At 47.3% G+C, this 72089-nt stretch overlaps 2 long non-coding RNA genes and 1 pseudogene across 2 annotated transcripts; 1 reads left to right on the forward strand and 2 right to left on the reverse strand.

The window, feature by feature from the left end:
• Positions 1-44635: 44635 nt before the first annotated feature.
• Positions 44636-45293, reverse strand: LOC139830920 (uncharacterized). Its single transcript, XR_011744437.1, has 3 exons — positions 45219-45293; positions 45034-45138; positions 44636-44932 (listed from the first exon to the last, which is right to left on the reverse strand). It is a non-coding gene; the product is annotated as an uncharacterized lncRNA (long non-coding RNA).
• Positions 45294-45385: 92 nt separating this feature from the next.
• On the reverse strand, positions 45386-46283 carry LOC139830921 (uncharacterized). The gene is made up of 3 exons (XR_011744438.1): positions 45848-46283; positions 45590-45769; positions 45386-45487 (listed from the first exon to the last, which is right to left on the reverse strand). It is a non-coding gene; the product is annotated as an uncharacterized lncRNA (long non-coding RNA).
• A 2417-nt stretch (positions 46284-48700) lies between these two features.
• LOC127347218 (cationic peroxidase SPC4-like) lies at positions 48701-49765 on the forward strand (annotated as a pseudogene).
• The last annotated feature ends 22324 nt before the right edge of the window (positions 49766-72089 follow it).

Consider the following 72089-nt stretch of genomic DNA (forward strand, 5'->3'; position numbering starts at 1 on the left):
TTATATGATAACTTCCCTACTCATGATATGACACTACTTGACAATAAAAAGTAAAAGGTAGTGATGATATGATACCGCGGCACTCCTGCAAGCTTGGAACAAGCCAAGGGGATGCCAATACCGACGATGAATTACTCCTTTGGCGATGATGGTGATGAACTCCTCCCGCGCTTCTTACAGATCTCCTTCAGCTTCAGTTTCTCAGCTTGGCAATTCTGCACTAAGACTCGAAGAGATTCATTGTTATCTGAAGTTGGCGATGATGACCTTGTGATGTGAATCGAGTGGTATTCCAGCATTCTTCGGAGACGGCAATTCTCCTCCTGGAGTATCTCCACTTCTCTTCTTAGAGCCCGATATTGATCACAAAACTCATCGGTAGTCCGTAGAGCTTCTTCCAACACAGGGAAGGAGTCGAGGCTAAGAGCGGGTGGTAAAGGTCCCTGCAAGTTATGAGAAAAAGAACGTCGAGTGTCAACAGATCCCACCAAGATTTGCTTGCTCCCAACGGCTTGCTGCTCTTGTCTTGATGGCACCCTCTTCACTTCTTCCTCCGAAAGCCACTTGCCCTTGTTGTTGGAGGCCATGGTGCTTCTAGACCGAAAACAGATCCTGGCAGAAACAGCTCGAAACAAAACACGTCGAGAAAACGATATACGGACCTCCAGGGGTCCGGGGGATTATATAGCAAAAATTTTCACGACAAAAGGAAAGTACCAGGTCGAACCAGAGTCGGAAAGGGGCGACGAGGCGGCCACACCATAGGGCGGCGCGGGCCCAGGCCAGGCCGCGCCGGCCTATGGTGGCACGCCCTCGTGCGTCTTTTCCACTCCGTTTCGATCTCGTAATTTTCTATATTTTCCAAAAACAGCAAAAATATTGTTCGGAAAGTAAATTGCGTACTTTTCATTACCAGTACTGTTACCTATTCAAAGTCGAGTTCTGGCGGACTGTCAACTTGTCCTTTGATGAAAGCCTCCGGCGTTTCCACTCGAATAATATCAACATCAACATTATAGGAATCACCTGAGATATAATGCTTGAGTCTTTGTCCATTTACCACTTGTGTAGCATTGCCTTGGAGAGAGCTAATTTTGATTGCTCCTGAACGATACACCTCCTCAACAACATACGGTCCTTCCCATTTCGAGAGTAATTTCCCTGCAAAGAATCTGAGACGAGACCGATACAATAGGACTTTATCCCCAATATTAAATTCTCTTTTGATAATCCTTCTATCATGCCGTTTTTTAACTTTATCTTTAAAGAGTTTAGCATTTTCATAAGCTTCACTTCTCCATTCATCTAGAGAACTCAATTGCAACAACCTCTTATTACCGGCAAGTTTAGGATCTTTATTTAATTCTCTAACAGCCCAATAAGCTTTGTGCTCTAGTTCTAAAGGTAAATGACAAGCTTTTCCGTAAACCATTTTATAAGGTGACATTCCCATGGGATTTTTATAAGCAGTTCTATAAGCCCATAGTGCATCCTTCAACTTACTAGCCCAATTCTTTCTAGTTTTATTAACAGTCTTTTGCAAGATAGATTTAATCTCTCTATTTGATAATTCTACTTGACCACTAGTTTGAGGATGATAAGCGGAAGCAATTATATGATTAATACCATACCTAGCAAGAGTTTTTCTAAAACCTCCATGAATAAAATGAGAACCTCCATCAGTCATAATATATCTAGGCACTCCAAATCTAGGAAAAATAATGTCTAAAAGCATTCTTAAAGAGGTCTCACCATCAGCACTTTTTGTAGGTATGGCTTCCACCCATTTAGTAACATAATCAACAGCAACAAGTATATGAGTGTTACCTTCTGAAGACGGAAAAGGTCCCATGAAGTCAAATCCCCAACAATCAAATGGTTCAATAACAAGAGTATAATTCATAGGCATTTCATTACGTCTGGAGATATTACCAACCCTTTGGCATTCATCACAAGATAAAATAAACTTTCTCGCATCCTTGAAGAGAGTTGGCCAATAAAAACCTGATTGTAGAACCTTTTGCGCGGTTCTTTCTCCGGCGTGATGTCCTCCATAAGCACTACCATGACATTTACTCAATATCTCTTGTTGTTCATATTCGGGAACACACCTTCGCAGAATACCATCCACTCCTTCTTTATATAAGTGTGGGTCATCCCAGAAATAATGCCTCAAGTCATAAAAGAATTTCCTCCTTTGCTGAGCTGAAAAGGTTGGAGGCAAGTACTTGGAAACAATGAAGTTAGCATAATCAGCATACCAAGGACTATCTCGCGAGCTCACCTTTATTACAGCCAATTGTTCATTTGGAAAACTATCATTAACAGGAACAGGATTATAAGCAATATTTTCCAATCTAGACAAATTATCAGCAACAGGATTATCAGCACCTTTCCTATCTACAATATGTAAATCAAATTCTTGCAAAAGAAGTGCCCATCTAATAAGCCTCGGCTTAGCATCTTTCTTTGTCATAAGGTATCTAATTGCAGCATGATCAGTATGAATCGTAACTTTTGAATCAACAATATAAGATCTAAATTTATCACAAGCAAAGACTACAGCTAATAATTCTTTTTCAGTTGTAGCATAATTTCTTTGAGCAGCATCAAGAGTTTTACTAGCATAATGAATAACATTCAGTTTTTTATCTACTCGCTGTCCAAGAACAGCGCCTACCGCAAAATCACTAGCATCACACATAATTTCAAAAGGCAAATTCCAATCAGGAGGTTCAACTACAGGAGCAGTTGTTAAGGCTTTCTTTAGAGTTTCAAAAGCTTCCTTACAATCATCATCAAAAACAAAAGGTACGTCTTTTTGAAGAAGATTAGTAAGAGGCTTTGAAATCTTGGAGAAATCTTTAATAAATCTCCTATAAAACCCAGCATGACCAAGAACACTACGAATACCTTTAACATCCCTCGGATAGGGCATCTTCTCAATTGCTTCAACTTTAGCTCTATCAACTTCAATACCTCTTTCAGAAATTTTATGTCCCAATACAATTCCTTCATTAACCATAAAGTGGCATTTCTCCCAATTAAGAACAAGGTTAGTTTCTTCACATCTCTGCAAAACTTTATCAAGGTTTCGCAAGCAACTATCAAAAGAATTCCCATAGACGGAAAAATCATCCATGAATACTTCCACAGTATTCTCACAAAAGCCATGAAAAATAGCAGACATGCATCTTTGAAAAGTAGCAGGAGCATTACATAAACCAAAAGGCATACGCCTATAAGCATAAGTTCCATAGGGACAAGTAAAAGTGGTTTTCTCTTGATCTTTAGTTTTAACAGCAATTTGTGAAAACCCAGAATAACCATCAAGAAAGCAAAAATGAGTATTTTTAGACAATCTTTCTAGCATTTGATCAATAAATGGTAAAGGGTAATGATCTTTCTTAGTAACTTTATTAACTTTTCAAAAATCAATGCATATTCTATACCCTACAACTACTCTTTGAGGGATGAGCTCATCATTATCATTAGGCACAACAGTCATTCCTCCTTTCTTGGGAACGCAATGCACAGGACTAACCCATCTACTATCAGCAATAGGATATATAATACCAGCTTCAAGAAGTCATAATACCTCATTTCTTACCACATCCTTCATCTTCGGAATTAGACGACACTGATGTTCAACAACAGGCTTTGCATCATCTTCCATATTAATAGCATGTTGGCAAATAGAAGGAGAAATCCCCTTCAAATCATCAAGAGTATAGCCAATAGCTCCTCGGTGTTTCTTCAATATTTCCAATAACCTTTCTTCCTCAATCTCTGAAAGCTTAGAACTAATAATAACATGATATATTTTCTTATCATCAATATGAGCATATTTAAGATTATCAGGTAAAGGCTTTAAATCAAAAACAGGATCTTCCTTTGGTGGCGGTGTTGTACCCAAATCTTCCACCGGTAAATCATGCTTGAGAATAGGTTGGCGAAGAAAAATTTCCTCAAGCTCATCTCTTTCTTTCCTAAAAACTTCACTCTCGCTATTCTCCAAATGTTGCTGCAAAGGATTATTAGGAACAAGAACAATAGATGCACACTGCTCCATTTTAAAATCATCACTAGGCAAATCAGCTTTATAAGGAGTTTTGGTAAATTTAGAGAAGTTAAACTCATAAGATTCACCAGCAAATTTAGTCAAAATTTTCTCTTTCTTGCAATCTATAATAGCTCCACAAGTATTTAGAAAAGGTCTACCAAAAATGATAGGACAATAATCACTAGCAGCAGAACCAAGTACCAAAAAGTCAGCAGGATATTTAATCTTACCACATAGAACTTCCACATCTCGAACAATACCAATTGGAGAAATAGTTTCTCTATTAGCCAGCTGAATAACCACATCAATATCTTCAAGTTCACAAGAATCAATTTCGTGCATAATCTCCGTGTAAAGCTCATAAGGAATAGCACTAACACTTGCACCAATATCACATAAACCATAATAGCAATGATCACCAATTCTAACAGATAGCATAGGAACACTAACTTGTTTGGGTTTATTAGGATGTGAAACAATATTAGAAGCATCTTCACAGAAAATAATATGACCATCCTCCACATTTTCAGTCACAAGATCTTTAACTATTGCAACAGCAGGTTCAACTTTTATTTGTTCTTCAGGTTCTACAGGTTTCTTTTCACTTTTATGAACCGCACTATTTATAACAGAGTACTCCTTCATTTTAGCAGGGAAAGGAGTTTTTTCAATATAAGCTTCAGGAATAACATGATCAGCAGTTTCAACTACAACGCATTTATTAATAGATGAATCAATTTTATCTTTATACGGTTCATGATACTTATCAAAATTCTTCTTAGGCAATTCATAATGAGAGGCAAAAGCTTTATAAAGATTTGCAGCAACTTGAGAATCAAGACCATATGTAGCACTCATATTACGAAATTTATCAGTATCCATAAAAGCTTCAATGCATTTATAATCATAAATTATACCTGATTCTCTATCCTTGTCGTTCTCCCAACCTTCAGTATTTTCTTGGATCCGATCAAGAAGGTCCCTTTTAAACTCTTCTTTGTTGCGTGTAAATGATCCAGAACAAGAAGTATCCAGCAAGGTCTTGTCTTGAAAAGAAAGTCTTGCATAGAAATTATCAATAATAACATTACCAGGAAGCTCATGAATGGGGCATTTGAGCATTAAAGACTTCAATCTCCCCCAAGCTTGGGCAATACTTTCTCCATCATGAGGCCAGAAATTATATATGCGGTTACGATCTTTGTGAATTTCACTTGGAGGATAGAATTTGGAATAAAATAAAGGCACAATGTCCACCCAATCAAGAGAATCACCATTCTTCAGCAATTTATATCAATGCGCCGCTTTACCAGACAACGATATAGAGAATAGTTTCTTTCTGACTTCATTCATAGCAATACCTGCACATTTGAATAACCCGCATAATTCATGCAAAAACAGTAAATGATCACCAGGATGGACAGTTCCATCCCCTTCATAGCGGTTATCCATAACACGTTCAATAATTTTCATAGGTATTTTATATGGTATCACTTCCTCACCTGGCGCCTCATCCACTACCGTTGCAGTAGTAGTAGATTTCCCAAATAGAAATTGAAGAGAAGATCTCTCCATAATGACTTATAGCAGCAGGCAGAAATAAAATCAGCACAAACAGTAAAGGTTTTCCTTACCAATTCCACTTACCAATAGCGCTTCACTCCCCGGCAACGGCGCCAGAAAATAGTCTTGATGACCCACAAGTATAGGGGGTGTATCGTAGTATTTTCGATAAGTAAGAATGTCGATCCCAACGAGGAGCAGAAGGTGTTGACAAGCAGTTTCGATGAAGGATTCCCTGTAAATGCTCACAGACAAGTATTCAGGGGGTTTTGATGTAACAGTTGAATAAAGTACGAGTAAGTAAAGTACGAGAGTAACAATTGCAGCGAGTGGCCCAATCCTTTTTAGCACAAAGGACAAGCCGGTTTGTTTACTTATAATGACCAAATGTTCTCGAGGACACACGGGATTTTAGTCTAGTGCTTTCGCTACATACGGCTAAATAATCTTCATTGTTATGATAAGTGTTGTGTGGGTGAACCTATGCTAATGTACCGCCCTTCCTAGGACTAATACATACTTGTGATTATACCCCTTGCAAGCATCCGCAACTACAAGAAAGTAATTAAGAATAAATCTAACCACAGCCTTAAACTCTGAGATCCTGCTATCCCTCCTGCATCGATATACCAATGGGGGTTTAGGTTTCTGTCACTCCGGCAACCCCGCAATCGGCAAACGAGTACAAGATGCATTCCCCTAGGCGCATAAAGGTGAAGTGTCATGTAGTCGACGTTCACATGACACCACTAGAAGAATAACACCACAACTTAAATATCATAACATTGAATATTACTCAACCATAGTTCACTACTAACATTTAGACTTCACCCATGTCCTCAAGAACTAAACGAACTACTCACGAGACATCATATGGAACATGATCAGAGGTGATATGATGATGAATAACAATCTGAACATAAACCTTGGTTCAATGGTTTCACTCAATAGCATCAACAACAAGTAGAAATCGATACCGGGAGAGTTTCCCCTATCAAACAATCAAGATCAAACCCAAATTGCTACGGCGGTGACGGTGTCCAGCGGTGGAGACGGCGGTGATGATGGTGGAGATGATGATGATGGTGATGGAGATGATGTCCAGCTCGATGACGGTGACGATGGCGTCGATTTCCCCCTCCGGGAGGGAATTTCCCCGGCGGATTCCTGCCCGCCAGAGAGCTCATTTCTCTCTCATGTTCTCCGCCCCGCAGAGGCGGCTGTGGCTCTTCGCGAGGTACCCTCTGGAGCTTAGGTTTTCGGGACGAAGGGTTTCGCGAAGAAAAGGAGGCGAAAGGGGCTGTGGGGCCCCCACACCACAAGGTGGCGCGGCCAGGCCATGGGCCGCGCCGGCCTATGGTCTGGCCCCACCTTGGGCCTTCTCAGCTCCTCCTTCTGGCTTCCTTCGTCATCTTGAAAAATAGGATTTTTGGTATAATTTCCTTCCACAGTTGATCTTCCGAAATATTGCGTTCTGACGGTGCTTTTTCCAGCAGAATCCTGGCTCCGGTGCTTGATCCTCCAATAATGATGAAACATGCAAAATAGATGAAATAACATAAGTATTGTGTCCAAATATGAAATATATCAATGAATAACAGCAAATTATGATACAAAATAGTGATGCAAATTGGACGTATCACCCGTCGTTTAAAGTGGAGAAGAACCCTAATTTATGCCATGTCATGCACACCCGGCCACTTTTGGGCATCCCTCTATCTAGCCTCCCTCTCAACTCTTCTCCTTGTCCTGGAGCATCTCTGCAGCTCAAGGATCACGCCAGTACCTTGCACTCGATCGCCAACACACGCCATTGGCCAGAACGCCCGCGTCCAAAACCCTGCCAAAGCATGCCAGCCAACGCGGTGAGCGCGCTCTGGACGCGCCAGTACGTCGCGCGCTCGAGCGATGCCGTCCTCCTCCTGCATCCCTACCACTGCGTCGAGCATCTACTGCATGCCCTCTACCATCTAGCCACACTCGAACGACTGCGGATGCCTCGTCACCGTCGTCCTCGCCGGTGAAGTACCGCGGGTACTGCCGCACTCATCGCACGCGCCCGAGCCATCCTTTCACCCTTTCTCTGCGCTAGCTAGTCCTGGAGCATCGCTAGAACGCCTCCTACAAGATGATGTCCTTGCCTTGCCCTTTCGATCGCCGGAGAGGCCACGCCGTCGACGCGCCCTTGCAGCACCCCACGGCCACCTCCGCTCGCTATAAATAGAGACGATCGGCTCCTCCTCTCTTCGCACAACTCACTCCCCTCTCCTCACTGATCACTCTCCCCCAACTAATTTCACCTCTCACCGCCGGAGCTGCCCGAATTGCAAGCTCAAGTCCGTCGGAGCTCGCGGAAGCTCTGCTTCACCTGGAGCCTCCCCGAGCGCCGCCGCTGCACCAAGTTGTTCCTCGTTGACAACCACTTCTCCGCGCACCCTGCCAGACACCTGCAACGGCCTGGTAGGCTCCCCGACCCCCTAGGCTCGCCGCCAGTGAGCTCGCCTCTCGTCGGAGACGACGACGCTCACACGCCGTCGATCTCATTTCTAATCCTACGACCTAAATTGCTCATACCGTTTCGCTGTGTTAAAACACACTGACGGGTGGCCCCCACCTTGTCAGTGCGGCCCAAGCGCACCAGATGCTTGCTGGGCTGCGCAGTGGGTTTAAATACCGTTTCGGCCCAGTAGTGTTTCCCGCCTAAGCCCACGATTCAAATCTGGATTTAATCTTAACTCAAATTGTTCTGCAAATGCTTTAGTAATTTTTGAATAGTTTGAAATCTACCAAACCAAATCTAGCAAACTTTATACCGTTGGAAAGCCAACGAATTTATCTATCAAATGCCACTGGTCCCATCTCCAAACTCGTAGTAGAATTTAAATGCTAAAAATAACAAGTCAGGGACTTTTGCAACTTGAAACTTAAATTAAAATTCAACCAAATTTGATTTTGAGTTGATTCCGACTCTCATAAATCACAATTGATGTTCTTTAATTGTTTATGTAATAATATAGCCAAGTTATTTGCATGATCATGTACTGGATCAAAATAGTGGCTATGTAGCCATTACTAGTGCATAAAATTTTGGAATTTAAACTCAACAAATGTTATGAGAGCTACTCTCTCATTTAAATCTTGATCCTAAGTAATATAACCAGGGGGAATGACTTAGGCTAATGAACCTCTGATAATGATTACTTAGAGATTTTAATTCATTTACATGATAGTATTAAACTATGTGAAGTGTAGCACCTCAATTAAATTATACTCACATATAATAGATATGGGATGTTGACTTTGGTCAACCTATATTTCATACCTGATTATTATATGAAGAGATTAAATCTTAATGGATGTAATAAGAAGAAATTAATTTCTCTAAGGATCTAAATACCAAATTAAAGAAATAAGAATAATGAGAGGAAATTATTTATCTCTTAAGTAAGAATCAATCAAGTAATCCACCATGCCATGTTTGATTGATGATAGGATTAGTGTGTGAACTCTTTTGAGTGTTTTTAGTTTAGTATGTGAGCTTGGTTTAGTATTTATACCTCGTATTCGTATATAGACGCTAGTAACGAGGAGTATCAAGAGGAGGAAGCCCACTCCCAAGAAGAAGAGGAGAACTTCGATAACTACTCTGCTCAAGGCAAGCTAATACTCTTGCTAACCACCATGATGCAAAGCTCTACAAGAGCAAGGCACCATCACCCATTTAATTTTATGTATTACCTATCCTATGTTTTTACCTTGCAATTATTTTTGCTTATTTACTGAAAGTACTTTTTGATTTATGATTCACTTGGTATAGAGTAGAACAAGATTAAAGGTTAGCTTAGAAACACTCAAAGCTAGATAGCACCCCTCATGAGATAGTTGCTAGTGCTAATCAAATAAAATTTGACTACTCTAGATGGGAACATGTGACCTTGAAATGAATTTGAAACCTTGGAATGATGCTTCATTCCATTGAATGACTTTGAAGGTGAATATGACCAAGAGAAGATGGTGATTTTTGATATAAAACTGATATGGGTTTGAATGCAATACCCTTCCAATTATACAAGTACCCCCACAATACCTGATTATGGGTATGGCTTAACTAGAAACTTGTGTATTTTAGTATGGGTTCCCTCTAAACAAGCATCATAGGGGTTACGCCGAGGCTGCCTCCGTATATGAAATGATGTGATTATGAGGTGAATGTACGACCCAAGCCCTGTGCAGTTCCCGGGTTAACAGTTGGTTTTCACCGGGAGGCCAAGCTCATGGGGAGAGGTGCCTATACTAGGACATATAAGTGAAAGGTTAAGGTTGATGATCCGCGTACTGAGTTACGATGATTCGGGGTTATCCTCGACGGATGTAATCAAAAGTTGTGGCACAAGAGTACAACCTCTGCAGAGTGTTAAAACCTATTCGAATAGCCGTGTCCGCGGTTATGGACGGTTGGAAAGGCCATATTGTTTCCTTTATCAGAATTTTGAAAAGGAATGATGAATATGAATGGTGATTTGACTTGGATCCCAAATGAATGGTGGGGATGACACTAATGTTCACACCTGAGTTCGTCTAGCAAATGATGAGTTTTTAATAAATGTTTATCAAATTAAAACTTGGCTTTATGCAAATAAACCTAGAGCTTAGCACCCCTTACTACACTAGATATGCTTTTGTCTTAGCATTAGTTTGCGAGTACTTTAAAGTACTCATGGCTTTGCCTTGGCTATTCGAATGCCAGACTTTGAAGAGGAGCAACAGTATCAGGATGACGGACAACAGGACGTCTACGATAACTAGGATCATCTTCTAACGTCAAGCGTTGCCTGTGGAATAGATAGTCCACTACTACTACGCTTCCGCTACTTAATTGTGATGTTGAACAATCTATTTGTGTAATATTGGATCATGTGATCCCTTGTTGTAAGACCATTATGGGTTGTAATAAATGATGACTCTGAACTACTTACTATTATGTCTCGCAAAAACAATCTTCCTGGGATTGCGATGTATGATGTAATAGGGCATCCGGACTTAAAAATCCGGGTGTTGACACATAGTCAGATCTATGACAGCGGAATATGGTAACGTAGTCTAGCCCTTTCTATGGCAAAGTGTCAAGGGCGTGATTGGTTGCTAGCAGGTTTTTTCCGCATCTGGGAAACATGGCTTCATGGAGGTTGTTCGAGGTAATGTAATCTCTAATCCACGTTGTGCAACTTGTTTGGTTGCAAACAATTTCTAGTCCGCATTAGTTGTGAAGCAAAATTTCTGGTTTATTTCAACAAATACCACGGCTGTTTGTTTACATACTGTTTCCCGAATACGATCACCTGCTACCCTTCTTGTGAGTTTACCCAGTTCACGTATATGCTCATAAGGTGTTCGACGAAATAGGACCACACATCACATAATTAGCAAGGTTAGCATACGAGTAATAGTTCTAGCAGTGGATCATAGTGTTGCACCACGAGTTCACAAACAATAGCTCGTGATGCAACATAAGTTCATCAACCAAGGGGTTACATAAATACCACCTCGCAAAATATACAGACTTGTCATCAGTTCAATCCTAGCTACTTTCAAATTATACATCATGGATGCAATGTTCATCATCATCAGCGGAACAAGCACGTCAACAAGCATCCAATGCCCGGGCTGCTCAGAGGTAATACTTCCTTAGGAAGGCACTGAACCAAGCCATCTTGCCAGTAGGGGTCATCGCAAGATACCTGGTCGCATGTGCCTTGTGATCCATGAGGTGGCTCAGAGCAGGATGAACCGCAACAGGGGTGAGCGGAATAGGTGGAACACGCCCGGCGTAAATCATCTTTATCTGAGCATAGTCCTTTGTGGGCTTGTTGATGAGATCTGCGTCCCTAGGGTGAGTCTACAATGATGAGGATAGTTAGTTCTTCATGTTGAGAATGAATGTGGACGAACTGAAACAGAAGGTGCACTGATTTAACATGGATGTGAGCATAGTATGCATCATCGTCCATCATGATTGCTGATGTCTTCTCCACCCCATGCACGTCCTCAAGCATTTTAAGCCAGCAGACATGAATCCACCTTGCTCCTAAGTGCCTCAGATGGTTGATGGTTGTAGAGCTGGTCAACACAAACTTCACGGTTAGTAAACTTGTGAACAACCTCTAAAATCACTTCCAGGTCACGGTTCTTGAAGATCTGAACTCCGTTTGTTCCTTCCTTGACCAACTCGCACACCCGATTCAGCACGAAGGTGGACAGAGCAGCAAGTCATATCATAATATTCTTCTTCCTAATAGGGAAGTACTATCAGGCACCGGGATGTACCGAAGTGGCTGAGCATGCAACATCAACGTCACCGCCAAATCAGGGGAGGTCGCATGTTGTGGGTATACTTCATGGGTGTACCATCGACAGTGCCTAGATCCGGCAAGCCCGGGTGGCCCACAGACGGTGATGAGGCATGTGGCCCATCGGGCGGCCCAGTTGCTGTTGATCATGAAGGAAGAAGTCCAGCCCAGGATCAGCAGGCCGGATCCGAACCGACCTTAGGAGTAACCCGGATCCATGGAGGCCCATGAGGAACCCGGATCCAGTACGACGTGTATGGAAGGCGGATCCGTGACGTGCACGGCAAGATATTGTACCGTAGCTAGGCTGTCTGTAATCCGGCTAGGACTCTCCATGTAAACCCTAGATCCATGCGCCTTTATAAGCCGGATCCCGGGACCCCTAGGGGGACAACCACAACTCATTGTAACAACGCGAAAGCGCCCAGATAATTCCAGACAAGCAGCAGTAGGCCCTGTCATCGTGCAGGTGTTCCGAAGCTGGGTAACTCGCGTACCACCGTCCCGAGAGCACTCCGCCCTATGGCCCCTACTTCTTCTCCCCCTCGTGAGGATCCCTCCTCCGAGGTACCGTCGATTAGGCAACGACAGTTGGCGCCCACCGTGGGGCCTGTGGCGTGCGGAGGCCGGAACCGGGAGGGTTCCGCCATGGGAAGCTACGACGACACCATCGCTGTGGGACGCGTCCTTTACGCCGGGAATCTGCCGATCGTCCCTCCGGATGAGTGCTGGATTCCGGCTAGGACAAACCCCGTCAAGCTCTCCATCGTCCCAATTGGCGGCATACACATCTTCATCGGGGAAACCATCGATTCCGATGGAAACCCGCTGGTAAGTAACGCAGACGCGACCGCCGCAGAGCTGGACGCTGTCGCGAAGATCCGATCTGAGACGCAGGAGCTTCCCAAGGAAGATTCCGCCTTGGATCTGGAAATTTCAAAGCCCACCCAATCCGCCACGAGCAGAAACAAAGGTGGAAGACCAATGCAGATCCGCCTGGGTCTCCCAGGTGTTAGAAAAGCAGAGGTGCCACTTCGTACACTTCTTGGCCCATACCGCCGGAACCGCCCCTCAAGAAGTCGGAGCTGGTCCTGAGCAGGAAGAGGCACCGGAACACAACGCGGATCCGGATCAGGCTGAGCTTGTCGGAGAGAGCGAGACTCCGGTTGAAGAGTCGATTTTGGGCAACCTGAGCCCAATTTCCGGAGATACCCCCTCTATGGAATCTGATGACTTCGTTCGCAAGATAAGGGAATACGGATACAGTGATCAGCCCGAAGTCGACTCCGCCCAGCCTAAGCAGGTTCTCGCAACGGTAGCAGCGCTGGGACAAACTGGATCTGGAGACCAAGTCAGCCAATCCGACCCTCAACCATCCCAACAAGGATCTCCAATGTCTCGGGTGCGACCCCAAAGGGATCCTTCCCCGGAGGAAATCCTGTCGAGCGAGAGGAGGTGGCCGCGCGAGCAGTTCTTAACACACCTATAACCCCGGGCGACGCCGCAGATCTGGAGGCTCTAGAGACCGCCAGAAAGGAAATGCTGGCCACAGCCAAGAGGCTCGCCGATGCCGAAGCTGCGTTAAAGGTAGGAAGGGCAGATCATGCAGCCTGGCTGGAAAACTTCGACAGACAGGACCGCGAGATTACTGCCACACTCGAGCAGGTCAAGAGCATGAGGGCTGAGTGGGAAGTAAAGATGATCTATGCACAGGCGGAGGCCGATCGAATTGTTAGAGAAGCAATTCCGCCTCGCAGGATACCCTTCAACACGCCCGCAGATCACCAGCCGCTGGAAACTCCAAAGGACAACATGCTAAAAGCTGCGGAACTACTGCAGAAGAAGGACGAAGAGGTCGATATCAACTATCTTCGCACACTCGTCGCTTCAGCAATGCAGCAGCAAAGCAAGGCGGATACTTCGCGCAGGTTGGAATCCAATCCGGATATCTGTATATCTACCGCGCAGAAGGACGCCCGCGCTGATCGGCAAACCGATGACGAATCACATACCGGATCCTCGGAGCGCAGAAGAAAATCCAGGGAACACCCAAATCCAATCCCCGTACCATCAAAGACGCCACCGTCAGATCCAAGAAAGGGAAAGGATGCGATGTACTCTGGACGAGACAAATACCGCAACCCCTCTCCTCCGCCCAACGGTTACCCGCGACCCCCTCGCCGCCGTAGTCCAGCCGGAAACACCAGGCCCCCAGGGCATGGTGGGATTGTTATCCGCGACAACGTGCTGCCAAGAAACAGAAACAGGGAGCGCTCGCCGGAACCTCGCCGGAGCCAGAACATTGTTCATGAGCCCGAGCCCAGGAGGAGTCGGAATGAGGACCGCGGTCCAGAACCTCGCCGGAGCCGGGACCCAGAGCCTCGCCGGAGTCGTGATTCGGAGCCTCGCCGGAACGACCAGGGCAGCCAGCGCCAAGGCGAAGGCAGCCACAGGAGCCGGAGCCAGCACCAGGAAGGCCGAGGAGATTCAGATGGCGGAAGCAAGAGGTCAGACCGCCCACCTCGCAGGTCTCCCTCACCACCACCTAGCGGTGGCGGCGGAGGTGGAGGCGGAGGCAATGGCCGGAGATCTCGCTCTCGCTCAAAATCTCCTCGCCACGGCTCGCGCGACGCGCGGGACCGCCTTAACGAGTACAGAACCGACTACATTGGTCCGAAGTGCTTTGGCAGGATGATTCGAGAGGAACCAAAGCCAAGGATGAACCTCAAGCTACCTGGAAATCTGAAGCATTATGATGGCACCGAAAGGCCGGATACCTGGATTGAGGATTACTATAATGCTGTAACCTTCGCCGGAGGAACCCCTAACATCGCCTGCCGCATGCTTCAGTTGTACCTTGTAGGTCCAGCCCGGATCTGGCTCAGCGACCTTGAGAAGAATTCCATCTTTTGCTGGTTCGACCTGAAGAACGCTTTTGAGAAACACTTCAGGGGCACCTACAAGAGACCTGCCACAACAAGCGACCTGCAGGCATGCATCCAGAAGAAGGGCGAAACATCGAGGAACTTCCTCACCCGATGGTTGGCATGCAGAAACGAGTGCGAGAACGTCGACAACCGCACAGCAATGCACGCTTTCATTGGGGGCTTGCAGCGAGGAGGATTGCTGCGACACAAGCTAACTTGCATGGTCAATGCAAATCAGCGACGTTGGACGACATGATCACCATCGCCAGCGACCACACCGCCGCCGATGACGACGCAGGCGGTGACCTCGCAGCCACGGCAATCCCCACTGCATCAACAAAAGAAGAACCGTGACAACGGCGGTAGCAGCAGCCATAAACGCAAGAACCACGATGACCAGAAGAGTGGCGGATCCGAGATGGTCGCCATGGCGTTTCAACGCGGAGGTCCGGAGGCGGAAGAGGACGCGGACGCGGAGGCGGAGCCGGCGGGGGTCGGCGACATACCTCCGAGGTCACCGCTGCCGGATCCCGCGCCTGCAAACCTATGAGGAGTACAGAGACATGCCCTGCCTGGCCCATCTGGATCCGGTTACGGGGAAGTCCACTCATACCAACCGCATAGCGCAAGTGGGTCAATGATCTAAAGAACGACCCGGAGGCCGGATACAAGCGCGCCCGGAAGCACCGCCCTCGCGGAAAAGGTGGCAAGGGCAAAAACAAAGACAAGGAGGACGATAGTTCCGAGGCGATGGATGAGGATGATAACTCGCCGGATCCCAAGGCAGGAGCCGCAGGTAAATCCAATCCATTCGACAAAAAGAGCGTGGGGGCTTACCACACTTTCCTCGGAACCCCAACGATGCGCGCCTCCAAGTCAGCTACCGGATCCTAAACGCCATAGTTCACATGTGCCGCGATACGTCAGGTGGTCGGAAATTCCGTGCACATTTGATCGGAAGGATCATCCCGCAATTGTGCCAAAGGAATGCTACGCCTTGGTTGTAAGTCCCCGCATAGACGGGTATGACTTCTCCAAATGCCTCATGGATGGCGGAGCCAGCTTGAACATCATGTACCTGGAGACTCTAGAGCGGATGAACCTCACCAAGGAACAGCTCAAACACAAGACCACCGAGTTTCATGGTGTGGTTCCGGGTAAGAAGGCAAACTCCCTCGGCAGCATCACACTTCCCGTGGCTTTTGGCGATGTTCATAATTTCCGCGAAGAGAAGATCACGTTTGAAGTTGTGCCCTTCAAGAGCTCCTACCACGTCATCTTCGGCAGGCCCACCTACCACAAGTTCCATGCAAGAGCGTGCTACATCTACAACAAGCTCAAGATTCCGGGTCCTAAAGGTATGATTACCGTATCCGGAGACTACAAAAAGGCTCATGAGTGCGAGTTAGGCGAAGCCGCCTTCGCAGAGTCTGTGATATCCGGAGAAGAGCTGAAAGGCTACGAGCCGCGGTGGATCCGGCGAGATGCAAACCACCAAGAAGCAGATCTCCGAGCAGAAAACCTCCTTCAAGCCCGCGATAGAAACCAAGAAGCATGACCTCATTCCAGGTGACTCTTCCAAGCAGGTTTCGATCGGAGCCAACATGGACCCCAAATAGGAAAGCGCGCTCGTCGAGTTCCTCCGCGCTAACATGGATATCTTCGCATGGCAACCTTCGACATGTCCGGAGTACCTAGGGAACTCGCCGAGCACTACCTCAACATAAATCCGGGGCCAAACCAGTGAAGCAAGCTATGCGACGCTTTGGAGATAAGAAGCGCCGCGCCATAGGAATGGAACTAGCAAAGTTACTAGAAGCAGGTTTTGTAATGGAAGTTATCCATACCGATTGGGTCGCGAATCCCGTCCTTGTACCCAAAAAGAACACTGAAATACTAAGAATGTGCATCGATTACTCTGGCTTGAACAAACATTGCCCGAAGGATCCGTTCCCCTTGCCGCGCATTGACCAAGTCATTGATTCGACGGCGGGGGCGGAACTTCTGTGTTTTCTTGATGCGTATTCCGGGTATCATCAGATCCGGATGAAGGAATCCGACCAAAAGGCGACTTCATTCATTACCCCGTTCGGTACTTACTGCTATGTTACTATGCCCTTTGGTTTAAAAAATGCAGGTGCTACCTACCAACGTACGATGCAGCGGTGCCTGAAGGACCAAATTGGCCGGAACGTGCACGCTTACGTCGACGACATCGCGGTCATGACCCGGAAAGGATCCGACTTGATCAGCGACCTCACAGAAACCTTTGACAACCTCCGTAGGTACAAGATGATGTTGAATCCGCTGAAGTGCGTCTTTGGCGTGCCAGCCGGAAAACTCCTTGGCTTCATAGTCTCTCACAGAGGCATTGAGGTTAACCCGGAAAAGATCAAGGCAATCCTGTGCATCAAAAGGCCAACTTGTCTCAAAGATGTGCAACGACTAACTGGTTGTGTTGCAGCAATCAGTAGGTTTGTTAGCCGTCTTGGCGAGAAGGCGCTACCTCTGTACAAGTTCTTGAAGAAAACAGACAAATTTATGCAGGGACGCAGCTGACGCAGCTCTTCGAGGGTTGAAGGAAATTCTCACCTCTCCACCTATCTTGGCAGCTCCAGCAGAGTCAGAGCCAATGCTCCTTTATCTGGCAGCTACCAACAAAGTCATCAGCCTCGTCATCGCGGTGGAGCGAAAGGAAGAAGGTCATGAATATGACGTCCAGAGACCTGTCTACTACATTAGCGAGGTGCTGACGGAGTCAAAACAAAGGTACCCTCACTTTCAGAAGCTAGCCTATGGAGTGTTCCTGGGTAGCCGGAAGTTGAGGCACTATTTCCAAGAGCATCCAGTAACAGTCGTGAGCAAGGCTCCGCTGTCTACAATTCTCAACAACGCTGACGCAACAGGACGTACGGCTAAATGGGGCATCGAATTATCCGCCTTCGACATCGCTTACAAGCCCAGGACTGCGGTTAAATCCCAAGTCTTGGCAGATTTCGTCGCAGATTGGACAGAAGCTCCGGATGCAAGTCTGGAGCCGGAACCAGAAACATGGGTCATGCACTTCGACGGATCCAAGCAGCATCAAGGCTCAGGAGCCGGAGTCACCCTGAAGTCCCCTACCGGAGAAGAACTGCAGTATGTTCTGCAGATCCACTTCGAAGCTACTAATAACATGGCGGAATATGAGGCCCTACTACACGGTCTGCGCATTGCTAAGGAAATTGGGATCAAGCACATCATATGCTGTGGAGATTCCGACCTGGTGGCACAACAAGTAGCCGGAACCTGGAACGCCAGAAATTCTGTCATGGCGGCCTACAGAGACGAAGTTGATGAGCTCGCCAAGTGCTTCCTCGGATACGAAGTCAAGTACGTCAGAAGAGACGACAACACAGCGGCAGACATGCTATCCAAGCTCGGATCCGGCAGGAAACAAATTCCGCCTGGCATTTTCCTGGAGCATCTCCGGATACCCTCAGTTAAGGGCGCTAACCCGGAAAACCCAGAGGTGGCAGTGTCTCCGGCTAGGGAAGTGTTGGCTATCGTTTCGGCTTGGACACAGCCTTTCCTGGATTACCTCATCGATCAAAAGTTGCCAGAGGACGAGGTCCTCGCACGACAGATCGTCAGACGAGCAGGAACCTACACAATAGTTGATGGACAGCTCTACAAACGAAGTGCAGCAGGGGTATTTCTTAAATGCGTCTCCAATCAAGATGGCATTGAAATCCTCAGAGAGATCCACGCAGGGGATTGCGGGCATCATGCCGCTCCCAGATCACTCGTTGCAAAAGCTTTTCGGTTAGGTTTCTATTGGCTTACAGCTAAAGAAGACGCTGATAAAATAGTCAAGACCTGCCGAGGTTGTCAGTACTACGCTACTCAACCAAACGCTCCAGCCCAAGAGCTGAAGACCATACCTATCACCTGGCCGTTCGCGGTCTGGGGGCTCGATATGGTTGGTAAGTTAAAAAGATCATCTCCTGGCGGTTTTGAGTACCTCTTGGTCGCTGTTGACAAGTTCAGCAAATGGATCGAGGCTAAGCCAGTGAGAAAAGCCGACGGTGCTACGGCACTAAAATTCGTCTGCAGCCTCGTAATGAGATTCGGCATCCCACACAGCATAATCACAGATAATGGCACAAACTTCGCTCAAGGAGAGTTAAGGGATTATTGTGACACAATGGGGATCCGACTGGACCTTGCATCTGTGGCTCATCCACAATCTAACGGTCAGGTTGAAAGGGCCAACGGTCTCATATTATCAGGAATTAAGCCGCGCCTTGAAGAACCGCTGCGACGAGCAGCCGGAGCTTGGGCTGACGAATTGGAAGCTGTTTTGTGGAGTTTACGAACCACCCCTAACAGATCAACAGGGTTTACCCCATTTTTCCTGGTATACGGATCCGAAGCCGTGCTTCCCTCCGACATCATCCACGACTCACCGCGAGTTTCCGCCTACAATGAAGAAACAGCTGACGAGGCCAGACAGCTATCTGTGGACCTGATCGAGGAAGCTCGGAACTTAGCTGACCAGCGTTCCGCCATCTACCAGTAGAAGCTCCGACGCTATCACAGTCGTCGAGTGCGGAAACGCTCCTTTATGGCAGGAGACCTGGTCCTCCGCCTTCGACAGGTGAAAGACCATAAGCTGCAATCTCCATGGGAAGGACCCTTCGTCGTTAGCAAAGTGCTTCATAACGGGTCGTACTACCTTGTTGATTTCCGCGAGCTAAGGGATAGACCTGCTAACTGGCACCGGAAACGCAAGCGTGAGGATCCGGATGACATCTACGATGAAACAGATCGCCCTTGGAATATCGCACAGCTACGTCCTTTCTACACTTAGCATATTTTTTCCGAGTTATAAACTCTGTAATAGTTATACATGATCAATGAAATAAAGCTTATGGTTCACTCTTTGAGTCTTTTACCTCCTTTACTTGTTCATTTTAGATCGTGTATGTTTTTACGACTAAAACCGCAGAGCTGGATATTTCTGCCTAGGCGTGTATGAAAGTTGTGATTTTCAAAATCGTCCTTTAGGACGTAAGCTTAAGTTTTCTGATTAAGTTGTTATCTGTTGCGAACTCGTGGATTCCTAGTAGCGATTTCCGGCACCTATGCTTGGGGGCTTGTTTCCGCGGTTATGGACGGACTGCCATTGGGCTTCGTCGCCGCTGGCGAGCGTTTCCCATGCATAGTCGTTTCGTTCCTAGCTACTTAAGAATTTAAAGTCTTATTACAAACCCTCGCTGGGGCCAAAAATGATGCATTATTTTTCCCGCGGGAATGTAAGTTTCACTCCCCCTTAGCCGGAGAAGTCTTGCCCTCTGGATCCTGTTCCTTGGCGCCTTCGGGCGGAGAAGACACGTCTTCTTCACTTTCTTTCTCTTCCGAAGCAGCGGTGCTGGTCTTGGGTTCCTCTTGGGGAGCATCCTTGGAGCTGGTCCAGGTAAACTGGGTTCCGGATTCCGCAGGTCGCGCCTTGGCCACGAGTTCCTCTTGAAGTTCCGCTTCTAAGGGCTCGTCCGCAGGGAGGACGACCTTGTCGTAGAATTCCTCGTGCCGGATCCTGCGCGCGATACGGGTGTCGTAGCCGCTCACTGCATCAAGCAGCGCGCCGACATCCGCATCCGGAGGAACGCCCGTGGTCACTTCATCAAGTTCAAGACCCGGAGTATGTGCTAGGCACATGGTCAAGGCCATTGCAGCTGCGCCTCGGGCTGAAGATGCTTGCAGATCTGTCACCAGCTCCGGCAGAACATCCATCTTACCAATAAGCTTGCGCACGTCGCAAGTGCGGCTCCTCTTGATGTTCAAGTTATAGCATATCTTGCGGGAGGCGGAGATGAGATCTTTGCAGTCATCGCCCGCGAGTTGCGAAAGGTCGTCCCGTGGGAACAAATTCAGCGCTGTTAGGGTACCCAAGCGGCTCTGCATAAAAGATAATCAGGATATAAGCACGCAATTTGAGCGCAAAGTAAAGAAAATCGGAGCAAACATCTTGACAAGGTTCCGATATCATACCCAAGATGTTCTCATTGAGCAAGTCCCAGTGTTTCTCCGCCGTCTCCATATATTTCCGGAGTCCATTGAGCTCTTTTTGCTGCCTCCTGATGGTCTCGCTATCAGCATTCTTTTTCAGTTCTAGCTCGCCCTTTTCCCTGATATGCTCGGAGTTTTTCTCCGCCAGCTGCTTTTCAGCCTGCTCCCTTTTAAGTTCCGCCTCCTTTAGTTTCGTCTCCAAATCTTGGTACGAGGAGCGCAGGTTCTCAAGTTCAGACGAAGCTGTTGCAAGGGAGGAGGATGCGCCTATAATAACATAAGTTAACAGCAAATCTAAAGTCGGAATTTGGTTAATGACAAAGAAGGCGGAAACCAACCTTGGGCGTCCGCGATTGTTTATGATTCTGCATTTTCATCCTTCGAGTCCGGATATTTTCCGCTTTGACTCGAGTAATGTGGCTGCAGGGCAATGTTCTTGTGCAGCTCGTAGTGCAGCTTTCTTGTTCTGTAAAATTTAAACAGTGCAGGAGTAAAAATTCCGCCTGTAGAAGTGGTTTCTTTCAAAGCATCATTGCCGGAACTTTTCCGCCATAATGCTTGGGGGCTACTAGTCCATTCTAAAAAACTTTCCCGGAAGTAATCTTTCTCTAAGCATCTAAGCGCTAACTACTTTTTGAGTTTCCGCCTACATGCTTGGGGGCTACTGGGGAGTACCTTTTGCTTGCAGATAAGTGAAGGAGATATGCCCTAGAGGCAATAATAAAGTTGTTATTATTTATATCTTTATGTTTATGATAAATGTTTATATATCATGCTAGAATTGTATTAACCGAAACATTAGTACATGTGTGATATGTAGACAAACAAGAAGTCCCTAGTATGCCTCTTAAACTAGCTTGTTGATTAATGGATGATTAGTTTCATAATCATGAACATTGGATGTTATTAATAACAAGGTTATGTCATTGTGTGAATGATATAATGGACACACCCATTTAAGCGTAGCATAAGATCTCGTCATTAAGTTATTTGCTATAAGCTTTCGATACATAGTTACCTAGTCCTTATGACCATGAGATCATGTAAATCACTTATACCGGAAAGGTACTTTGATTACACCAAACACCACTGCGTAAATGGGTGGCTATAAAGGTGGGATTAAGTATCCGGAAAGTATGAGTTGAGGCATATGGATCAACAGTGGGATTTGTCCATCCCGATGACGGATAGATATACTCTGGGCCCTCTCGGTGGAATGTCGTCTAATGTCTTGCAAGCATATGAATGAGTTCATAAGAGACCACATACCACGGTACGAGTAAAGAGTACTTGTCAGGAGACGAGGTTGAACAAGGTATGGAGTGATACCGAAGATCAAACCTCGGACAAGTAAAATATCGCGAGACAAAGGGAATTGGTAATGTATGTGAATGGTTCATTCGATCACTAAAGTCATCGTTGAATATGTGGGAGCCATTATGGATCTCCAGATCCCGCTATTGGTTATTGGTCGGAGTGAGTACTCAACCATGTCCACATAGTTCTCGAACCGTAGGGTGACACACTTAAAGTTGGATGTTGAAATGGTAGTACTTGAATTATGGAATGGAGTTCGAATATTTGTTGGAGTCCCGGATGAGATCCCGGACATCACGAGGAGTTAGGAATGGTCCGGAGAATAAGATTCATATATAGGATGTCATTTTATGTGAAATAAAATGTCGCGGAAGGTTCTATGGAAGGTTCTAGAAGGTTCTAGAAAAGTCCGGAAGAAACCACCAAGGAAGGTGGAGTCCACAAGGGACTCCACCTCCATGGCCGGCCAGCCCTAGTGGGGGTGGAGTCCCAAGTGGACTCCACCATAGGGGCCGGCCACCCCCACATGGGAGGTGGGAATCCCACCTTTGGGTGGGAGTCCCTAGTTGGGCTAGGTTTGCCCCTCCTATGGAAGGTTTTGGTTTGGTCTTATTCGAAGACTTGGACACCACCACGTGGGATCCACCTATATAATGAGGGGCCAAGGGAGGGCCGGCCACCCCAAGACCATAGCTTGGCCGCCCCCTTGAGTGGCCGGCCACCCTCCCAAACCCTAGCTTTGCTCCTCCACTTCATATTGCCCGCGTCGCTTAGCGACGCTCCGCCGGACTTCTACACCGCGACCGACACAACTCGTTAGTGCTGTCGGATTCATGTGGAGCTACTACTTGCTCTGCCCGCTGGGCCGGGGAGTTGGACGTCGTCTTCATCAACAACCGAACGATGTGACCGAGTACGGAGGTGCTGCCCGTTCGTGGCGCCGGAACCGATCGTGATCAAGATCTTCTACGCGCTTTTGCAAGCGGCAAGTGATCGTCTACCGCAGCAACAAGAGCCTCATCTTGTAGGCTTTGGAATCTCTTCAAGGGTGAGACTCGATACCCCTCGTTGCTACCGTCTTCTAGATTGCATCTTGGCTTGGATTGCGTGTTCGCCGTAGGAAATTTTTTTTGTTTTCTATGCAACGTTATCCTACAGTGGTATCGAGCCGTGTCTATGCATAGATGGTTGCACGAGTAGAACACAATGGTTTGTGGGCGTTGATGCTCTTGTTATCTTTAGTTTGAGTACTTTGCATCTTTATGGCATAGTGGGATGAAGCGGCTCGGACTAACTTTACATGACCGCGTTCATGAGACTTGTTCCTCGTTCGACATGCAACTTGTATTGCATAAGAGGCTTTGCGGGTGTCTGTCTCTCCTACTATAGTAAAGATTCAATTTACTCTTCTATTGACAACATTAGTATCAACGTTGTGGTTCATGTTCGTAGGTAGATTAGATCTATATCGAAAACCCTAAACCACGTAAAATATGCAAACCAAATTAGAGAGCGTCTAACTTGTTTTTGCAGGGTTTGGTGATGTGATATGGCCATAATGTGATGATGAATATGTATGAGATGATCATTATTGTATTGTGGCAACCGGCAGGAGCCTTATGGTTGTCTTTAAATTTCATGTTGAGTAGTATTTCAAAGTAGTTGTAATAGTTGCTACATGGAGGACAAACATGAAGACGGTGCCATTGACCTTGGTGCTACGCCGACGATGATGGAGATCATGCCCGAAGATGATGGAGATCATATCCGTGCTTTGGAGATGAAGATCAAAGGCACAAGAACAAAAGGGCCATATCATATCACATATGAAGCGCATGTGATGTTAATCCTTTTTATGCATCTTATTTTGCTTAGATCGCGACGGTAGCATTATAAGATGATCCCTCACTAAAATCTCAAGATAATAAAGTGTTCATCCTTAGTAGCACCGTTATTAAGTCTTATCGTTTCGAAGCATCTCGTGATGATCGGGTGTGATAGATTCGATAAGTACATACAACGGGTGCAAGACTGATTTGCACATGCGGATACTAAGGTGGCCTTGACGAGCCTAGCATGTCTGGACATGCTCTCGGAACACGTGATACCGAAAGGTAGAGCATGAATCATATGGTTGATATGATGAACACTATGAGTGTTCGCCATTGAAATCACACCTTTTCTCGTGATGATCGGGTTTAGGTGCGGTGGATTTGGTTCGTGTGATCACTAAGACAATGCGAGGGATATTGTTTTGAGTGGGAGTTCACCTAGGGTTTTAATTATGTTGAATTAAAATTTGAACTAAATTTGTCATAAACTTAGTCTAAACTATTGCAAATATATGTTGTAGAGATGGCGTCCTCAATCAATTTTAATCAGTTCCTAGAGAAAGAGAAACTTAAGAGCAACGGTAGCAACTTCACCGATTGGTTCCGTCATGTGAGGATCTTCCTCTCGGCGGAAATCTGCAATTTGTGCTTGATGCACCGCTAGGTGACCCTCTGCAGAAGATGAATCCGATGAAGTAAAAGCTGTTTACGCAACTCGGAAAACTCGGTACTCTCAAGTTCGGTGTGCCATCTGTGCGATGCACGGAATCCGATCTTCAAAAACGTTTTGAGCACCATGATCCTCATGAGTTGATGAATGAGCTGAAAGCTATATTCGAGACTCATGCGGCGATGGAATGCTATGAAGCATCGAAACATTTCTTCAGCTGTATGATGGAAGAAGGCAGCTCCGTTAGTGAGCACATGCTCGCCATGACCGGGCATGCGAAGAAACTTAGTGACTTGGGAATAGTGATTCCTAACAGACTGGGGATTAATCGTGTCCTTCAATCAACGCCACCAAGTTACAAGAACTTTGTGATGAACTACAATATGCAGAACATGAACAAGGAGTTACCTGAACTCTTTGGCATGCTAAAAGCTGCTGAGATTGAGATCAAGAAAGAGCACCAAGTGTTGATGGTCAACAAGACCACCAGTTTCAAGAAACAGGGCAAGTCTAAGGGAAAATTCAAGAAGGGTGGCAAGAAAGCTGCCACGCCTCCTATGAAACCTAAGAACGGCCCTAAGCACGATGCTGAGTGCTATTACGCAAGGAGAAGGGACACACTGGAGCGTAATTGCTCCAAGTATCTCGGCTGATCTGAAGAGCGGCCTTGTCAAGAAGAAGAAAGAAGGTATATCTGATATACATGTTATAGATGTTTATCTCACTAGTTCTCGTTCTAGTACACGGGTATTTGATCTTGGTTCGGTTGCTCATATTTGTAACTCGAAGCAGAACTAAAGAATAAACGACAGCTGAAAGATGAAGTGACGATGCACGTTGGAAACGGATCCAAGGTCAATGTGATCGCAATCGGCACACTTCCTCTACATCTACCTTCGGGATTAGTTTTAAGCCTAAATAATTGTTATTATGTACTGCGTTGAGCATGAACATTATATCTGGATCTTGTTTAATGCAAGACGGTTATTCATTCAAGTCTGAGAATAATGGTTGTTCTATTTTTATGAATAATATCTTTTATGGTCGAGCACCACAAAAGAATGGCTTATTTCTGTTAGATCTCGATAGTAGTGATACGCATATACATAACATTGATGCTAAGCGAATTAAACTTAATGATAATTCTACTTATATGTGTAATCGTCTTGGTCATATTGGAGTGAAACGCATGAAGAAACTCCATACTGATGGATTACTTGAATCACTTGACTTTGAATCACTTGATAGATGCGAAGCATGTCTAATGGGAAAAATGACAAAGACTCCATTTTACGGTATGATGGAGCGAGCTCTTTGACTTATTGGAAATCATACATACCGATGTATGTGGACCAATGAGCGTAGCATCACGCGGTGGTTATCGTTATGTTCTAACCTTCACGAGATGATCTGAGTAGATATGGGTATATCTATTTCATGAAACATAAATCCGAAACTTTCGAGAAGTTTAAGGAATTTCAAAGTGAAGTAGAAAATCAACGTAACAAGAAGATCAAATTTCTACGATCTGATCGTGGAGGTGAATATCTGAGTTATGAGTTTGGCATGCATTTAAAGAAATGCGGAATACTTTCACAATTGACACCGCCGGGAACACCTCAACGAAACGGTGTGTCCGAACGTCGTAATCGAACTCTCTTAGATATGGTTCGTAGTATGATGTCTCTTACTGATTTGCCGTTATCATTTTGGAGTTATGCATTAGAGACAGCCGCATTCACTTTAAATAGAGCACCATCAAAATCCGTAGAAAGCGACACCGTATGAATTATGGTTTAATAAGAAACCTAAGGCATCGTTCTGAAAGTTTGGGGTTGCGAAGCCTATGTAAAGAAGTTACAACCGGACAAGCTAGAACCCAAAGCGGAGAAATGCGTCTTCATAGGATACCCTAAGGAAACTATAGGGTACACTTTCTATCACAGATCCGAAGGCAAAATCTTTGTTGCTAAGAACGGAACCTTTCTTGAGAAAGAATTTCTCACTAAAGAAGTATTTGGAAGAAAAGTAGAACTTCGATGAGATTGATGAATCTATACTCGTTGATCAGAGTAGCGCGATACCGGAAGTTGTAGCTGTACCGCCTACACCGGCAACGAGAGGAAGCTAATGATAATGATCATGAAACTTCGAACGAGGAAACTATCGAACCTCGCAGATCGACAAGGGAACGTGCCATTCCTGATTGGTATGATCCTTGTCTAAATGTCATGATTGTAGATAACAATGATGAGGACCTGCGACGTATGAAGAAGCGATGATGAGCCCAGATTCCAACAAATGGCAAGAAGCCATGAAATCCGAAATGGGATCCATGTATGATAACAAAGTATGGACTTTGGTAGACTTACGATAGCCGAAAGGCTGTCGAAAATAAATGGATCTTCAAGAGAAAAAGCAGATGCTGATGGTAATATTACTGTCTATAAAGCTCGACTTGTCGCAAAGGGTTTCCGACAAATTCAAGGAGTTGACTACGATGAGACTTTCTCACATGTAGCGAAGCTAAAATCTGTGAGGATTTTGTTAGCAATAGCTGCATTTTTCGATTATGAGATTTGGCAGATGGATGTCAAAACGGCGTTCCTTAATGGAGACATTGAGGAAGAGTTGTATATGGTACAACCCAAAGGTTTTGTCGATCCTAAAAATGCTGACAAAGTATGCAAACTTCAGCGTTCAATCTATGGACTGAAGCAAGCATCGAGAAGTTGGAACCGACGCTTTGATAAGGTGATCAAAGACTTCGGGTTTATACAAAGGTCATGGAGAGGCTGTATTTACAAGAAAGTGAGTGGGAGCTCTGTAGCATTCCTGATATTATATGTAGATGACATATTATTGATCGGGAATGATATAGAACTATTAAGCAGTGTTAAAGGTTATTTGAATAATAGTTTTTCAATGAAAGACCTTGGTGAAGCATCATATATATTAGGCATCAAGATTTATAGAGATAGATCAAGACGCCTAATAGGGCTATCCTGAGTACATATCTGGACAAGATTCTAAAGAAGTTTAGAATGGACGAAAGTAAGAAAGGGTTCTTACCTATGTTACCAGGCAAGGTATTGAGTAAAACTCAAGGACCGGCTACGGCAGAAGAAAGAGAAAGGATGAGTAACATCCCCTATGCCTCGTGATAGGATCTATCATGTAAGCCATGCAATGTACTAGACCGGATATAGCACATGCTGTTAGTTTGACTAGCAGATATCAAAGTGATCCAGGAATGGAACACTGGACAGCGATCAAGAATATCCTGAAGTACTTGAAAAGAACTAAGGATATGTTTCTTTGTTATGGAGGTGACCAAGAGCTCGTTGTAAACGGTTACACCGATGCAAGTTGGAACACTGATCCTGATGACTCTAAGTCACAATCTGGGTACGTGTTTATATTGAATGGTGCTGCGATGGCTGGGCAAGCTCGAAGCGGTGCACGGTGGCGAAGTCTTCAACAGAATCAGAGTACATAGCGGCTTCGGAGGCTTCATCGAAGCGGTATGGATGAAGAGGTTCATTGTAGAGCTCGGTGTGGTTCCTAGTGCATTGGACCCATTAATCATTCTTGTGATAACATGGGTGCCATCGCCAATGCACAAGAGCCAAGGTCACACAAGAGGCTGAAGCATATCAAGCTGCGTTACCACTCGATTCGCGAGTACATCGAAGATGGAGAAGTAAAGATTTGCAAAGTACACACTGATCTGAATGTAGCAGATCCGTTGACTAAAGCTCTCCCTAGGGCAAAGCATGACCAACACCAGAATGCCATGGGTGTTAGGTATATTACAATGTAATCTAGATTATTGACTCTAGTGCAAGTGGGAGGCGAAGGAGATATGCCCTAGAGGCAATAATAAAGTTGTTATTATTTATATCTTTATGTTTATGATAAATGTTTATATATCATGCTAGAATTGTATTAACCGAAACATTAGTACATGTGTGATATGTAGACAAACAAGAAGTCCCTAGTATGCCTCTTAAACTAGCTTGTTGATTAATGGATGATTAGTTTCATAATCATGAACATTGGATGTTATTAATAACAAGGTTATGTCATTGTGTGAATGATATAATGGACACACCCATTTAAGCGTAGCATAAGATCTCGTCATTAAGTTATTTGCTATAAGCTTTCGATACATAGTTACCTAGTCCTTATGACCATGAGATCATGTAAATCACTTATACCGGAAAGGTACTTTGATTACACCAAACACCACTGCGTAAATGGGTGGCTATAAAGGTGGGATTAAGTATCCGGAAAGTATGAGTTGAGGCATATGGATCAACAGTGGGATTTGTCCATCCCGATGACGGATAGATATACTCTGGGCCCTCTCGGTGGAATGTCGTCTAATGTCTTGCAAGCATATGAATGAGTTCATAAGAGACCACATACCACGGTGCGAGTAAAGAGTACTTGTCAGAGACGAGGTTGAACAAGGTATAGAGTGATACCGAAGATCAAACCTCGGACAAGTAAAATATCGCGAGACAAAGGGAATTGGTAATGTATGTGAATGGTTCATTCGATCACTAAAGTCATCGTTGAATATGTGGGAGCCATTATGGATCTCCGGATCCCGCTATTGGTTATTGGTCGGAGTGAGTACTCAACCATGTCCACATAGTTCTCGACCCGTAGGGTTACACACATACAGTAGGATGTTGAAATTGTATGACTTGAATTATGGAATGGAGTTAGAATATTTGTTCGGAGTCCAGGATGAGATCCCGGACATCACGAGGAGTTCCGGAATGGTCCGGAGAATAAGATTCATATATAGGATGTCATTTTATGTGAAATAAAATGTCGCGGAAGGTTCTATGGAAGGTTCTAGAAGGTTCTAGAAAAGTCCGGAAGAAACCACCAAGGAAGGTGGAGTCCACAAGGGACTCCACCTCCATGGCCGGCCAGCCCTAGTGGGGGTGGAGTCCCAAGTGGACTCCACCATAGGGGGCCGGCCACCCCCCACATGGGAGGTGGGAATCCCACCTTTGGGTGGGAGTCCTAGTTGGGCTAGGTTTGCCCCCTCCTATGGAAGGTTTTGGTTTCGGGTCTTATTCGAAGACTTGGACACCAACACTTGGGATCCACCTATATAATGAGGGGCCAAGGGAGGGGGCCGGCCACCCCAAGACCATAGCTTGGCCGCCCCCCTTGAGTGGCCGGCCACCCCCTCCCAAACCCTAGCTTTGCTCCTCCACTTCATATTGCCCGCGTAGCTTAGCGAAGCTCCGCCGGACTTCTACACCGCCACCGACACCACGCCGTCGTGCTGTCGGATTCAAGAGGAGCTACTACTTCCGCTGCCCGCTGGAACGGGGAGGTGGACGTCGTCTTCATCAACAACCGAACGTGTGACCGAGTACGGAGGTGCTGCCCGTTCGTGGCGCCGGAACCGATCGTGATCAAGATCTTCTACGCGCTTTTGCAAGCGGCAAGTGATCGTCTACCGCAGCAACAAGAGCCTCATCTTGTAGGCTTTGGAATCTCTTCAAGGGTGAGACTCGATACCCCCTCGTTGCTACCGTCTTCTAGATTGCATCTTGGCTTGGATTGCGTGTTCGCCGTAGGAAAATTTTTGTTTTCTATGCAACGTTATCCTACAATAAGTTGATCGCAGAACTGGCCAACGTTTTTCTTGAAGTCCTGGATTTCCGATGTCCTGGAATCAGGCTTCCCCCAGGCGTTGTTCAGCATGGCGTTGAGCAGGTCTTGTTCAAGCTCCCACTTCTCCGCTTCAGTCAGCTTGTTGAAAAACTTAGTGGCATACGCCTTGGGGGTGGAAGTGGTGTCGGTACGGATCTCCAAAGTTCTTCGGAAAAACGACCATGTCGCCAGCGCCCTCTCCAGCTTTCTCGGAAGAAGTTACTTCAACCTCTCCTTGGCCTTGTTTTTCCGCCTCTTCTTGGGCAGGGCCTTTGGCCTTAGGATCTTCTTCGCCCGCATGCCCGCTGCTAACCGGAATTATTTCCGGTGGAGTGTTTGCGGCAGGAGGGGGAGATGGATCAGCCTGAGGGGGCGACGGTTGGGGAGTTGGGTGGGAGACGCTTGGTGGAACTGGAGTAGAGGGACCAACAGCCGGAGATTTCTTCATGTATTTTGTGATGGGCTCCTGGCTGGTGGTCCGCGTGGCAGCGGTTTTCGGATTCCTGCAAACAAGTGAAAGGGTTTAGACATGAGATAATTTCGCTAAGTTAAAATTGCATCATGCTCGGAAACTTACGGGGCGCCGGGGATAACGGGGCGTGTGCCCTGGCCAGCTGTCGAGAGCATTCTTAGACGCGCACGCTCCGCTTTCCTTGAGTCCAGCGGAGGTGGTTTTGTCGTCTTCGGTTTCTTGGCGGAGGCCTCGCCGCTAGCTCCGGCTTCGGAGCCGGAAGCTTTGGCGCGGGGACGCTTTGTAGGTCGAGGGGCTGCCTTGCGGGGTGCCTGGTCCTCTTCCTCCTCGTCGTCTTCCGGAGCCTCCTCCGCCGTGTCGCCGGTGACGGGGACGCGAATGATGGTGCGGAAGTTTTCCTCCGCCAAAGTGTTGAGCTGGAAGGAAAGTGAACAAGAGTTAGAGTTAAACATCAAAAAACTTGTGAAGTTTGAAATAACGACAAGAACAAAGCTTACCGGAGGACACTGATCGTTCGTGTAAATGTCCTTGAACAGTTCTGGGACCTGTTGGCCCCTCGGAATCTTCACCAGCGTCTTGATCCTTCTCTTCAGAGAATCGGCCGGAAGATCGTGGCGGGTAACCCGGAGAAGATCGTCCGCCCCGGTATAAGCGCACATCAGGCGCGCGTTGTAGCGTAGAGGCTGGATTCTCCGGGAAAACCAGCTAAGTGTGAGTTGGGCTCCGGTCAGTCCGTCGTGGACTAGCCAGGAGATTCTCCGCGCGGCCTTCTCCAAGATCGGAGTCAGGGCGAGTGAAGGGACGAAGCTCCAGCTTGCAAGTTCTTCCGGAGGTTCGTTGACAAACTGGGGCAGGCCTCCGTGGACTTCCGGGACTGAAGCATTCTTCTCATAGAACCATCCGGCATTCCAGTACCGGACGGATTCATGCGAGTCGTGGGGAGGATACATGCGGTTAGGGCGGAGCATAAATGTCATGCTGCCGCAGTTCACCATTGCTTTGTCCTTGGTTTCTTTCTTCACCCGGAAAAAGAATTGCCACAATTTGACATCTGGCCGGATCCCAAGATGTCCTTCACAGAGAGTCACGAAGTTGGACAAGAGAAGGTATGAATTTGGGCAGATGTTGTGGGGCTGGAGCCCGTAGGTGTTGAGGATGGAGAGAAAAAATTCCGAACAGGGAAGTGACAGCCCGCGTTCCACCCAAGCCTTGGTCATGACAATTTCTCCGGGTTCTGGCTTGGGGACGTCGGAGTCACGAGTGAAACTCCAATGTGAGGAGATCATGCCCTCGTTCTGGAGCTCTCTAAGCTCCACGTCGGTAGTTGCGCAAGGCCACCATTGACCTCGTTCTCCTTCGCGGATCCGGGCCTTGGACGCCTTCTTGTTTTCCGCCTCCTGCACCTTTGCTGCCATCCGAGCTTGTCCCTCGAGTTCTTCTTGGAGCTCTTGGAGGGTAGGAATCCGGCCTGGAGCGGTGCTGGAAGATGCGGAAAAAGGTTGAGCTAGTCTGATGTCGGAAACATATGGTGGCAGGAACGATATGGGATCCGGGCATATGGGTTCTATTTGATTGGGATCCGGGCTACTCGAAGAACTACCAGTACAAAGTGACGATTCGAGTGGCATGCTTCCGGCTGCACCCATACAAAGAGTTTGAGTACCCGGATCACTAAGTCTATCTTCTACACTAGGTTGTCTTCTACAAGGCCGGCGTACTTACCGCTAATGGCGCGGTGGCTCGACGGAACTCCGGCGAAGATGAGGTCGCCGAACTTGAAGGAAATCGTCCCGCGTGACCACGAATCGGCGGCGGAGCGAATTTCTCGTTCAAACGTGGGAATCTTGGCGCGAGGGGAGCCTTGGTTCGGCGGCGCGCGAAGTTCACCGTGGCGAAGCTCGCCGGAATCGAGATGCAGCGGGCGGAGCGGCGCGAGGAGGAAGACGATGTGGTGAGAGGGGGTGAAAAGAATGGATTTTTACCGGGCCGCGGAGTATTTATAGGCCGCGCTCGGAGATTCGGGATCCGGATCCAACGGTGGAAACTGAACGGTCACGCCGTTGGATGGATGACACGTGTTTAGGTCAACTGCGGTAAAACGACGTCGAGGTAACTTAACCCTGCACTCCCGAAAATTCCGGCTGAAGATTTGCATCTGCGAAAATTTAGCGCGGGAAATGAGGAAGTTGTCTTGTGAAATGTGGAACTTCCGTTGTTAAGTATGATCTGAAGATGAAGGATTTCCGGAACCGTTTGAGTCTTTTAAGATTCCGGGTAATTCCGTGAAGATAAGTTGTCTCTCAATCGAGCAGGGAGTAACCCGGAAATGTTCTTTGGAACGTCGATGGATGAAGTCCCGCGGGATGGGAGCATTTTCCGGCTATAAGTTGGAAAAGAAGAAAATGCAAAGTTGGAGCTCTTCAAGTTTCTCCGCGTTACCAACGTTTGCCGAGGATCATGATGGACCAGCAAGGCGGAAACTGCAGGCGAAACTCGGAGAACTCTGGGGGCTACTGTTGTGGGTATACTTCATGGGTGTACCATCGACAGTGCCTAGATCCGGCAAGCCCGGGTGGCCCACAGAGACGGTGATGAGGCATGTGGCCCATCGGGCGGCCCCGATTCGTTGATCATGAAGGAAGAAGTCCAGCCCAGGATCAGCAGGCCGGATCCGAACCGACCTTAGGAGTAACCCGGATCCATGGAGGCCCATGAGGAACCCGGATCCAGTACGACGTGTATGGAAGGCGGATCCATGACGTGCACGGCAAGATATTGTACCGTAGCTAGGCTGTCTGTAATCCGGCTAGGACTCTCCATGTAAACCCTAGATCCGTGCGCCTTTATAAGCCGGATCCCGGGACCCCTAGGGGGACAACCACAACTCATTGTAACAACGCGAAAGCGCCCAGATAATTCCAGACAAGCAGCAGTAGGCCCTGTCATCGTGCAGGTGTTCCGAAGCTGGGTAACTCGCGTACCACCGTCCCGAGAGCACTCCGCCCTATGGCCCCTACTTCTTCTCCCCCTCGTGAGGATCCCTCCTCCGAGGTACCGTCGATTAGGCAACGACATCGCATCCTGTAGAGATAATCAGACTGTGGAAGAACAATGGTAGACAATCTATTTGTTGGACACTTGCAAGCTAACATGACAACATCATTGCCAATGGTAAGCATACCGACATGCTAACAAGCTTCATGAAACTAGCAAATACCGTAGATGCAAACACTATGAACATAAGACAATTCAAAACTTCTAGGCCTGCTGCCATGTATAAGTGCGTAGCTGGTTAAAGGAGAAGTTGCACAGGTCTACTACACTTATACGTGGACGACGCAGCTCAGAAGACCGCAGAATTAGGTGTTCGACACAAATACGCCGACTCAAAATCATAGCTATCTACTCTATGCTGATAGATCAAACCAAGTACCTAGCAAAACTACCAGATCGAAGTAAACTCTAAGGTAAACTAATGTGCTCTTACAATCGAAGCCAGAACTAAGCTAAACTACTCTGCTCTTGCAGATCGAAGCCAGAACTAAGCTAAACTACTGTGCTCTTACAGATCGAAGCAAACATTAAGCTATGTCTTACATATCGAAGCAAGATGTAAGCAAAACTACCATATCTAAGCTAGGGTTGGGAGGTACTCATAGTGATCTGGCAGTCGGTCCCGACGGAGAAAGACGACGACATGTTGGCGTGGTGTACGAGGATGAACTACCGCCGCGAAGCTCTACCGGCCCGAGAAGAGACCGTCCCTTACCTTGGTGGCCGGCAAAGAGCTAGGGACGAAGAGCTCGAAAGGAGGAAAAATGGTTGCGCCGCTTTGACTGGTGAGGCAAGAAGGTGTAAATACGTGGAGTATCAACGAGAGGTGACCAAATTTCTCCCGCCGTATTTTCTGGGCCACGCGCGTGCTCCCGCCATCCTCGCCTCGCATCAACGGGCGCAATTTTTTCTAGCGAGCACGAGACAAGGTGGCTCGCGAGAAATCGAGGGTGTCCCCTTGTACAAAAGTTTAGCTTTAATGTTCGTACGAACGATGGAGAGAATGTTTTTTCCCGTGACCATCCAAATACCTGTTTTTGGTCTTCCAGGGCCATTCAAACAGCACACTCACTACTTTATAGTTCATACATATCTGCTCGAACTGCTGCTGCGCACCAAACTGAGCACACGTGGCAGAAAAAAAAACAGTACGTGTCCTGTTTGCTCGAACCAGAAGGACAAGTCTGTGGATGATTAACGGTACCATCCATGATCAGTGTGCGCCCACTTCCAGCTCAAAGATGATGGCGACTGAGTTTCACTCCGCCGCACATGATGAGCTGCACTTCATCTCTCCTTATCTTGTTTGGCTCATATCTTGATGGACTCGTCATACCACCTTGTCGACCAGCGACCCCGAGCTCGTGAATATTACTCCCTCCGTCAAATAAAAGATGTTTAAATTTATTTAAATTTAAATCTATATAATTATAATTTAGTCTATAGGTACATCAAAATTTAGACAAGACATCCTTTATTAGAAGAAGAGAGTAGTATAAACAATCTCCAAATAATTTGAGTACATGCTACAGTATACTAATGAGACAAAAGATGACCTGAAAATAGTAACACTAATGAGACAAGTAAGATCGCCATCCTGATCCAGGTAGCAAAGTTTGGCAGCGCTCGTAATATCGTTTTTTCTAAGCTTCTCTGACAACAACATGCAATTTGGAAAAGAAAATGCGCCCTGCCATCTTGTCAAACAAAGAGATAAGGTTTATAGGTGCGTTCGCCCTGATATGAATTACACCGTCCCAGGCAGCGTGCAGTTAATTTCTCTGAGATGCCGATACATGGATCATTGCTGATAGGCCCATCCATTGTCTAGTTTTTGATCACCGGCCGCTGCCATGTGGCCATTTGGCTCTTATCCACAGATCGATCGAGGTATTCAGGGAAGAAGTTGGAACCGAGAATCCAGGTGCTCCGTACATCGGGAACATGCTGTGCTGAATCGGTGTAGGGTTTTAGGCTTTAGGTTTAGAGTTTAAGGTTTTAGGGTTTAGGGTTAGAGTTAGGGTTAAAGGGTTAGGGTTAGGGTTAAAGGGTTAGAGCATCTCCATCGTCGCACCCTAAATAGTCGCCGGCAGAGGGTCGGCGCTGTCGTATGGGAGCGCCGATACTGCATCCTCTATTTGGGGGTGTTGTTCCTACACCGGCGCCCCCAAACCGGCGGCCCCGATATATGATTTGAATTAAAATCTCAAATAAAATCATAGAAATTCAATAAAGAGGAGAAACATACCACAAACTAATACGTAATTGGGAACATGGTTTTATACAAACTAAGATATAGTTTGGAACATGGTTTCCACAAACTAATACATAGTTTGAACCATGGTTGACACAAATTAAAACATTGGAAAATGAGAAAACCTAACTAGTGTTGATATCGCAGGTTTCGTGTGTTCGCTGCTAGGAAAGAACACTCCCAGGCACTCCCAATCACCCAAACTGGAAAATCCAGCTGGTGATGATAGCCATATTAGTCCTTTCGAGGAAGAACATCTAGAAACCTCCGTGCCTATTTTTGCTGCGAAGAAACAACACTCGGCGTGTTCAATGTCCTCCTCATCGGTGTCGCCGTGGTAATGCCGGCGGCAGCACGTCTCGTCGAACACCTTGACGCTCATATCGGCGTCGCCAAGGTAGGAGAATGTGAGCACGCAGCCGGCTTCGAGGTCGTGGTAGCGCGCGAACTTCTCCCAGCCGGTGTGGAGGTACATCTTGCCGCGCCCGTCGAAAAGCATGTCCAAAAGCCACCGGCAGCAGTCGCAGCTAGCCTCCCGCAGATGCAGCGCGGCCGACTTGTTGCCGGCGACGAAGTCGGCGAACTTATCCGGCAACCTCTGGATGCCGAGTGGGCCGCTGATGAGTGCAGATGCACACCATTGGGGAACCCCAAGAGGAATATATGATGAGCACAGTAGCAAGTTTTCCCTCAGTAAGATACCAAGGTTTAATCGACCAGTAGGCGAAATAAATGACTTCTGAAGGTGTTGCTAGCTGACTTTTGGCAGGGCGCACTACCGGCGTCAGCAACAACGTGAAACCTGCACACAACACAACCAAATTACTTTTCCCCAACTTACAGTGAGGTTGTCAATCTCACTGGTTTTGCTGAAAACAAAGGATTAACCGTATAGTGTGGAAAGAGATGTTTGTTTTCAGTGAAATAAAGAGAACATTTCTTGCAGTAAATAAACATAACAAGTGTTTGTAGTAGATGGATTTATCAGTGTAAAAAAAGGACCGGGGTCCACAGTTCACTAGAGGTGTCTCTCCATAAAGATAAATAACATGTTGAGTGTAAAATTACAGCTAGGCAATTGACAAAATAAAGACCATACATGACAAGATGATTACTATGAGATTCATTTGGCCATTACAACATAATACATAGACCGTAATCCAAATGCGTCTATGACTAATAATCCACCTTCCGGTTATCGTCCGAACCCCTTTCAGTATTAAGTTGCAAGCAACAGATTATCGCATTAAGCAATGTGTGTAAAGTAAATAATAGAGTTATACTTAGACAAAGCATTGTTGTTTCTGTCCCTAGTAGCAACAGCACATCTACAATCTTAGAAGTTATTGTCACTCTTCCAGATTACAAGAGGCATGAACCCACTATCGAGCATAAATACTCCCTCTTGGAGTTACAAATATTTACTTGGCCAGAGCATCTACTAGCAACGGAAAGCATGCAAGATCATAAATAACATATGGCAATTATATATTCGATCTCAACGTAGTATTCAATATTCATCGGATCCTAGCAAACACACATGTAGCATTACATAAAGATGATCTTGATCATGATAGGAAGCTCAAAAAATCTAAACATGAAGCATAAAGTGTAGAAGACAACCATCTAGCTACTGCTATGGACCCGTAGTCCAGAGATGAACTACTCACGCATCACTCCAGAGACGGGCATGGCGATGTAGAGGCCGCCGGTGATGATCTCCCTCTAAGGCAGGGTGCCGGGAAGAGTTTCAGAACCCTCCCGAGCTAGGATCGACGATGGCGGCCGCGACGGAACTTTTCGTGGATAGAGGCTTAGGTATTTAGGTTTTTCCCGAGATCGTGAATAAATAGGCGGAAGGGCGAGGTTGGTAGGTGCCCGGGGGGCCCACACCACCCCATGGCGCGACTAAGACCTGGGCCGCGCCATGGCCTGGTGTGGCCGCCTCGTGGCGCCTCTTCGTCTCTCCTCCGGACTCCGTCTGCGTTACAGTAAAATAGGAACTTCGGATTTTGTTTCGTCCATTTTCGAGAATATTTCCTGTACAACTTTTCTGAAATACAAAATAGCAGAAAACAGGGAACTGGCACTGTGGCATCTTGTCAATAGGTTAGTTCCGGAAAATGTATAAAGTGCAATGAAGTGTAAGCAAAACATATATAAATTGGTGCAAAACAAGCATGGAGCATGAAAAAATATAGATATGTTTGCAACGTATCAGCCGCCCTTGAGGATGACGACAAACTCGAATAGCACTTTCTGCTCTTCATGCAGGTCCGACGATGAAGAGGACGACATCACAAGCGACAAGGACCGTGCAACTCTACCGCGGTCACGACCACGACCACGGCCGCGACCTCGGACACGGCCTCTGCCCCTACCAGCCATGGCATCGTCTCTTGAGATTGTGGCAGCTAGGGTTGGGGAGAGAGGTGCTAGGGTTTGTGTGTAAGGAACCATGCGAGAGCGCCCTTTTCATAGGCCGGAGGGAGGCTGAGCGGTGGCGCTCATTAACGCCGGCACAGAGAGCTAGGTGCGACGAGAAGGTTTGCTGCGCCTCTACGGAAATTGCACCGCCGCTGCGCGCCAATAACTTCCGTCGCGAGGTAGGCGGCGGTTAGGTTAAAGTTGAATGTGCCGCTGACGTGTGGGTCGTGCCACTCCCCGCTGGAGTCGACTTTTGGGATGTATGGCTGACAGGAGGCTCCCACGCCCAAAAAATTTCACCTCGCGAGGCGCCGGCGTGCCCAATTCACGTCCTTCGCGTAGGGGTCGGCACGGGGTTGTCGATGCTTCTATTCGGCTCGAAAAAGCACCGACACTATTTAGGGCGCGCCGGTGCTGTGAGCACATTTTCACTGCCGGCCACCAAAATGCTATCGGGGCCACTATGGGACGCACCGGTGGAGATACTCTTAGGGCTAGGGTTAGAATTAAGCCAAGATGGTGCGATCCTAGGGAAGAGAGTTGTGGCAACAACGGAGGAGGGCGAGGTGGCGCAACCGGCGGTAGACGTCCGCCATTGTTTACACTACTCATAGTGGGAGTAACATAGGTGGTAACATCACACATCTCAAGACATTTTGGTGACATGGTATGACATTAAATAAAGAAAGAGAGTGAGGTGGTAACTAGCTATTTACCATAACATCACACTTTTCAAGACAAGGTGAGTCTACAACATAATAAATATAAGTATGCATGACACTACACATATCACTACACATATGTTACTCTCCACTATGAAAGTAGTAACATACTCCCTCCGTTCTGAAATACTCTGCATTCTAGGCCTAAAATTTGTTCTGAAATACTCTACATTCTAGCTTTAAGTCAATAAGAATACGGAAAACAAAGTGTTCCTCCTTTATCTATTGGATGCCACTATTTCCAATGTATCTTGGATTAGATATTTACCAATTTAAGTAGTACTAATAAATTCACTACTAATTTATCTATTTTTAGACTAAAAGAGAATGGAGGGAGTAGATTAGTAACATGTGTATGGGACGTGAATTTTTGGCTCATAGCCGCCAAAGCCTTGCATATCCAGACCGTCGGTTGGAGCATTAAGATCCGTGAACAAAGTAGTGAAAATTAGTTAATAAATTTGAAAACACATCGATGCATGACATAACTGAGATGAATACGGGACCTATATGCATTTAATGGGAGGAATAAAGTCCAAGCTAAGAGAAGAATAAATGCTAGGGCAATAACTAGCATTTAAAAAAATTATGATCCCCTTACACTTTGACTTTTGTGAAGTAGACAAGTGGGTATTAGTATATATTTTCTCACAGTATTATTCTTAATTACCGATTTGTGATTTAAAAGGGCTGATTAGATTGAATAAAGTCATTATAAATTTATCAATTTTAGATTCAGAAGATGTTTGAAATAATCAAAAAGACTTACTTTTCATTTTCGAGGCTTGAAAGCAATGATTGAACAAGATGTATTAGTAAGTTAACAAGATTATAATAAAAAATTATTCAAAGGGCATCTGAAATTACACAATAAATATTCTATTTTCGATGCATGAGATCTAAATGAATAAGATGAATTAGTAGGAGAATGAGATTACAACTAATTAATTCTTGATGACACCACAAATGGACGGTGCATCATTTATAACACTTAATTAATCAATAATGGCCTATTGGTTGTTGGGCATTAAATGGTATTGATGGCTCTTGAAATACAACTACTCTAATCTTTCTAATGATATAAATTTTGTAATGCATATATTGCATTATCATCGTCAAATTTACGACCTAGGGATACGCGTAAGCCCTGTGAACTGGAACAGAGGGCAGTTTAGTCCTAATAGTTGCAAAATGAGGTGAGGTAGTCCCAATAGTTGTTCCAATGTGCAAAAGTAGTCCCAAATGATCCTAATGCTGACACGTGGTTTTGTGGTTTTGCTAAAAAGCCCCTACACATTTTCTATACCACATCTGATATTGCTGATGCCTAAGGAATGTGGGTCCCACCTAACAGCTGAGAAGAAAAAATTAAAATACAAAGGTTAGTAGTGGGATTCGAACGAGGGACGAGATATTATACAAAGGACGCGGTAACCATCAGGGCGTACGATCGTTTCTGTCGTAATAAAGAGCTTATCTATTATCAAGCTGATCGAACTAAACAGTTTCTCAGATCAGTTAAATAGGTACGTTTGGACCTGGGTGCGCACCCAGTTTTCCAAAAAATGAAAAAAAACACTACCTAAAAGTTTTTAAAAATAAAATAAATTTTCCTCGAAATAGGCTTTCGTCCCGCTTTATAAATAAAGCCGCAACGTCGAGACCAAGAGATCAAGGGCTTTCACCCGGAGCCGTACCGTGGGGAGGATACCCACAACGACGCCCCCAAGAGGGTTGCGATACCCGCAGGCACCGCCGTCGTTGACGCCGAGGCGCTGAGCTTTCGCCCGGAAGCATCCACACACCACGCCGACAACTCAGCCGCCCGCTGTCCCTAAGTTGGGCATCCCAAACACGATCTGGGGGTTGCCGAGGCCGAAACGCCGCCAACACCAGGATCCCCCACCGTCCGCTCCACGCCATCCTCATGACCGAAGAGAGAGACCACCACCACCGCCGCGTTGCCCGTCGAAGAGCCAACCAAGCAGTCCACCTTCCAGGACCGCTGCCCCGGCATCCCCACGAACTCGAGCCCATGGATTAGTCAGCACGCCGCAACTCGAAATGGGCAGGGTAGGAAGGCACCATTGACAGCAGCCATCAAAGCACACGGCAGCCCAAGGGAGAGGAACCACTCTCCGACACCCGAGGTGCCCGCCGTCCGGACGCAGTAGCATGGTCAATGTGGTCTAAATCAGGCCCGGCCGCCTGCCAGGCCTCGATCACACCCCATTAGCCGTGCCACCAGACTGCTACGCCTAGGTCGCCGTCGCCATCCACCTGCAGCACCGGGCCGGCATGACGTCTGGTGGGTCACCAGTTCCAGGCGCAGCATGACGTCGAGATGAACAGCACCGCCGGCCTCATCGGCCGGCGGAACAGCTGGAACAAATATGGGTGCATCCTCTTCTTCCGGGGCGCACCCTGGAGTACGTCGTCGACGGCATCCAGAACAGCGCGCCGAGGTTGGAGACGCTGTCGTCGCCGCCACCATATCCCGCAGCGCGCTGGCAGCCTCGTCCTTCTCCAACTCTTCCTCGTTAGGGTCGGCGCGAGCAGCGCCTTCCTCGTCGCACCATTCCCAAGCACGAGGTGAAGAAGGAGCCGGAGTTCGCGACGCCGCTCGTCAATCCGAGGCGCGGCGGCAACGGCAGCTGACAGTAGCAAAGGCGCGCCGCCGACGACCCCGAAGACTGCCCAGAGCTGCACGCGGCGTTCGCGGCGTCACTGAACGACAAGGACGCCTGGAGGGGCGACCTCGACGTTTATTTCAATTTTTAAAGAAGCTATCAAATAGTGTTTTTCTGAATTTTTCATAACTGCATGCGCGGACACCCAGGTTCCATTTGTCATTTGCGCAGATCTTATTTATTATGTTCGTAGAAGGAGCTTGTTTTCGTAAGCTTAATCAACATGCGGTATTTTTGTGGATGCCGCATGATACGCGTAAATACCAAATGGGTTACAGTATAATCTTTCAAAAAGAATTCCGGCTGGTGCAGGCAATTTAGCGAATTACTGGTCAATAAGGACGTAGTCTGCAGTATAGCAGAAACAATCTCGTGAGCTAATGGTTGCGGCCCGCAGTTGACCGGGCATCGAGCAAGTTGGTCTTGTGTTCGAATACTCCAGGCGTTGGGCGCACATATATTTTGTTTTTCTTCCTCACCTGACAGATGGGACCCACATTCGGTAGGCCAGATGAGTATGAAAAATTTGTAGGGGCTATTTTGCGAAAAGACAGAAGCAACGTGTCGTTATTACGATCAATTGGGACTACTTTTGCACACAAGGACAGCTACTGGGACTACCTCACCCCATTTTGCAACTATTAGGACTAAACTGCACCTAGAGTACAACTATTAGGACTAGCGGTGTATTTAGCTCTTACTAATATATGTTACTCTCTATTATGTTTAGAAACTCAATTCGGCTCCTGGGTGCGTATGATCCCTCTACCGTAAAAACATATTTCCAAGTGTTAAAAAAAATTGACAAATTTTTTTACATGTACATCTTCATAATATATGTGTATTCGTCAAGTTTCACGAAAAAATGATATTTTTTGTAGTCTAAAGGAAAAAGAGAAAATTTATCTTGGGACAAGTCTTTGTTTCCGCACAGAATTTTGTCTTTTTTACACACGCCACATGACATATCGATTTTTCATGAAACGACTTTGTGAGCGCGTAGCACATGAAGATGTACGTGCAAAATTTTTGTTTCAATTTTTTTGACATTTTAAAATGTGTCTAAAATGTATTTCAAAATAAAGGGAGCATATGCTCCCATGTGCCAAAACATCACTCCCATGTACTATTAGTTGAAAGTAAGCACACGCGAGATATTCTTGCTTGATATATGTATGTCAATTGCGGGAAGGAGAAGCAGAAGTGAAAGGACCAAACTACTCTATCAAGGAAAAACAAGAAGGATAATAGTGTAAAATTGCTTGTTTGAAGTATCTTTAAAATCACCTTTTATACTAGAAGTTGTATTTTTGGTATAGTGCCCAGAGCGAGTATACCGCATGTTGGTTGAAAGATATGACGTACACCGTAGATTTTTTTTCAGAAATACCGAAATGAAGGCAATAGTATTTTCTTCAACTAAAAGAGGCGGCAAATGGTGGAGCACTTTTTTTATTCGCTACAGAAAAAATGGTAGTATTTTTCTCTGGATGAAAGTGGCAACGGACGATGGAGTAAGTATGTTTATCTAGATGAAAGAGGCAGCGGGTGATGGAGTAGGTATACCTTTCAAAGATATTGTAGAAGAAGGTAATAGTATTCTTCCTAGGCAAAAAAAGCGACAACCGGTGGAGTAAATTTTTTTAATAGTATAATCCGGCTGAAAGAGGCACGGGTGATGACGTGAGTATATCTTTCTAAAGGTACCTTAGAAGAAGCTAATAGTATTCTTTCCTAGGTGAAAGAGGTGACGGACGGTGAAGTAAGTATATTTTTTTAAATGGTTCTGTAAAAGAACACGACATTAGTTTCCCCGATGAAAAGAGGTGGCAAATATTGGATTTTTTCGAAATTATCACCGAAGAATTATTCACTGGCGAAGAACTATTGATGGATAATTATTGTCCAGAACTATGGTTGAGATTGAAATGTTGAGAAAGTACCATCACAGAAATATGAGTCCTAAAAGAAATATTATTAGGTAGTTAACGATCTGTTTCATTGTTAACATCAGCAAACTACTGGTAATGTTCGAGATTTTTACCTGGAAATTGCTTTCGAAAAAAATTAGATAGTTACAATCTCGCGGAAATCTACTGCAGAATAGTTAACGCGATAAACTAGTATTATCACTGAAACATTATGCTGCGGTAAAAATTTACTGGCGGGTGATTGAACTATTCACTAGTAGAAAATCTCTCATCGGTACCGGTTCCAGAGGGGCTTTAGTACCGGTTGAGCAACCGGTATTAATTATCCGGCACTAAAGGCCCCCCCCCCTTTCGTACCGGTTGCTTACGAACCGGTATAAAAGGCCCTGCACGTGGGCCACCAGGAGAGCTCAGGGCCAAGGAGCTTTGGTACCGGTTGGTAATACGAACCGGTACCAAAGGTTCCCACCCGCGGCAGGGAATTTGCCCAAATCTCTGCCGCGGCAGAGAATTGGTTTTTTAGGGTTTTTGGAGGGGTTTAGGGATATCAGTTTGTTTCATATCGCGTCGATGCACCAGAAACGCGTTTGGGTTTAGGTAGTACATGAAGATCAAGATGATGCATAGCAAGTTGGTGCATATAATATAACACACATGTTATTGCATAAGATCGCAAATTAAGTAGCACTATGCATGAAGATCGATCTTCATGCATAGTGGTACTCTCCGAGGCGTACTCTATATATGTCTATTACATGTAGCATAGTGGTACTCTTCGAGTCAACTATATATGTAACATGTACATCTTCATTCATAGTGGTACTCTGCGAGTGGTGGTATGACGTCCCGAAGGAAAAATCCCGCCAATTCCTCGCCTATTGCTATGAAGCGGTCATCGATTGAGAGCTTGTTCCGCTTTCTTGCCAACTATAAAAGAATAAGATACAAATGAATACATGAAACAACTATTATTGAAACTCAGCACAACTTATGATAACAAAACAAATTTGTGAAGATTGTTTTTGTACCTCTTTATTTCTTTCATTATTCGTTCTCTCGCTGACAATTCTGCGGATGCACTCGCAAACGAAGAATCCACAGAGATCGGTCCCCGGAGGTTGTTGCGGGCATTTCTTTACAAGAATATAATTCAATCAAACAATAGTCAAGTATGATAATTAAAAGGTGTGTGGACCTAGGTAGTACTACTTACTTTCGCACGCCATCGCAGCTTCGGTGTCCATTCACGGGACGTATCTTCCTTGATGAAAGTTTGCCATACGCTGCTCGACAAAAGAAAATGCATAAAAGAGTCATCAATTAGTTCAAAGCAGGAAATTAACGAAACAAACCGATAAGAATTAAAATTACCTTCGGAGCATTAAAAAACAAGACACGTATAGTTCCGATTTTTTGCTTAGTGAGTCCAAGACTTCAACTTCTCCAATTTCCAAATTGATGACGAGAAGAATAAAGTGAAACCTACGCACGTTTCAATATGTAGTGTCATATATATAAGTCATTAGTTAAAATTTTGACATACGGTGAGCAAAATATAATGTGTTATAAGACAGTAAGACTCACTCGAAGTTGTAAGGCCAAAGTATTAGCTTTTTGTCACGTTGTCGCTTCAAAAACCTTAGCAAAGTCTGCGGTGTATCCTTGTTATAGAGGGGATTCTCTATGGTTTTAACATGCATTGTGTACGGGTCAATGAACCCAATGTCTGTGATATCGTCCCTTTTGCATTCGAGCATCTTCGATCTACATAATATAGCGCACAAAAGATTATAATCTGCAGACAATGAACGACTTCTCAAATTAAATAAATAAATCACTTACAGACAATAGCAACTGATGATTGATTTGTCGAGGGCCCGGAGATTGTATAACTGAAAGAGTTCGGCGAAGTCAACGTTCACACAGTACTCCTGGAAGTAGTGCTCTTCCCTAACTCGCATCATGATAGTCTCGATCCCTTCCTTTGAGGCCTTAAGGTACCACGAATGCAAGTTACGCATACATGTTGGTACCTTCCTGAGATTCTCGACCAAATCTTTCCCTTGAACAAACTGATATGCTCGTTCAGCGAAGGCGTAATCAGTTGCGTCTTGTCGAGAACTTTGAACGGTCTTCCCGTCAAACACCTTGAGAGGGGCGACCGATTGAACGGGTTGTTGTCCGAGCTGGTAGACACTGTGTATCCCTTTTATCTCCCTGATACCCGATTGAACGGGTTTTGTCACCTCGATCATCTTGTCATACGACCTTTCAATAGAACGCGCATAGTCAGATGGCGGCGATGGTACAGGGTCATATAGATTGTCAATGGTACGCACAACTTTCACCGGATCTAGTGTCTTCTCGAAAGGTATCTCTGGCACTTTCGGTGCAAACCATTTCTTCAACTCGGCCTGAACGGCCTCGCGTTTTCCTCTGGAGTTTTTTCCCAAGGTAACTTCTCGGTAGGCGGCGGTTGTTTCTCCTTTCTAGCTTTCTTCCTAGGCGGCGTACCGTTCCGCTTAAGCAACGGACGCTGTCTTACGTCGCGGAGGATCTCGAGATGGTGGACTCACGCTGGGGTCCCTCTCGGTAGGTGTGGACTTGGCTGCTCACCAGGACTGCCACCAGGAGGAGTCGATGGCATTTGCTGCTCATGTGTAGGAGTCGGTGGCCTTTGCAAAAGGACGACGTACTTCTTCGGCCATAGGGCGAAACCGTGCTTGACATCGGCCAGTGTCCTCTCATCTTCACCTCTAGGAATATCAAGCTCCACTTTTTCAAAACCCGAAACAACTTCATCCACCCCGACACGAACACAACCAGGTGGAATGGGCATATGATGGTGCATTGCTCCATCTTCACTTGGGTACACATAGCCGACCGCCACCTTAACAGACGCGGTCCTGATTAACATATGTAGCTCGCAATCTGTCTTCTCCGTGACATAATCCACGGGGTAGCTTCCTCCACATCCGTCAAGATGCGAGGAACCGACACTGCTTCTTCGCTGAGATGGGGCAGCATCGGCTTGTGGATCCTGTAGAAAGCTTGCGGCTGATCGGGTGCCCTCTCGATTTCTCTCAAGAGCCTCCACCCTAGTTAACAATTCCGTTACAATGTCGGCGTCCTTCTTCTTCTTTCGCGAATGGCTTCTATAAGTGTCGGCGCTGTCCGGCCACGCTTCCTTCATGGTGAGACACTGGGCGAGCTCGTACCCGTCCAACATGTTCGGGGTTCCCCAGAGCGAGTGTCAGCTCGTCATTCTCTCGATCGGGAATGTACTCTCCCTTTCTGACCTTTTCAATTGCATCTATAAGCTTCGGTACAATTGCCTCAATTTTTTCCTTCCATTTTCCCTTCGCAACGATCAGCCCTGTCTTTGGGTCCAACCCTGCCCCATGAGCGAACAACCAGAACTTGGACCGTTCGGGCCAGTCCCATGTCTGTGGAGTGATTCCATGATCAATCAGTTTATTCTCAAACGCTGTCCACTTCGGAATGGCACTCTTGTAGCCACCTGACCCCAAATGATGCGGAAGTTTCTTCTTTGCAGCATTTTCGGTATTTTTCTTCGATCGGGACACAAAAGTAGACGATTTCTTATAATCCTTAAATGCGGCCCAGTGATCTTTTATCTTCACTAGATTATCATCGAATACTGGATCTTCATTCTTATATTTGTCCCATAAATTTTTCTTGAAGCTCTGGAATTGTATGGCCATCTTCTTCAATGTCCATTCCTTGACTTTATTCTTCTAGCCTTCCGTCATGTCTTCCGGTAGGCTGAACTTTGTCAGTAGCGTGTCCCAAACAAATTTTTTCATCGTGTCGTTGACATAACTAGCACAACTCTCCGGGTTCTTCGGCTTATGCCACTCTTGAATGCTGATCGGTAACTCCGGATTGACTTGTAAATTTGCGGCAAAACTCCTTGGGCTGCACTGGTTCACCATTATCCTTGAATGCCGTGAGGGCTAACCTGCCCTCGCCCTTTAGCACCCGCGTCGGGCCTCGTTTTGTTCTAACAGACTTGCTCGATGATCCAGAAGGCTAAAAGAAAAAATTATTCGTTAATAAGTGCAATACAAATAAATGAATGCATCTAGGGATGAACACAGACTAATTGATACATAGATATACACCTCGTCGGAGTTTGTGATGGACACTTCATTGTCTTTTCTAACTTGTTCAGACTCAAGTCCCTCGCCAAAATCATTCAGAAAGTCTTGGTACTCGTTGTCATCTCCATCGCCGGGTTCCGGACCACGGGCACTCTCATAGATCAATCTCTGCACCGCTTCTTCCCCCTCCTCATCTCAGACGAAGGTGCCATCCTCCATACCTCAATGTCACTGCAAAATGAAGAAAGCAATTAATAACATAATCATGTGAAATACAAACACATATGCCCTCCTTTTGAAATGAATATGCCAAACAAAAACACAAGCATGCCCTTAAGAAATCTTGCAGTTCATTTGCAGAGACAAAATCAACTTCGAAATTCACTGCTCAAATAATGTAGAATGGATGCGTTTTGGCAATATATGAACATTATGGGCGGCGCCGTGGTGCGGGACGCGCCCGCGGGCGTCGTCGCCGACAAGGGCGAGCGCGCGCGGTTCCGCTCCGACGCGCTCTGCTTAGTCACAGAGCCAGGTTAGAGTGAGACACACGGAGAGCATAGCAGTAGTGATGGCTCCCACTCCTCTGCTCGCTGCAGCAGCACTGATGGCGGTGGCGGTGGCGAGCTGGTCACTTGCTGCGGCGGAGCAAGAGGGTGCCGGCAACCTGAGGCAGCCGCCGGTGGCGCAGGGCCTGTCGTTCGACTTCTACAGACGGAGCTGTACGAGAGCGGAGACCATCGTGCGGGACTACGTCAAGGACACTGTCCGCAAGGACGTCGGCATCGCCGCCGGACTACTCCGCCTCCACTTCCACGACTGCTTCGTGCAGGGCTGCGATGCCTCGGTCCTCCTCGACGGGGTCAGCCACCGGTCCCGGCGAGCAGCAGGCGCCGCCGAACCTCACGCTGCGCCCGTCCGCCTTCGCCGCCATCAACGCCATCCGCGACCGCCTCGAGCGGGAGTGCCGGGGCGCCGTCGTCTCCTGCTCCGACATCCTCGCGCTCGCCGCGCGCGACTCCGTGGTCTCCACCGGCGGGCCCTCCTACCGCGTGCCGCTCGGCCGCCGCGACAGCCCGCGCTTCGCCACCGTGCAAGACGTGCTCTCCGGCCTCCCCGCGCCCACCGCCACCGTGCCGTCCCTCCTCGCCGTGCTCCGCAACATCAACCTCGACGCCACCGACCTCGTCGCGCTCTCGGACATCCACCGCCTGCATGCTCGTCGCCGAGCTCTTCCGCCGCATTTCCTCGAACACCTAGCGCGCGTGCGTGAGGAGGCGGCGGCGACCGCGGCGCGGCAGCGACGCGCGCGCGGGCTCCTCCCGGCGAGGCGCGCGGCGGCCAGGGAGGCGAGGCGAGGGAGGCGAGGCGAGGGAGGGAGGAGGGTGTGCTCACCTCGGTGAGGGCGACGGCGGCGAGGGAGAGGTGGAGCGGCGCGGGCGACGCGGCGACGGCGGCGGTGGCTTCGGTGAGGGTGACGGCGGCGGCTACAGCGAGGGCGACGGCGACGGCGATGGCGACGGCGGCCGCTACGGCGACGGCGATGACGGAGTCGGCGTCGGCGACGGGGAGCGGCGTCTGCGAGGTCTCTGGCGCGAAAGAAGAAGAAATTTGGGGGAAAATTGCCCCGCGCTAAGTCCTAAACAGGGGGATCGACCTTTGGTACCGGTTGGTGCCCGAAAGACCTTTCGTACCGGTTGGTGGCACCAACCGGTACCAAATGTTTTTTTTTGTTTTTCTTTTTATGTTATCTTTTCTTTTGCTGTTTCTTTTCTATTTATTTTTTTCTTTTCTGTTTCTTTTTTACTTTTCTGTTTCTTTTTACTTTTCTGTTTCTGTTTCTTTTATTTTCTATTCCTTTTCTTTTTATTATTTTCTATTGCTTTTATATTTTTTTTCTATTTCTTTTCTTTCCTTTTCTTTTCTATTTCTTTTTTTCTTTTCTGTTCTTTTTTACTTTTCTGTTTCTTTTTACTTTTCTGTTTCTTTTTCTTTTATTTTCTATTTTTTTATTTTTATTATTTTCTATTGCTTTTCTTTTTCTTTTCTATTTCTTTTCTTTCCTTTTCTTTTCTATTTCTTTTTTCTTTTCTGTTTCTTTTTTACTTTTCTGTTTCTTTTTCTTTTATTTTCTATTTTTTTCTTTTTATTATTTTCTATTGCTTTTCTTTTTCTTTTCTATTTCTTTTCTTTTCTTTCCTTTTCTTTTCTATTTCTTTTTTCTTTTCTGTTTCTTTTTTACTTTTCTGTTTCTTCTTACTTTTCTGTTTCTGTTTCTTTTATTTTCTATTTCTTTAATCCCGCCACGACGCCGTCCGCGCGGGAAACTTTCCCGCCACGTACGACGGAAAAAGGCGGGAAAGAAAGGGCGGGAATAAAATTTTATTACGATTGAACTCGAATTAAAAGTACATAGCTTAACTGAAAATTAAAGATACATGGCCAAATTCTACTGTTGGAGTCATTCAGTCATACTCGTGCCTAGCCCTGTAGTAGTCGCCACTGTAGTCGTCGTAGTCGCCGTCATCATCGTCGCTGGCATCGGGGTCGCGGTACTCGAACGTCGGCGGGTGAGCACGCGTGGGCTGGGACTGAGGGTAGCGCAGGCGGGGGCCACGGTAGGCCATGACGCCCTGGAGAGTCCGGCCGCGCCACCACAGCCGCCGGCCGGCCTCGTTGAAGTTCGAAGGAGGCGGACCGCCCTCCTCATGCCTGGAAAGCGCCCTCTCACGCCGATTGATGAAGAAGCTTTCCCAAGTCGGGCTGTAGTCGGGATGCCACTGGGGATTCCTCCGCTGCTCTGGCGTGAGCTCAAAGTAGTAGTGGTTCGTGATGGCCATCTCGCGCGCCACACCTAGAGGGACTGGAGGGACCGGTACGCCTCCGACGCTTAGCAACCAGCCGGTCGGGACGCGGTTGCCCGGCGGGCAGGGGTAGTTCGAGGCGCAAAGCGCCTCCGCCTCCCGGGGGGTTAGAGATGCGATGGAAGCCATGGGAGAGAATGATGAGGTTTGCAGATATGAGTCTAGATGTGATATGTAAATGGTGGCCAAGCCTACATATATATAGTGAAAAAATGGCGGGAAGACAAAGGCGGGAACCGGTGGAAAGCGTGGGAAGAAAATAGGCGGGAAGACAGAGGCAAACCTTTAGTACCGGTTGGTGGGTGCAACCGGTACTAAAGCTGTCGGCAGGATAAGGACGCCCTGCTCGATGAGATAAAGTATGTAGCGCACGACGCCCTGTCGGTGGGATAAGGACGCGTGGGTAACCTTTAGTACCGGTTGGTGGGTGCAACCGGTACTAAAGCTGTCGGTAGGATAAGGACGCCCTGCTCGATGAGATAAAGTATGCAGCGCACGACGCCCTGTCGGTGGGATAAGGACGCGTGGGTAACCTTTAGTACCGGTTGGTGGGTGCAACCGGTACTAAAGCTGTCGGCAGGATAAGGACGCCCTGCTCGATGAGATAAAGTATGTAGCGCACGACGCCCTGTCGGTGGGATAAGGACGCGTGGGTAACCTTTAGTACCGGTTGGTGGGTGCAACCGGTACTAAAGCTGTCGGCAGGATAAGGACGCTCTGCCTATAAAAGGAGCATCGACACACCATGGGAAGCAGCTCAACAAGCCAACATGGATGGAGAGTTTCATCACCATGGATGGAGGAAAGGGTTGGGAAATCTCCCGTGGCGGAACTTGTCGATGATGCCCTTGGTGCACACGCCCTATGGCATCTTCGGAAGTTCCGCCTCGGAAAAATTTCCCTGCAAGCCCGTGGAAGACTCCATCTCCTCTAACAATATTGGGGAAAGGGTTGGGAAATCTCCCGTGGCGAAACTTGTCGAAGATGCCCTTGGTGCACACGCCATATGGCATCTTCGGAAGTTCCGCCTCGGAATTTTTTTTCCTGCAAGCCCGTGGAAGACTCCATCTCCTCTAACAATGTTGCGGAAAGGGTTGGGAAATCTCCCGTGGCGGAACTTCTCGAATATGCCCTTGGTGCACATGCCCTATATATGGCATATTCGGAAGTTCCGCCTCGGAAAATTTTTCCTGCAAGCCCGTGACTTAACTAGTAAAACAAGCCAACCATCTCCATTGTTAATATCTTACATACAGTAACATCATTACACAAAAGTGATTTCCATATTGAGATACACAAGTTATGATCCCTATATGTAGCTAGCTAGTCTTCTGAGTTTTCTTCGCCCGTTTCCCTTTCTTCTTACTGCGACGCAACCATGGACAATCTTCATTGTTTAAGATGATGCTTGGGTCAATTTTTACCTTGAAGGGTGGAATATCATCAAACTTATTATAATCTTCTGACATGTCTGTCTTGTCCTCTACTCCCACGATGTTTATTTTTCCTGAAAGAACTATGTGCCGCTTTGGCTCATCGTATGATGTGTCCTCTTGCCTTTCTTTTCTTTTTTTCGGTTTGCTAGACATATCCTTCACATAAAAAACCTGAGCCACTTCACTGGCTAGGATGAATGGTTCGGTGTCGTACCCTAGATTCTTGAAATCCACTGTAGTCATTCCGTCGCGGGTCTACACATGCACCGTCTTTCAGGTTGAACCATTTACACCGGAACAAAGGGACCTTGAAATTAGGTCCATAGTCAAGTTCCCATATCTCCTCTATGTACCCATAATATGTGACCTTGTTCCCATTGCCATCTTCTGCATCAAAGCGGACACCACTGTTTTGGTTGGTGCTCTTTTTGTCTTGGGCGAAAGTGTAAAATGTGTTCCCATTAATCTCGTACCCTTGAAAAGTCGATATAGTAGAAGATGGTTGCTTGGCCAACAAGTACAGCTGCTCGTCATCGGTGACATTCATGAGACGTGTTTGCAACCAACCGCCGAAAGTCTTCATGTGTTCTCCATCAATCCAATCTTCACGTTGCTCCGGGTATTTAGAGCGTAAGATCTCCTTGTGTTCCTCTTTGTACGGAGCCACCAAGATGGAATTATGTAGAACTGTGTAGTGTGTTTGAGTGAAAGAATGTCCGTCCATACACGTTGCTGATTTCTTTCCTAGCGTGCCTTTTCCACGCAGTCTCCCCTCATAGCGCGATTCAGGAACACCGACCGGCTTAAGGTCAGGAATAAATTCAACACAAAACTCAATGACCTCCTCTGTTCCATAGCCCTTGGAGATGCTTCCTTCTGGCCTAGGACGGTTATGAACGTACTTCTTTAAGACTCCCATGAATCTCTCAAAGGGGAACATGTTGTGTAGAAATACAGGACCGAGAACGCCAATCTCTTCGACCAGGTGAACTAGGAGATGTGTCATAATATTGAAGAAGGATGGTGGGAACACCAACTCAAAGCTGACTAGACATTGGACCACATCCTTACATGGGAATTTTGTAGAGTAAGTGGATTGATCACCTTCTGAGAAATTGCATTGAGGAACGCACATAGCTTCACAATGGGTACTCGAACATTTTCCGGCAGAAGCCCCCTCAATGCAACCGGAAGTAATTGTGTCATAATCACGTGGCAGTCATGAGACTTTAGGTTTTGAAACTTTTTCTCCGACATATTTATTATTCCCTTTATATTCGACGAGAAGCCAGACGGGACCTTGATGCTACTCAGGACTTCAAAAAAGATCTCCTTCTCCTCTTTGGTAAGAGCATAGCTGGCAGGACCTTGATACTTCTCTGGATTCAGGTTGTTTCCTTCGTGGATACTTTGCTGGTCCTGCCGTGCATCCGGTGTATCTTTTGTCTTCCCATACACGCCCAAGAAGTTTAGCAGGTTCACGCAAAGATTTTTCGTCACGTGCATCACGTCGATTGCAGAGTGAACCTCTAAGAATTTCCAGTAGGGTAGCTCCCAAAATATCGACTTCTTCTTCCACATGGGTACGTGTCCGTCAACATCATGCGGAACAGATTGTCCGCCGGGACCCTTTCCAAAGATCACTTTTAAATCCTTGACCATATCATATATAACTTCCCCATTAGGGCGGGTAGGCTTCGTTCGGTTATCTGCCTCACCTCCGAAATGCTTTCCTCTCTTTCTTACATGATGTTGTTTTGGAAGAAATCGACGATGCCCTAGGTACACATTCTTGTTTCCCAAATAATTACTATCAGTCTCACCTAAACAGTGTGTGCATGCATTGTATCCCTTGTTTGACTGCCCTGAAATGTTACCAAGAGCAGGCCAATCATTGATGGTTACAAATAACAACGCTCGTAGGTTAAATTCCTTTTGTTCGTGCTCATCCCACACAGGTACACCTTCGTCACGCCACAACTCTAAAAGTTCTTCAACCAATGGCCTCAGGTACACATCAATGTCGTTGCCGGGTTGCTTCGGGCCCTGGATGAGCACTGGCATCATAATGAACTTCCGCTTCATGCACAACCAAGGAGGAAGGTTATAGATACATAGAGTCACTGGCCAGGTGCTATGATTGGAGCTCTGCTCCCCGAAAGGATTAAAGCCATCTGTACTTAGACCAAATCTTAAGTTCCTTGTGTCATCTGAAAATGACTTGAACTCTCTCTCGATTTTTCTCCACTGCGACCCGTCAGCGGGGTGTCTCAGCATCACATCTTTCTTACGGTCCTCTTTGTGCCATCGCAACAACTTGGCATGCTCTTTGTTCTGGAACAAACGTTTCAACCGTGGTATTATAGGAGCATACCACATCACCTTCGCAGGAACCCTCTTCACGGGGGTGGACTCACCCTCAACATCGCCAGGGTCATCTCGCCTGATCTTATACCTCAATGCACTACATACCGGGCATGCATTCAAATTCTCGTACTCCCCGCGGTAGAGGATGCAGTCATTGATGCATGCATGTATCTTCTGCACCTCTAATCCTAGAGGGCAGAAAACCTTCTTTGCTTCGTACGTGCTAGAGGGCAACACGTTCTCCCCTAGAAGCATCTTCTTTATTATTTTCAGCAACTTTTCAAATCCCTTGTCAGAAGTACCATTCTCTGCCTTCCACTGCAGCAATTCCAGCGTGGTACCCAGCTTTTTCTGACCATTTTCGCAATTTGGGTACAACAGTTTGTTGTGATCCTCTAACATTTTCTCCAACTTCAACCTCTCCTTTTCATTTCCGCAGTTCATCTTCGCATCAAGAATGGCCCGACCCAAATCGTCATCCGGGTCATCAAAAATCGGCTCATCGAAAATGGGCTCTTCTTCAGCTTCGTCTTCCCCCATTCTACTACCACCGTCTTCAGTGAATAAGGGATAGTTGTCACTATCCTCTTCTTCTCCGTTGTCTTCCAATATAACCCCTCTTTCTCCGTGCTTGGTCCAACAATTATAGCTGGGCATGAAACCATTCTCCAGCAGGTGGACGTGAAGGGTCTTCGAGGTAGAGTAATCCTTCATATTCTTACAGGAACTACATGGACAATACATGAAACCATTCGACCGCATGTTTGCCTCAGCCACGTTGAGAAAATAATGCATGCCAGTAATGAACTCGGGATGGCACCGGTCACCGTACATCCATTGTCGACTCATCTGCATTTTATATGTATATCAAAAATCATTAAAATCACAACAACATGGATATATGAGTGACCAACTTAATTAATATTCAAGTTCATCACATAAAACTAATTGTTTTTTATAAAAGAAGAGGGGCTCACCGAGGTGGTACCGTGCCGGCTAGGGGACGATGCTGGCGATCGACAGCGGTAAGGACGGGGATGATACTAATTAAAACCTACAAAACATACCATAATTTCAGCTCAAATTGCATATAAAAAAATAAAATCACTAACTTAGGCATTTCATCGAACACCTTGCTTGCACTACAAAAATAGTACGAGTTAAAACTACCAAAGAACTGAGCTAAATTAGGAACGCCGGAAGGAAGGATGATATTGCTAACCCTTGGATAGATGTATGCCGTTAATCTTGTTAAAATGGTGGAGAAAAATAAAGATTATTGGAGTGTGAGAGGTGGAGAAAAATTTAGAGTGTGAGGAAGAAGAGAAAAATGAGAGCCAGGGGGCTCGGGAAGGGATCTGGGCGATTTGATATAGCTGGGTACCCTTTGGTACCGGTTCGTGTTACGAACCGGTACCAAAGGTCCAGCCCGGGCCCCACCACGCGTCTGAATTTTGGCCGAAGACCTTTCGTACCGGTTCCTAACACGAACCGGTACGAAAGGAACCGGTACCAATGGCTTAGATGGATGAGAGGTTTTCTACTAGTGATTGTTTAATGCGCAAATTTAAAGAAAAAAAGGCTGAGAGTTCAGCAAATCCATTCAACTTTTATATAGGTAATTCTAATAGGGGTATTCTCAAGCTAGTGGAGCAAGTAACTAAGTATCGTTAGGCGTTAAATAAGGTCAACCATATGCCGGCTGTCAGCGGTTCTTCAACCATACTATAAGCAGGTGCATACTATATCCGGAGTGTCTTGATGACCAAGGAATCTTCTATATCCATACGCTTGCACAGAAGCCACCATAAGCCATTGTTATTGTCGTGGGAGTGATACTCCAACACGCTTCTCTCAAGCAAGAGCAGAGAGGCACGTCACAATGCATTCCACCGATCAGCCGACGCGGTGCTTAATTAGATTCCATGCCAAGATTAAAGAAATTCTTGCTCTCTAAATAACTAAGCTACCGTTTGGTGTTAGCGTGGCCTAGCTATCATCGGCTCTTCTTTGTCGTTCCCGTCGTTGTGGGCGGTGGGAGGAGGACGTAGCCAAGAAGCAAGGGAGGCACGAGCCTCTCGCATGTGTTACACATACACGCCACGTTGCTGCCGATTCTCTATCCGACGGTGCAGTACAGTGCTATATTTGTTTCTACCGACTCGACTTCGTGGCATGGGTTTCCACACTCAATAATAACAATTAATAAGGGCCATACCTTTCTTGAATCTGGAGAATTTGGCCCTGCCCAAGCCGTGCGGGCAAATGAACCCTTTAATTTATGTTCTGTTTGGCTGCTAATAATTTATGGATTGTCCACTAGTTCGGTTGCCAACAGTTTTTCCTCTACATCACAGTGTCACTAGTTTGGTTGCAAACAATTTTTTCTATGCATTTGCCTGAAATTTTCGTTACGACTAACTAATTGCCAGTTGTTTGGTTAGATGCAGTTGCCATGACAGGGTTACCTCTTAAGCTATATGATAAGTTTACACAACATAGAATGGGTTTTAGACAATTACAACTCAAAACTAACTTATGTAGCACATAATCTAATAGCAAATCTAACAGTTGTAAGCTATCAAAGCTAACAGACCTAAGCTACCTTATGCTAACACATTTGACCTATCAAAGCTATGGGTTCATTGTTACTCACAACGCTCTGACCGGCGGACAAGGAATACGACATCTCGGAGAAGTGGTCAAAGAAGACTTGCCGCAACGGAGCTCCATAAGCCGGAGTGGATGGCGCCGCTTACCTGATCGTTGGCGAAGAAGATTTCCTGGATGGAGAGCTCTAATGGGGAAAACTGGTGGCGCGGGATTTGACAGCGAGGTGGAGCGATATAAATAGGTGGTGCAGATCAACCGGAGATGACCGAATTTCTCCTGGCAGTTTTTGCGGATGGGCGAGCTCCTTCCATCTCTCCCTCACATGAGCTCAGGCAAGGTTTCCCCATAGAGGTTAGCTGAAAACGGCTTAATCGAGCGTACCACCTCATACGGGTTGTGGGGTGCTTTAAGAAGTGTGCACCACCGAAAAGATTTTTTCATGGGCAGCCAAACATGCGGTTTATGGCACGATAAAGAAGTGAAACAATTCCGTGAGCAACCAAATACGCCATAACTCTTTCCCTGTGAGCCAAGTTGATTCTCCACCGAGCGAATCACTCCTTTTCCAGGGAATATGTAGTCCATGCACAGAATTAAACCGAGGGCATGGCCTGAATGGCCAGGAGTCGTTGATACCTGCCGCGCCCTCGATATCTTGAGTTCTAGTACTAGCGCCCGCTCTCTCGCCTAGGTTCTCCTCGGACGGGGAGGGTTGGACACGGAGGGCTCGCCAACCCTCCCTCGTCACGATGGTCACCAACAAGCTTCAGTGCCACAACAAGGACGACGCGACACTCGTGTTCTTCATCACTACAAGCGAGGAGCGGGCCGGTGGGCCGTGAGGTGGTGGTGCAGGGCTAGCTCAACATCTCTAATGACAAGTGAGTGAGTTCGTCATCGTCGTTGTCGCTCCCGCAGGCCCCGGTGATGTATCCGGGGCCGAATTTTTGTCAATTAGGTTAGGCTTAGCAGTGGAGATGTTGCTTGGTTTGTTTTGATGTTTATATGCAGCTGATCGCGTTCAAATTTGGATGATCAGTCTAGTTAATGTATGCAGTTTTTCGCTCAATTCTTCTGCGATTTTTTAAAAACCTAATACATCTATTCCGTGGCATACTATGGAGGCAAATTTAAGGGATCGGTTAAAGATGCTTTTTTATCATATTACCACCATGCATTGATGCAGTCGAAGCTCGTGCGAGTATTTGTCTTTGGCACATCACCCCATTCTGCAACACAAAATGTTCACTCCTAAACGACAGCTTATCATCCCAAGAGGATAAAGCTTCTAGAAGCCCAGCTCATTTCCCCCCTTCCCCCTCTCACTCGTCTACATTACCTGAAGGTCACTTCGTCGGTGCCGGGCCGATCCGAAGCTCATCTTGCCGGCGCTGCCGGTGGAGATGGGCGGAGAAGAGGTGCCGTGGTAGTTAGCTTAGCTAGGATTAGCGGCAGTTTGCCGGTAGGGGGCTCTATGCCCAGTAGTGGAGGCGGAGGTCGAGATTTCGCCGCCTGGATCTTGACTGTTCTAGAGTCCTACCTCCTTCTTCTTCTCCTCCGGTGGTCGGAGGGGAGAGGGAAGGAAGGGGCTGGCGCTTCCTTCAATAATGAAGCGGCGGAGTACCACCTGAAGAAGTGCGGAAGCGGCGGGCGACGTCCTTTCCTGGCTGGCCTTGGCGGCGAGGGGGAAAGTGTGCGTCCGTTGGTGAGAAGCGTCGTCGACAAGCTCCTGGCCGGCCTTGGAGGCGAGGAGGAGCTCGCACAAGCCGGCGCCAATTCTTCTGCATCTTCCAGGAGGTCTTACCTGTACTGGATTCGACTGGTGGTGGCCGGCCATCGGCTCGGTTTCTCCCTGGCCTGCCATGGTGGCGAGGAAGGAGAAGCTCTCGATTTGTCGTCTACCGCCTATCGGAGCCAGTCGCTGCCAGAGTGGTGCTATCGTTCGGCTGCTACAACTGTGCTTCACAAGCGACGACGTCTGGCGCCGCCGCTATTCGTGGCTTCTCATGCCACTGGCAACTCTGGTGCCGAGCTCACCATGAGTTTATCTTCTTCCTCTTCGCCTAGACGACGCTGCTGCGCGCTAGAGCTCTTGCGGAAGCTCTTCTTCGATCTCAGCTCGGGTCTCATAGTTGACACCACCCCAAGTGGCATGTTTCCCGGCGGTGGCGTCGACTCCCGAGCGACGACATCTCCTGACTGCGGTGGAGAAGAGCAAGGACTCGATTGCTTTTCTATTTTTAGTCCTAGGGTCTGTTCTGTAAAAGTGGCGGCCTTATCTGTTATTCCTCAATTTGTTAGGGGTCTTGATGTAAGTTGTAATCCACCGACGGATTAATGAAGCAGCCTCTGGGACCTTCGGGTCCTCCTTTGTTCAAAAAAAAAAGCTTCTAGAAGCACAGGGGCCCACCCTGGTCATGCCCTTTGTGTGGCGAAGCGTCAGTGAGCACGCAGCAGCATCACTCACTTCAGTGAGCCAAGATGACAAAAAAGATGTTTGCTTGGACCAAAGCTATGGATGATCAACGGTGCGATCCATGATCAGTGGGCGGGGCTTCCCAACTTGCAGCTCAAGAAGATGGAGACCGGTCTCCCTCCGCTATCCACCACACATGATGAGCAGATGACCTGCACGGCTGCACTTCACCTCTTGTTATCTTGTTTGGCTCCTATCCTGATGGACTCCTCATATACCACATCGCCCACCAGACTCCTGAATATTATAAATGATCCCCAAATAATTTGAGTAGATGATACAGTAAAAAAAATGAGTTGAAAATAGTGACACTAATGAGACAAGTAAGATCGCCAACCTTATCCAGGTAGCAACATGCAACTTGCAACTTGGAAAAGAAATTCAGGCTACCATCTCGTCAAATGAAGCAAGAGATAAGATTTACTAGTAGAGCGTTGGCTCTGATCTGAATTACATTGCACAGACAGACGGAGGTGCCGATACATCGATCATTGCTTAGGCCCATCCACTGTTTAGTTTTTTCATTATCACCGGCCGCTGCCATGTGGCCATTTTGCTCTTATCCACAGATCGATCGAGCTATTCAGGGAATAAGTTGGAGCCGAGAAACCAGCACTACAGGAATGGCTCGCTGCGCCGACGGCCGTGGCGTACGCCGACGGCCAAATGTCGGGGCCGTCGGCGTACGTCCGGTCCATGGCAGCAGCCCACCGAGCCCCTCGGCGTATGAATACCCTCGGCGTAGAGAGAGCTACGCCGACGGCCACCCTCGGCGTACGCTAGACCGTCGGCGTAGCACAGTCATGTGCTCCGGTCCCGCTCCGGCCGTGACGGCTCGGTCACGGCGTCAGCGAGGCGCCGAGGGCCACCCTCGGCATAGGGCATCACCCACCTATGCCGACGGCCACCCTCGGCATACATTTTTTTTTTGTTTTTTTCTTCGCTCTCATTTGCTTTATATTATGTTTGTTTTATTTATGTATTAGTATGAATTATGTAAAAATAGTTACTTTTTTAAAAGGAAAAAATTGTAGATGGCTTATGTAGATCCCACGAGTGACGCTCTTCGTAGACGGGTCGACGGGAGCCAGTAGGCCCAACATCTGCTATGGATGTACATATGTCCTAAAACAAAGGAAAAAAGTCCATTGCTAACCCTAACTCAAACCCTAACCCTAACCCTAGGGGTAGATTTGCGGGGTCCCCGCCCTAGGGTTTCCCTAGATACAAACCACCGGAGCGTCCGAATCGGTGGAAACTCCTGCTACGGCTCATCCGGGGCCTATTTCATTCCAAACCTATAGTTTCCATGTGCATATGTCCTAAACAAAGCAAAGCAAATAAAAAAATCCATTGTTTCGCACGGAAAAAGCTATAGGGGTAGATCTGCAGGGTCCCCGCCCTAGGGTTTCCCAAGATACAGATCACCGGAGCGTTGGAATCGCTGGAAAACTTGCAGTTGTCCCTAACATATGTACAAAACTGTGATGTAAGGTTTGTCTAACCTTGCATGTACCCGCGTTGATGATTTCCGCATACATGGGCTAGCACTTGGTAAAATCCAGGATATGTATGTGGAAACTCCTGCTACGGCTCATCCGGGGCCTATTTCATTCCAAACCTATGGTTTCCATGTGCATATGTCCTAAACAAAGCAAAGCAAATAAAAAAATCCATTGGTAAACCCTCGCACGGAAAAAGCTATAGGGGTAGATCTGCAGGGTCCCCGCCCTAGAGTTTCCCAAGATACAGATCACCGGAGCATCAGAATTGCTGGAAAACTTGCATTTGTCCCTAACATATGTGTACAAGTGTGATGTAAGGTTTGTCTAACCTTGCATGTACCCGGCATTGATGATTTCCGCATACATGGGCTAGCACTTGGTAATATCCAGGATCTGTATGTGGAAACTCCTGCTACGGCTCATCCGGGGTCTATTTCATTCCAAACCTGCGTCGGAATCGCTGGAAAACTTGCATTTGTCCCTAACATATGTGAAAAAGTGTGATGTAAGGTTTGTCTAACCTTGCATGTACCCGGCGTTGACGATTTCCGCATACATGGGCTAGCACTTGGTAAAATCCAGGATCTGTATGTGGAAACTCCTGCTACGGCTCATCCGGGGCCTATTTCATTCCAAACCTATGGTTTCCATGTGCATATGTCCTAAACAAAGCAAAGCAAATAAAAAAATCAATTGGTAAACCCTCGCACGGAAAAAGCTATAGGGGTAGATCTGCAGGGTCCCCGCCCTAGGGTTTCCCAAGATACAGATCACCGGAGCGTCGGAATCGCTGGAAAACTTGCATTTGTCCCTAACATATGTGTACAAGTGTGATGTAAGGTTTGTCTAACCTTGCATGTACCCGGCATTGATGATTTCCGCATACATGGGCTAGCACTTGGTAATATCCAGGATCTGTATGTGGAAACTCCTGCTACGGCTCATCCGGGGTCTATTTCATTCCAAACCTACGTCGGAATCGCTTGAAAACTTGCATTTGTCCCTAACATATGTGTACAAGTGTGATGTAAGGTTTGTCTAACCTTGCATGTACCCGGCGTTGACGATTTCCGCATACATGGGCCCGCACTTGGTAAAATCCAGGATATGTATGTGGAAACTCCTGCTACGGCTCATCCGGGGCCTATTTCATTCCAAACCTATGGTTTCCATGTGCATATGTCCTAAACAAAGCAAAGAAAATAAAAAAATCCGTTGCTAAACCCTCGCACGGAAAAATCTATAGGGGTAGATCTGCAGGGTCCCCGGCCTAGGGTTTCCCAAGATACAGATCACCGGAGCGTCGGAATCGCTTGAAAACATGCATTTGTCCCTAACATATGTGTACAAGTGTGATGTAAGGTTTTTCTAACCTTGCATGTACCCGGCGTTGACGATTTCTGTATACATGGGCTAGCACTTGGTGAAATGCAGGATCTGTATGTGGAAACTCCCGCCACGGCTCAAACAGAGCCTATTTTATGGTAAAGTATGCCCAACCTATGGTTTCCATGTACATATGTCCTAAACAAACCAAAGCAAGTAAAAAAGTCCATTGGTAAACCCTCACACGGAGAAAGCTATAGGGGTAGATCTGCGGGGTCCCCGCCCTAGGGTTTTTTCAAGATACAGACCATCGGATCGTCGGAATCGCTGGAAAACTTGCATATGCCCATAACATATGTGTACAAGTGTGATGTAAGGTTTGGCTAACCTTGGATGTACCCGTTGTTGACGATTTCCGCATACATGGGCTAACACTTGGTAAAATCCAGGATCTGTATGTGGAAACTCTCGCCACGGCTCAAATGGAGCCTATTTTATGGTAAAGTATGCCCAACCTATGATTTCCATGTACATATGTCCTAAATAAACCAAAACAAGTAAAAAATTACATTGGTAAACTCTCGCACGGAGAAAGCTATAGGGGTAGATCTACGGGGTCCCCGCCCTAGGGTTTCCCAAGATACAGATCACCGGAGTGTCAGAATTGTTGGAAAACTTGCATCTGCCCCTAACATATATGTACAAGTGTGACGCGTCATTTTATGTGCTAAATGTTTTCCGTTTCACGCGTTGGCGGACGGGTGCACGCGCGCGCCCGGTACGGCCATACCGCATGTCCCGGCGGCCCCGTTTTGGGCAGTTGGCAAAGCAAACGGAGCCAAAAAATCGAGCAGAGCCGCATGGCGTCATTTTATGTGTCCTAGTAACCACTGCAAAAGATGGAACTGGGATACGGCAATTATCTTGGAAAACCCTTCACGAACAGGGCTATCTCGTCCGGAGTTCTATGGCTTTTAGGGGAAATGAGTAGGAAACGGCCCGTTTCACCACATAGTTTGTCAGAACGAGGCCATATTTGGCACGTGCGTGGGCCTTAGGATGGGAAGCAAGGCCCCGGTCGCGGATTTCCAATCCGAACCACGGGCGACGGTTTTTCCATTTTCGGGGTGCCGGAAGGGCTTTTTTTTGTGAAGCAGCTACATGGTGCGCATTTCAGTATCGCGCGGGACCTCCGCGCAGCGGTAGGATACCTCCTACGCACCACCTATCACATGCCATATGCGCGCGGAAGCCATCTGGGAATCCCACCCGCTTCCTGCGGTGCCCCACCGAATCCGCTGGAAACTGACCGGATTTGAACTGGGGCGACACTTTCCTTCGCTCAATAAATGGAGGGAAAAATGTTTTTTAGGTCGAGGACGCGTCATTTTATGTGCTAAATGTTTTCCGTTTCGCGCGTTGGCGGATGGGTGCACGCGCGCGCCCGGTACGGCCATACCGCATGTCCCGGCGGCCCCGTTTTGCGCAGTTGGCAAAGCAAACGGAGCCAAAAAATCGAGCGGAGCCGTGTGGCGTCATTTTATGTGTCCTAGTAACCACTGCAAAAGACGGAACTGGGATACGGCAATTATCTTGGAAAACCCTTCACGAACAGGGCTATCTCGTCCGGAGTTCTATGGCTTTTAGGGGAAATGAGTAGGAAACGGCCCGTTTCACCACATAGTTTGTCAGAACGAGGCCATATTTGACACGTGCGTGGGCCTTAGGATGGGAAGCAAGGCCCCGGTCGCGGATTTCCAATCCGAACCACGGGCGACGGTTTTTCCATTTTCGGGGTGCCGGAAGGGCTTTTTTTTGTCAAGCAGCTACATGGTGCGTATTTCAGTATCGCGCGGGACCTCCGCGCAGCGGTAGGATACCTCCTACGCACCACCTATCACATGCCATATGCACGCGGAAGCCATCTGGGAATCCCACCCGCTTCCTGCGGTGCCCCGCCGAATCCGCTGGAAACTGACCGGATTTGAACTGGGGCGACACTTTCCTTCGCTCAATAAATGGAGGGAAAAATGTTTTTAGGTCTAGGACGCGTCATTTTATGTGCTAAATGTTTTCCGTTTCGCGCGTTGGCGGACGGGTGCACGCGCGCGCCCGGTACGGCCATACCGCATGTCCCGGCGGCCCCGTTTTGCGCAGTTGGCAAAGCAAACGGAGCCAAAAAATCGAGCGGAGCCGCGTGGCGTCATTTTATGTGTCCTAGTAACCACTACAAAAGACGGAACTGGGATACGGCAATTATCTTGGAAAACCCTTCACGAACAGGGCTATCTCGTCCGGAGTTCTATGGCTTTTAGGGGAAATGAGTAGGAAACGGCCCGTTTCACCACATAGTTTGTCGGAACGAGGCCATATTTGGCACGTGCATGGGCCTTAGGATGGGAAGCAAGGCCCCGGTCGCGGATTTCCAATCCGAACCACGGGCGACGGTTTTTCCATTTTCGGGGTGTCGGAAGGGCTTTTTTTTGTGAAGCAGCTACATGGTGCGCATTTCAGTATCGCGCGGGACCTCCCCGCAGCGGTAGGATACCTCCTACGCACCACCTATCACATGACATATGCACGCGGAAGCCATCTGGGAATCCCACCCGCTTCCTGCGGTGCCCCGCCGAATCCGGTGGAAACTGACCGGATTTGAACTGGGGCGACACTTTCCTTCGCTCAATAAATGGAGGGAAAAATGTTTTTAGGTCTAGGACACGTCATTTTATGTGCTAAATGTTTTCTGTTTCGCGCGTTGGCGGACGGGTGCACGCGCGCGCCCGGTACGGCCATACCGCATGTCCCGGCGGCCCCGTTTTGCGCAGTTGGCAAAGCAAACGGAGCCAAAAAATCGAGCGGAGCCGCGTGGCGTCATTTTATGTGTCCTAGTAACCACTGCAAAAGGCGGAACTGGGATACGGCAATTATCTTGGAAAACCCTTCACGAACAGGGCTATCTCGTCCGGAGTTCTATGGCTTTTAGGGGAAATGAGTAGGAAACGGCCCGTTTCACCACATAGTTTGTCGGAACGAGGCCATATTTGGCACGTGCGTGGGCCTTAGGATGGGAAGCAAGGCCCCGGTCGCGGATTTCCAATCCGAACCACGGGCGACGGTTTTTCCATTTTCGGGAGATCGGAAGGGCTTTTTTTTGTGAAGCAGCTACATGGTGCGCATTTCAGTATCGCGCGGGACCTCCGCGCAGCGGTAGGATACCTCCTACGCACCACCTATCACATGCCATATGCGCGCGAAAGCCATCTGGGAATCCCACCCGCTTCCTGCGGTGCCCCACCGAATCCGCTGGAAACTGACCGGATTTGAACTGGGGCGACACTTTCCTTCGCTCAATAAATGGAGGGAAAAATGTTTTTAGGTCGAGGACGCGTCATTTTATGTGCTAAATGTTTTCCGTTTCGCGCGTTGGCGGATGGGTGCACGCGCGCGCCCCGTACGGCCATACCGCATGTCCCGGCGGCCCCGTTTTGCGCAGTTGGCAAAGCAAACGGAGCCAAAAAATCGAGCAGAGCCGCGTGGCGTCATTTTATGTGACCTAGTAACCACTGCAAAAGACGGAACTGGGATACGGCAATTATCTTGGAAAACCCTTCACGAACAGGGCTATCTCGTCCGGAGTTCTATGGCTTTTAGGGGAAATGAGTAGGAAACGGCCCGTTTCACCACATAGTTTGTCGGAAAGAGGCCATATTTGGCACGTGCGTGGGCCTTAGGATGGGAAGCAAGGCCCCGGTCACGGATTTCCAATCCGAACCACGGGCGACGGTTTTTCCATTTTCGGGGTGCCGGAAGGGCTTTTTTTTGTCAAGCAGCTACATGGTGCGTATTTCAGTATCGCGCGGGACCTCCGCGCAGCGGTAGGATACCTCCTACGCACCACCTATCATATGCCATATGCGCGCGGAAGCCATCTGGGAATCCCACCCGCTGCCTGCGGTGCCCCGCCGAATCCGCTGGAAACTGACCGGATTTGATCTGGGGCGACACTTTCCTTCGCTCAATAAATGGAGGGAAAAATGTTTTTAGGTCTAGGACGCGTCATTTTATGTGCTAAATGTTTTCCGTTTCGCGCGTTGGCGGACGGGTGCACGCGCGCGCCCGGTACGGCCATACCGCATGTCCCGGCGGCCCCGTTTTGCGCAGTTGGCAAAGCAAACGGAGCCAAAAAATCGAGCGGAGCCGCGTGGCATCATTTTATGTGTCCTAGTAACCACTGCAAAAGACAGAACTGGGATACGGCAATTATCTTGGAAAACCCTTCACGAACAGGGCTATCTCGTCTGGAGTTCTATGGCTTTTAGGGGAAATGAGTAGGAAACGGCCCGTTTCACCACATAGTTTGTCGGAACGAGGCCATATTTGGCACGTGCGTGGGCCTTAGGATGGGAAGCAAGGCCCCGGTCGCGGATTTCCAATCCGAACCATGGGCGACGGTTTTTCCATTTTCGGGGTGCCGGAAGGGCTTTTTTTGTGAAGCAGCTACATGGTGCGCATTTCAGTATCGCGCGGGACCTCCGCGCAGCGGTAGGATACCTCCTACGCACCACCTATCACATGCCATATGCGCGTGGAAGCCATCTGGGAATCCCACCCGCTTCCTGCGGTGCCCCGCCGAATCCTGAAACCGACCGGATTTGAACCGGGCGACACTTTCCTTCGCTCAATAAATGGAGGGAAAAATGTTTTTAGGTCGAGGACGTGTCATTTTATGTGCTAAATGTTTTCCGTTTCGCGCGTTGGCGGACGGGTGCACGCGCGCGCCCGGTACGGCCATACCGCATGTCCCGGCGGCCCCGTTTTGCGCAGTTGGCAAAGCAAACGGAGCCAAAAAATCGAGCGGAGCCGCGTGGCGTCATTTTATGTGTCCTAGTTATTAGAAGTCGACGTGGTAAAAAAGGTAATCTGGATAATATATACTAGTATATTATAGTTATTAGATGAAACAATGAAAGAAAAAAAAAATTAAAAAAATACATGTGCCGAGGGGGGCCCTCGGCGTATCCAAACCCTAGTGGGAAGCCCAGGGTCCACCTCAACGGCTAAGCCGACGGTGGCCCTCGGCGTAGGGCACAAGCTGTGCCCGAAAAACACCTGGTCGGCACGCGTTTTCGGCCAAGTCCCCGCCCCCGCCCGTGCTCGTGTTTTTCCCCGCCCTCTTTTCCCTGTCGTCCCGCCGCCGCCTCCTACCCGCCGCCGCCGCCGCCTCCTACCCGCCGCCGCCGCCTACTCAACTGAGCCCCGCGCCGCCGGCCCCGCTCCTCCTCTCGCCCGCCACCTCCACGACCGGCCTGCCCCCTCCCCACTGCAGGTCGCCTGACCCGCCGCCGCCCCCGCTCCTCCTCACCCTGGCCTCCTCCTCCTCACCCCGGCCTCCTCCTCGCCCCGCCCCCGCTCCTCCTCGCCCCGGCCTCCTCCTCCTCGCCCCGGCCCCCTCCTCCTCCTCAGCCGCCGGGAGATGGTAAGCATGGATTGGCAACCTCTTGTAGTTTTTATTTCTTTTGTGTTCATGTTTTTTAGGGAATCTTTTGTGTTCATGTAAACATGCATAGCTGTTATCCTAAGGTGTAATACAATGTTGTCCCACAGTTCCATGGTAAAAAATGAAATACAAACATAGAAATTAATCATTTGGAAGGACAACCAAAGTTATTTTCCTTGCACTTTTGTTCTTAAACCCGTACTTTAAGATCTAGGCAGGAACCGGCCCTAGCATCACCGGCGCATGCAATCTTGCTCTCCCGTCGCATAATTTATTTGAAATAGAAATAGAAATAGAAGCCATATGTATGTATGTTCTCCAACAATAGATAGTGGGGATAGAAATAGAATAGTGTAAATAGTAGAAAAAAATAGAAGTAGGATTGAATTGAAAAAGTAATAGAAATAGAATAGTGGACATTTGGAAAGAAATAGAAATGTGTAGTTGAAATTGAAATGATATGTTTAATAATGGAAATAGAAATGCAAATGTGAATTTGTTCTAATAACATGGATTTGTAATAGGCCATGCCGTGACCGCCTCGTCGTGAGCACCCCGGCGTGACAATCCCGGATCTTGACGCGCTTCTCCACGGTCGCCAACATCGACACTCGGTTATTCGACTACTTCCTCTACAGCCGAGGGTGAGCAAAAATTCGAACTTCTTCTCCACATTTTATTTATGTCACTAGATTCATTTTCCAAGTCAAGTTGCGTAACCTAGGTGTCACTTCCCGTCCTCAAGCGTTACGCGGATAAATATGCATTAGTGGTCGGCATATTTTCAACCGTAACGCTTGCGGCATTTACGGGACAGTCGGCGGATCCGTAGTTGGGTACGTTCTCCATGCTCTGCTCCGGTCCGAGTCAGGATTTCGGCAGCGCCTCACCGTTGTTCTCCGGATGCACATCCTCTTGTCTTTTTGGCGAGACGTGTATCGGGAGAGCAGCGGGGAGGTGCTGCCGAAATTTTGACTCGGACCGGGGTAGAGCATGGAGAACGTACTCAATCTACGGATCCGGCGGCTGCTAGGAGCCCACCTAGTAGAGATGTAGGTTGATGCATTCATTTTGCCTGTTAAAAAAATTAAAATATGATGCATTTTCCTATTTGATATAAATGCTATGCTTGTCGTTTGGCTTCCAATAGAGCAGAGGATGGCTGATAATGGATGGATGTACACCGGCCGTGTTAGTGCGACTAATAAAACAGATGAGTGGATAAGGAAGACTTGGCATTTAGTGAAGGAGTTGGCGCGTGGTACAAAACAGAAGGTTCAGCCACTTTGCCCGTGCAATCGTTGCTTGAAGCATCACCGTCGTGGAAAGGATGACATGTTTAAACACCTTCTGCAATATGGGTATATGCCTCGTTACGTCACGCAGATCGACTTTGATGAGCACGAACGTGACAGAGGTGAGGTGATGCGGCAGCGGCTCAATGGCAATGAGTACGATGGGGTTAGAGACTTTCTAGATGATCTTGTCGATGCCCACATGCCAGAGTCACCACCTTCACGGGAGGAACCGCCAGAACCGGAGGAACCAGAGCCAGCCGCGAAGGCCTTCTATGATATGATAGCCGCTGCTAAGACGCCTCTGTACGATGGCGCCGAGATTTCTCAGCTCGATGCCATCTCCCAATGTCTAGCCGACAAGACCCGGTACAACACCACCCGTGACAGCTTCGAAGCAAGTCTGAAAACAACTGGTAACATGTTGCCCAAAGGGCATTGTATGCCTAAAAGCCTGCACGAGACGAGGCAACTCATGTCGGTGCTCAACATGGATTATCAAAGGATAGACTGTTGTGAAAAAGGCTGTGTTCTCTTCTGGAAACAGTTTGCGGAGGACAAGTACTGTCCCATTTGTAAGGCCTCTAGGTATGAAGAGGTAACGGGAAAAGATGGTCAGGTGAGGCAGTCAAAGATCGCAAAGTCGATTCTTCGGTATCTCCCATTCATAAAAAGAATCCAGCGGCTTTACTTGATCGAGGAGACCGCCAAACAGATGACGTGGCACAAGATGGGGACTCGAATAAAGGACAATCAGGGGCGGACGAAGATGGGACATCCATCTGATGGCAATGCATGGAAGAACTTTGATAGAAAATACCCCCATAGGGCAGCAGATGCTCGGAATGTCAGAATTGCGATAGCTACAGATGGCTTCAATCCATATGGTATGTTGAATGCCAATTACAGTTGTTGGCCCGTGTTTGTAATTCCGCTCAATCTCCCTCCCGGAGTCCTAATGACGAGGAAGACCATGTTTCTGTCGCTGATCATTCCAGGGCCCCATTACCCGGGGAAGAACTTGAGTGTCTACATGCAGCCGATTGTGGATGATTTGAACCACTCTTGGCACCACGGGACGTTGACGTATGACCGAGCATCGAAGACAAACTTCTGCATGAAAGTTTGGTTGCAGTATACCATGCATGACATGCCCGGGTACGCCCTAACATGCGGATGGTGTACAGCTGGTAAATGGCCATGCCCAAGGTGTGCGAGCATCGACTTGAGTTCCTTTGGCTAAATAAGGGTCGCAAGTATGTTGCGTTTGACACGAATCGGCAGTACCTCAAACGGAGGCATCCGTTCAGAGAAGACAAAAAGAACTTCAAGAAAGGCAAAGTTGTGCATGAAGTAACATAGGTGCCAAAGTTCGATGGTATAGCTGTTGATGCCGAGCTACGTGCTCTCGTGCCAGCGGCATCGGAAGCTGGCCATCAATTTGAGGGATATGGTGTAACGCACAACTGGACTCACGAGGCAGCCTTAACGAAGCTCGAGTATTACAAGGACCTCGAACTTCCCCATAACATCGATGTGATGCACACCGTAAAGAATGTCGCGGAGTCCTTATTTCACACGTGCCTAAACATTCCCGGGAAGTCAAAGGATAATGTCAAGGCTAGAGTCGATGTTGAGAAGCTCTGTGATAGGAAGAAATTACACATGCAACGTCCTACTGGCCGTCGAAAGAATTGGTTCAAGCCGCACGCCGACTTCTGCCTTGATTCCATCCAAAAGAAGGAGGCATTCAAGTGGCTAAAATACGTTGTGATGTTCCCTGATGGTTATTATTCGAATATGAGCAAGGGAGTCAATCTCTCGACGGGAAAAGTCACCGGGCTCAAGAGTCACGACTATCATATATGGATTGAGCGGCTGATGCCGGTGATGCTTTGAGGGTATCTCCCCGAGAAAATATGGCGAGTGCTCGCGGAGTTGAGCCATTTCTTCCGCACGCTCTGTGCTAAGCAGATATGTCCTAAGGTTATTGAGAAGCTGCAAGTTCAAGTGCCGGAGTTGCTATGCAATTTGGAGATGATCTTTCCGCCAGGCTTCTTTACTCCGATGGCACATCTCATTGTGCACCTCGCAAACGAGGCACTCTTGGGTGGCCCAGTGCAGTTTCGGTGGCAGTTTTGTATTGAGAGAGAGTTCAAGTATATTCGGAAGATAACTGGAAACAAAGCCAAGATTGAAGCATGCATAGCTGAGGCAACGTGCCTTCGGGAGATGGCAGATGCCGCAACAACGTACTATCTGAAGGAGATATGCCCTAGAGGCAATAATAAAGTGGTTATTATTTATATCTTTATGTTTATGATAAATGTTTATATATCATGCTAGAATTGTATTAACCGAAACATTAGTACATGTGTGATATGTAGACAAACAAGAAGTCCCTAGTATGCCTCTTAAACTAGCTTGTTGATTAATGGATGATTAGTTTCATAATCATGAACATTGGATGTTATTAATAACAAGGTTATGTCATTGTGTGAATGATATAATGGACACACCCAATTAAGCGTAGCATAAGATCTCGTCATTAAGTTATTTGTTATAAGCTTCCGATACATAG

The sequence above is a fragment of the Lolium perenne genome, chromosome 4 (assembly GCF_019359855.2).
Source record: "Lolium perenne isolate Kyuss_39 chromosome 4, Kyuss_2.0, whole genome shotgun sequence".
Classification (NCBI taxonomy): Eukaryota; Viridiplantae; Streptophyta; class Magnoliopsida; order Poales; family Poaceae; genus Lolium; species Lolium perenne.